Below are 72,089 nucleotides of genomic sequence, written 5' to 3' on the forward strand. Positions count from 1 at the left end.
AATCCAGATCACTCTTGTCCTCTTTGAGCCATTGAGATACGATGAGTTCTACAACATGGCACTGAAGCAAGAGGCTGCTCAGTTGAGGTGTGATGCTTCCAGGAAACGAGTGAGAGATGCTACTCCTTCCTCCTCTACTCAAGTGGCCAAGCAGCAGAAGTATTGGCTTCCTCCTCCTCCGTTCCGTCAGCCGTATCAGCAGAAGAGCAAAGGTGGCAGTGGTTCTTCCCACCCACCCAACCCAGGCTTTCAGAACAAGTCTTCGTCTCAACCTCCAAGACCGAGTGCTCCGTACCACCGCCCGCTTTCAGAGGTCACGTGCAACAAGTGCCAAGAAAAGGGTCACTATGCCAACCAGTGTTTCAACCAGAGGTGTCTTCCTCCTCCTCCTCCTGTGAGATCGGCAAGTACAGCTGTGGTCAAGCATAACCCCAAGCATGCCAAGGTCAACTTGATGAACGCAGCTCAGGCAGAGGATTCTTCAGATGTCATCATGGGTAACCTTCCTGTTAATGATGTTCCCGCAAAAGTACTTTTTGATACTGGTGCATCGCATTGTTTCATCTCGAAGCCTTTTGCATCTAAGCATGAGTTCACTTCCCAAGTTATGCATAATCCGTTAGCAGTTGTCTCTCCGGGTAAATGTTTGCTCGCTAACCACGAGATTCCGGATATTTCTATCTTAATGGGTGACTTCAAGTTTCTTGCTTCTCCAATGGTTCTTGGTAACTCCGATATTGATCGTATTCTCGGGATGGATTGGCTTTCTAAGCACAAGGCTCAGCTTGATTGTGCAGCCAGGCAGATTCAATTGACTCATTCGTCTGAGGAAGTTATTGTCTTTGCCGCTCGGGATAATACCATCCATCTGTTTTCTCTCAATGAGAAGGGTGAACTGGATTCTATCTCGCAAATTCCAGTCGTTTGCGAATATCAAGACGTCTTTCCAGAAGAGCTCCCAGGAATGCCTCCGCACCGGCCATTTGAATTCGCTATTGATCTTGAGCCCGCCACGGAACCTGTGTGCAAGCGTCCTTACAAGATCGGACCTGAATAGTTGAAGGAGCTGAAGAAACAACTCGATGAGCAAGAAAGAATGGGTCTCATCCGGCCTAGTTCTTCTCCGTGGGGTTGTGGTGTTCTTTTTGTGAAGAAGAAGGATGGATCGGACCGACTTTGTGTTAATTACCGTCCATTGAACAAGAAGACCATCAAGAACAAATACCCACTTCCCAACATCAATGAGCTGTTCGAACAACTCAAAGGTGCTCAAGTATTCTCCAAGCTTGATCTTCGTATGGGTTATCATCAGATTCGTATCCGTGAGCAAGATATTCCCAAGACGGCGTTCAGGACAAGCTTTGGTTCATACGAATACACTGTCATGTCTTTTGGCCTCGTCAACGCTCCTCCGACGTTCTCTCGCATGATGAACTTCATCTTCAACGCCTACACCAATGACTTCGTTTTGGTCTATCTCGACGATATTCTGGTTTTCTCCAAGAACAAGGAAGATCATGCCAAGCATTTGCGGTTGGTGCTTGATAAGCTCAGGGAACATCAGTTCTATGCCAAGTTCTCCAAGTGTGAATTTTGGCTCGATGAGGTTCTTTATCTTGGTCATATCATCTCTGCCAAGGGCATTGCCGTGAATCCTGAGAAGGTGTCTGCAATTGTGAATTGGAACCTCCTCAAAACGTGAAGCAACTCCGCAGTTTCCTCGGTCTCGCAAGCTATTGTAGAATATTCATTGAAAACTTTTCCAAGATCGCAAAGCCTCTCTCAAATCTTCTTCAGAAGAACGTCAAGTACGTTTGGTCTCCGAAGTGTGATATTGCTTTCAACACTTTGAAAGAGAAGTTGATCACCACTCCAGTTTTGACTTCGCCTGATGAATCCAAACCGGACGAGGTCTTTTGTGATGCCTCTCTCCAAGGTCTCGGTGCAGTATTGATGCTAGAGAAGAAAGTTGTTGCTTATACCTCTCGCTAGTTGAAGCGTAATGAGAAGAACTACCCCACTCATGATCTCGAGTTGGCGGCAGTTGTGCATGCTTTGTTGACTTGGAGACATCTTCTATTGGGAAGAAAAGTGGACATTTTCACTGATCACAAGAGTCTCAAGTACATCTTTACTCAGTCTAATCTCAACCTCAGGCAAACTCGATGGGTCGAAATGATTCAGGAGTATAATCCGAGTATCGAGTATACTCCAGGCAAGGCCAATGTGATTGCTGACGCTTTGAGCAGAAAAGCATATTGCAACAGTCTGATTCTTAAGCCTTATCAACCCGGGCTTTGTGAAGCTTTCTGCAAACTGAATCTGCAAGTTGTTCCTCAAGGTTTCCTCGCCAACCTTCAAGTCTCTCCCACCTTAGAAGACCAGATTCACCAAGCCCAGCTTCTTGATGCTATGGTGAAAAAGGTGAAGATGGGGATTGCCAAGAGTCAGTCCAAGTACAAGTGCTACCGCCTTGATGACAAGGACACTCTCTTCTTCGAGGATCGAATTGTTGTACCCAAAGGTGCCTCCGTAAAGTGATCATGAACGAGGCTCACAATTCTCTCCTTTCCATCCACCCTGGGAGTACGAAGATGTATCAGGACCTCAAGCAAGCTTATTGGTGGACTCGAATGAAGCGCGAGATCGCTCAATTCGTGAATGAATGTGATGTCTGCAGGAGAGTGAAGGCAGACCACCAAAGGCCAGCAGGTCTCCTCCAACCTCTTGCCATTCCAGAATGGAAGTTTGACCACATTGAAATGGACTTCGTGACTGGGTTTCCAAAGTCCAAGCATGGCAATGATGCTATATTCGTTGTCATCGACAAGCTCACCAAAGTGGCTCACTTTTTGCCTATCAAAGAATCGATCACTGCAGCTCAATTGGCGGAACTCTATACCTCTCGAATTGTCTCTCTGCACGGTATTCCTCAAGTGATATATTCAGACCGTGGCAGCATCTTTACCTCCAAGTTTTGGGATTCTTTTCAGAAGGCCATGGGCACCAACATCCGCTTCAGCACTGCTTTCCATCCTCAAACAAGCGGTCAAGTCGAGCATGTCAACCACATTCTTGAAGATATGCTCAGGGCTTGTGTGATCTCCTTCTGCATGAAGTGGGAGGATTGTCTTCCTTATGCTGAATTCTCATACAACAACAGTTTTCAAGCAAGTTCGGGCAAGGCCCCATTTGAAATTCTGTATGGCAGGAAGTGCCGTACCCCTCTCAACTGGTCTGAAACCGGAGGACGTCAGCTGCTGGGTAATGACTTAATCTCAGAGGCAGAAGAAATGTGCAAAGTCATTCGTGATAACCTCAAAGCAGCCCAATCCCGCCAGAAGAGCTACCATGATAGTAAGCACCGTGATTTGGCTTTCGAGATCGGAGATCATGTTTACCTCCGCGTCTCTCCCATGAAAGGTACTCGTCGCTGCGGTATCAAAGGGAAGCTTGACCCTAGATACGTGGGACCTTTCAAGATTGTCAGCAAGAGAGGCGACCTCGCCTATAAACTCGAGCTTCCTTCAAACTTTGCAAATGTTCATGATGTGTTCCATGTCTCTCAGCTTCGAAAGTGCTTCAAGACGCCTGACCGCACAGTCAACTTCGAGGACATTGAGCTCCAAGAAGATCTCTCTTATCGTGAGCACCCAGTTGCCATTCTTAAAGAGACTGAACGAAAGACTCGCAACAAGTCAATCAAATTTCTCAAAGTCAAGTGGTCTCACCATTCCGACCGTGAAGCTACTTGGGAACGCGAGGATCACCTCCGTTCTGAGCACCCGGCGTTCTTTCAGTCCTAGATCTCGGGACGAGATCTTTTCGTAGTGGTGGAGTGTTGTAACGCCCCAGATATAACTTTCCCAATTTGTACTCCAACTCTTGCCGTTTCCGGTGTTAAGTTATATTTATTTCTCGGGTTCGGGTCTTTGTCTCCGTGTGTTGTTTTCGTTTTCATGCATCTCATATCATGTCATCATGTGCATTGCATTTGCATACGTGTTCATCTCATGCATTCGAGCATTTTCCCCGTTGTCCGTTTTGCATTCCGGCGCTTCGTTCTCCTCCGGTGGTCAATTCTAGCTTTCTTTCGGGTGTGGGGATTAAACATTTCCGGATTGGACCGAGACTTGTCATGCGGCCTTGGTTTACTACCGGTAGACCGCCTGTCAAGTTTCGTACCATTTGGACTTCGTTTGATACTCCAACGTTTAACCGAGGGACCGAAAAGGCCTCGTGTGTGTTGCAGCCCAACACCCCTCCAATTTGGCCCAAAACCCACCAAACTCAGCTCCATCATCTAGAGCGTTCTATCACGATCGCGTGGCCAAAAACCACACCTCATTTGGACTCTCCTAGCTCCACTTATGCCTATAAATAGGTCCCCCGATTTTCGGATCTCTTCCCCCCACGAAGCCCTAATTTTCACCCCGACCGGCCGGACATTGTCCGACCCGGCCGGACGCGTCCGCCGCCGCCCGCCCACTCGCGCGCCGCCACGTGGCCGCACCGCTCGCCACCGCAGCCGGTCCGCGGGAGCCCACGTCCGGCCCCCGCGCCACGTACCCGGGCCGCCGCCCGACGCCACTCCCGCCGCCGCCGTCTTCCTCCGCCGCCGCCGCCCGCTTCGCCGGAAGCCACCGCCGCCCAACGCCGGTCGCCTCCGCCCGGAGTTCGCCGCGGGCCACCACCGCCGCCCGGGGCTCGCCGCTTCGCCGCGGGCCACCGCCTCCGCCGGCCGGAGCAAGGTCCGGGCCACGTCCGGCCACCTCCCTGCTCCGGCCACTTCTCCTTCGGCCGCCGCCGTCATCTACAGGGATCCCGGCGAGATCCGCCACCATCTCGGGAAATGCGCCAGATCCGATCTGGAAATTGAGGGTTGACCTAATTTTGCCCTCTCACCGCTATTTTTTTGTGCATACTTTGACCTACCATATCTCCGCATCCGTAGCTCCGATTTGGACATATAGTATATCAAAATGTTTGTCTCGACGAGTACATCATTTCATTCCATTGAATCATTTGCATTTGAGTTCATATTGATGCCCGAAATGCTGCTAGAAGGAGGCTTCGTGAGATAATTGTCAGATCTGTTAGTTCATCTTAGACTTTTGTCATTTTTGCCATGATTATTGTGTGCAAAATATGCATGTGAGTCCTTCATATGATTTGTTAAGCATTTTATCTTCTTTCCAGGGGTGCAACCCATGCATTTTTAGGATGTGTGTGGTGACTTGTGCAAGCTTGCAAAGTGAGGCACCCGGGAAATCTGTTTTCAGGGACTTAGTTGTTTTCACTAAGTCTGGGATTATTTAGTTCATGATGCCATATGTTCAGCTTGTTTCCTAGTGATCCGTGCCTCTTTTGAGGATGATCAGTAAGGGACTTTTGTTACTCATGTTATGCTCTATCCATCCATGTCTTTACTTGAAATTTTGGAGCACCATAGCTTGAGTCAATCGAGCTCTACTTTTGCTTCGTTGTGAATCTGGGCAGATCGTCAACTCGTTTGCGATTTTGCCGATGCTATTGTAGTGGATCCGTGCATGCTATGCCATTGTTCTTGCCATGTCTAGCTAGCATTTTGTGCCTTCTTAATGGATGTATGCTTGCCTTGCCATGACTTGCACCATAGTGAGTGCATCGAGCTCGTTTACATGCCTTCGTGAGTTAAATTTCAGCAGGTCTCAGTTTTTCACTAAGTCTGAAAACTGATTGTGTGTGAGCTATGTTCGTGTGCTTGTTAGTATATTTTGTGAACCCTTTTGACCCCAGGTCATTTTGGGTCTTTTGTTAAGCTTGTTGAGTAGCTCCGTGCCATGTTCTTATTCATCATAATCAGATCTTGTTTCATGTTGTTTTGCTGCTCCGATGAGAGCTTCGTGATCTGAAATTTCAGACTAGTGTTAATTTCACTAAGTCTGAAATCTGTTTTGCATTTGCGTTTTTGCCATGCTTGTTTGAACCTCATAATGGATGAATTGGCCGTGGCTCAGTGCTAGTCTTTTGTTAAGAATCTTGTGTGCATCCCTTCCATGTATTTTGTTGTCATGTTTGGTGGCTGTAGCATGTTCATTTCGTTGCATTTAGATGCCTACTTGCTGTAAATCGCAGACCGGTGTCATATCTTAAAACGCTTGCCATTTCCAAACCGTAACTCTGATTCCAATGATCTTTATATCGTTTTCAAGCGATTTCATCCCATCTATCTAGTGGCACACTTGGTTTTCCAAATGGAGGCCAGGTTCATGCTTTTCCTGTCACGTCTTGCATTTTGCATCCCGCATCGCATCCCGCATAGCATACCATCTTTGCATCTTATTGTTTGTCCTTGCACGTGGTTGATTGTATCCTTGTTACTTGTTTGTGTTGTTTGGGTAGAGCCGGGAGACGACGCTAACGAGGAGCCCGTTGAGTTTGCTTTTGAGGATCCAGTCAACTCTGACAGCTTTGCAGGCAAGATGATCATACCCTCGAAATCACTACTATCTTTGCTATGCTAGTTTGCTTCGCTCTTTTGCTATGCCAATGCTACGATGCCTACCTTTTGCTTGTCAGCCTCCCAATTGCCATGTTGAACCTCTAACCCACCTTGTCCTAGCAAACCGTTGATTGGCTATGTTACTGCTTGCTCAGCCCCTTCTTATAGCATTGCTAGTTGCAGGTGAAGATTGGAGCCGTTCCTTGTTGGAACATTTACTTACTTGTTGGGATATCACTATATTGCTATGTTATCTTAATGCATCTATATACTTGGTAAAGGGTGGAAGGCTCGGCCTCTCGCCTAGTATTTTGTTCCACTCTTGCCGCCCTAGTTTCCGTCATATCGGTGTTATGTTCCCGGATTTTGCGTCCCTCATGCGATTGGCCTATAATGGGAACCCCTTGATAGTTCGCCTTGATTAAAGCTTTTCTAGCAATGCCCAACATTGGTTTTACCATTTGCCACCTAGCCTCTTTTTCCCTTGGGTTTTCGGAGCCCGAGGGTCATCTTGATTTAACCCCCCCCCCCCGGGCCAGTGCTCCTCTGAGTGTTGGTCCAAAATGTCAGCCGCCGGTGGCTACCAGGGGCAACTCTGGGCTGGCCTACCAGAAGTTTGGACAATCTGAGTGTGCCCTGAGAAAGAGATATGTGCAGCTCCTATCGGGATTTGTCGGCACATTCGGGCGGTGTTGCTGGACTTGTTTTAACCTGTCGAATCGTCTTGTTGTACCGGGATACGGAGTCTGATCGGTGTGTCTTGGGTGGAGGTCTATTCCTTCGTTAACCGTGAGAGCTTGTCATGGGCTAAGTTGGGACTCCCCTGCAGGGATTGACCTTTCGAAAGCCGTGCCCACGGTTATGGGCAGATGGGAATTTGTTAATGTCCGGTTGTAGATAACTTAAACATAAACTTAATTAAAATGAATCAACCGTGTGTGTTACCGTGATGGCCCCTTCTCGGCGGAGTCCGGGAAGTGGACACGGTGTTGGAGTTATGTTTGCGCAGGTTGTTCTTCTAGATTCTCGCTCGCGCTTTGCCTCCTCTTCTCGCTCTCTTTTGCGTATAAGTTAGCCACCATATATGCTAGTCGCTTGCTGCAGCTCCACATATATTTGCCTACCCTTCCTATAAGCTTAAATAGTCTTGATCGCAAGGGTGCGAGATTGCTGAGTCCCTGTGGCTCACAGATACTATAACTCCAGATGCAGGTCCAGGTGTTTCCGCTCCAGGTGACGCATACGAGCTCAAGTGGGAGTTCGACAAGGACTCTCAGCGTTACTACGTGTCTTTTCCTGGTGATCAGTAGTGGTGCCTAGTTGGGGTTCGATTCAGGGCCTTGTCGCATGTTGGGTTCTTTTCTATTTTGGCGCCGTAGTCGGGCCATGATTGTTTGATTGATGGATGTTATTTATGTACTTTGAAGTGACGTGGCGAGTGTAAGCCAACTATGTATCTCCCCTTTATTACTTATATTACATGGGATGTTTGTGATGATTTCCTAACTTGCGACATTGCTTTCAATGCGGTTATACCTCTAAGTCGTGCCTCGACACGTGGGAGATATAGCCGCATCGAGTGCGTTACATGATTGCCCACCTTGGGCAAGAGCACATTGCGGAACACTCGGTGCATGATGTCATAGACCTTCTCCAAATCCTTGGATTCTCCAATAATCCCACGGCCCCGAATGTACAGAGGGGCAAGCTTCTCCTTAGGCATGGACTCAGGAAAATCATGAGGGCGAATGCCACCCCTTCCTTCCAGACCGGTATCCTCGTACCCAATAGCATTGTAGAAAGCCCTCCAGGGAACGTGAAACAATTCATGAAGGTGAGAGTGCGCACATCATCTTCCCCAAAATGAACCGTGGCATAGAACTGATGGATAAGTTGAACATCAAAGTCATAGTTGACTGACATGATCTTGACAAGATCAAACTCCTCGCAGAGAGCTAGCGCCTCACCAAAATACTCCATGTTCTTTCTCCAATGATCAAAATCAATTGTCCACTGCTTGGCATATCTATTCTTGTTGTGCTCAAAGAGTTCATGAACAATCCGCACTTGCATCTCATTCCGGAACTGAACAGTGGTCCAACGGGGAGCAATGGGAACCTCATACGGATTCTTTGAGCGGAAGGCTTCCCAATCCTTGGCTTTCCAACGATGCAACAACATAACCACATGTTGCTTAGCAGCTGCAGACTTTTCACGGCGAGTGGGCTTGGTGGGAATCACAACTTCTTCTTCATCATCAGACACAACCGGGCGCAAGGTCCTTCATGCCCTCTTCTTGGTCTTGCGAGGAGCAGAGCGAGAACTAGAGCCACCTGAACACACACACACACGAAAAGAACACACAAAAACCCAACAAGGATGAGAGGATTGCACCCACTAGCAGAAAAGGAACAAGTTGCAACAACGGAGAAGATAGAACAATGCTTAGTGGTTGATATACTCCGGTTGTATCGGATCTTCCGCCGGTAGTACCGCTCCAGCGGTTGTACCGCCCGTAGGGGCGGTAGAACCACTGACAGTGGCACTACCAGGGAAGATAGATCTAACCGAGGCATACGAATCACACAAGTAATATTCCGAATTCTAAGTGCTGCAAACAAGACATGAGGCTAACAAAGAACTCTTCTAAGCCAAAGATCGAACACTAAAGGCGGAAAGATAAGTAAAGCATTAGACAAGGAAGAACGCTAAAAAAATCTAGAGGCAAAGAACACGAGGCATTACCACCATCCATGGGAATAGATCGGGAGGCCTCCACGGAGAGTCAAGGATCCAAAGCGCGAGACGCACTCTGGGGCAGGGGTAGAGATGGCCGGCGGCTAGGGCAAAAAAAGAGGAACAAGGACGAAGGGAAAAAGACAACCCTTCAGCCCCGTCGAGTATATATAGGCCCGTACACACGCCCCCGTAGAACCGCTTAGGGGAGCGGTTGTACCGCTCGTCTAGTACATACTGGTGGATGGAGGTGGTACTTCCGGTGCCTGGGAGGCAGCGGTAGTACCACACGGCATCAACCGGTAGTACCGGACGTGGGTTGCCATGGGTTTGTGCGGTGGAACCGCCCAAGCACCGAACAGAGACCCTTGGGACGGCACAACCCGGTACCAGCGGTAGAACCGCTCATGGTACCGCTTGTACCGCCCGACCACCTAAGCCCATGCCAAGATCAAATGAGTGCAATCCGAAGGGAGGAAGAAGGGGCACAAAACAGGAGAGAAACAACACCCTAGGAGAACCTAACACAAAGAGCAAAGATAGAAAGAGAGAAAACAACACGAGAACAACAAGGCTAACTCAAACCTCCCAAAGAGAGGACGGTGGCCGAGGCCACCTATGTTTGAGTCAATTGGTATGGCACCGCGAAGAATTATCCTTGGGTCCATGACCAAAACTCGTCTTTGAAGCACAAGTACCGTCAAATATGGCTAATGTGCAAGACACAATCAATTTATGCATAATGGGGGGAGGGAGAGTTCATGGAGAGAACAACACTCCCCCTATGTCCATGCCTACACCTAAACTAGACAACAAATTGAGCGTGGTAGGGTGTGCAAGGGTTCAAGCCACATTGCTCGAATCAATGATATTTAGCTCATGCCTTAACTCGCGAAATCTTGCTTCATCCAAGGGCTTCGTGAAAATATCTGCAAGGTTGTCATGAGTGTTGACATAGTTGAGCTTGATCTCTCCTCGTCTAATGTTATCCCGGATGAAGTGATACCGGATCTCAATATGCTTCGTCTTGAAATGTTGCACCGGATTGAGAGAGATCTTGATGGCACTTTCATTGTCACACCAAAGAGGCACTTTGTCACAAGTGACACCGTAATCCTTTAAAGTTTGCCTCATCCATAGGAGTTGAGCACAACAACTACCGGCGGAAACATACTCCGCCTCAGTGGACGAGAGGCACACACAACTTTGCTTTTTGGAAGACCAACTTACCAAAGAGCAACCAAGGAATTGGCACCCTCCGGAAGTGGACTTCCTATCCACTTTGTCTCCCGCCCAATCAGAATCCGAGTACCCTACAAGCTTGAAGTTTGATCCTCTAGGGTACCATAGGCCAAAGTTTGGGGTATGAGCCAAATATCGAAAGATTCGTTTGATCACCACATAGTGACTTTCCTTAGGTGCGGCTTGAAATCGTGCACAAATTCCCACACTCAACATGATGTCCGGTCTAGATGCACAAAGGTAAAGCAAGGATCCAATCATGGAACCATATACCTTTTGATCCACCACTTTACCATTGGGATCTAAGTCAAGTTGGAACTTGGTGGGCATTGGAGTGGAAGCCGGCTTGACGTCACTTAGCTTGAATCTCTTGAGCATGTCTTGAGTGTATTTGGATTGATTGATGAAGGTTCCTTCTCTTGTTTGCTTCACTTCGAACCCTAGAAAGAACTTCAACTCTCCCATGGAGGACATCTCGAACTTTGAGGTCATGAGAGCGGCAAATTCCTCATTGAAAGCTTTGTTAGGAGAACCAAAGATAATATCATCAACATATAATTGGCACACAAACAACTCCCCTTGGACCTTCTTAGTAAAAAGAGTGGGGTCAATTAGCCCAACTTCAAAACCACGGTCTTGTAACAATTTGGTAAGGTGGTCATACCACGCACGTGGGGCTTGTTTAAGGCCATAGAGCACCTTATCGAGTTGATACACATGATCGGGAAAGTAGGGATCCTCGAACCCGGGGGGTTGCTTGACGTAAACCAATTCATTAATGGGACCATTAAGAAAAGCACTCTTCACATCCATTTGTTGTAACTTAAAATTATGATGAGAAGCATATGCAATCAACATGCGAATGGATTCAAGACGAGCAACGGGAGCAAAGGTTTCACCGTAGTCGATACCCTCGACTTGGGAGTAGCCTTGTGCTACCAAACGAGCCTTGTTGCGAATGATAATCCCATGGGCATCTTGCTTGTTCTTGAATATCTACTTGGTTCCAATGACATTGTGGTTCCCCGTTGGCCTTGGCACCAATCTCCACACTTTGTTGCGCTCGAAGTTGTTGAGTTCTACGTGCATGGCATTGAGCCAATCCGGATCTTCTAGCGCCTCATAGACCTTGTGGGGTTCCACACAACAGACAAACGCGTGATGCTCACAATAATTTGCTAATTGTCTACGAGTGCTTACCCCCTTTCTTAAGCTTCCAAGCACATTCGTCATGAGATGATCCTTGGTGGAGAGCTTGGATGCAATCTTGGCGGCACGACGCTCTAATTCCTCCTCGGTGGTGAGTTGAGGAGCGGTTACTTGATCATCTTGAGCATCGTCACGAACTTGTTCTTGATCTTGAACTTGCTCGGGGGAGAGAACTTGACCTTGGGTATCACTTGGTGTGTCAACACCGTCTTGAGTATGATCTTGCCCTTGGTCTTGTTCATGAGGTTGGGGGCCTTCACTTTGTTCTTCGGAAGCGTGTGGGCCTTGGGTTGGTGATGGCTCCACTTGAGTGGAGCATTGTCCTTCTCCTTCGGCCACAAGGGGTTCCTCAATGGGTAGGATAAAACCAACACCCATTCTTCTTATGGCTTGAGGAGGAATTTCATCACCTACATCACAAGTGCCACTTTGATCCACTTGGGAGCCATTATTCTCATCAAACTCCACGTTACACGTCTCCTCAATAAGTCCCGTGGATTTATTGAGGACACGGTAAGCATGAGAGTTTGTAGCATAACCAAAAAATATGCCCTCATGAGCTCTAGCCTCAAATTTAGACAACTGAACACCTTTCTTGAGAATGAAACACTTACACCCGAATACCCGGAAGTACTTGAGGTTGGGCTTGTTACCGGTGAGTATCTCATTGTTGGAAATATGCCCTAGAGGCAATAATAAATAAGTTATTATTATATTTCCTTGTTCATGATAATCGTTTATTATCCATGCTAGAATTGTATTGATAGGAAACTCAGATACATGTGTGGATACATAGACAACACCATGTCCCTAGTAAGCCTCTAGTTGGCTAGCTCGTTGATCAACAGATGGTTACGGTTTCCTGACCATGGACATTGGATGTCGTTGATGACGGGATCATATCATTAGGAGAATGATGTGATGGACAAGACCCAATCCTAAGCCTAGCACAAAGATCGTGTAGTTCGTATGCTAAAGCTTTTCTAATGTCAAGTATCATTTCCTTAGACCATGAGATTGTGCAACTCCCGGATACCGTAGGAGTGCTTTGGGTGTGCCAAACGTCACAACGTAACTGGGTGGCTATAAAGGTGCACTACGGGTATCTCCGAAAGTGTCTATTGGGTTGGCGCGAATCAAGACTGGGATTTGTCACTCCGTGTGACGGAGAGGTATCTCTGGGCCCACTCGGTAGGACATCATCATAATGTGCACAATGTGATCAAGGAGTTGATCACGGGATGATGTGTTATGGAACGAGTAAAGAGACTTGCCGGTAACGAGATTGAACAAGGTATCGGGATACCGATGATCGAATCTCGGGCAAGTATCGTACCGATAGACAAAGGGAATTGTATACGGGATTGATTAAGTCCTTGACATCGTGGTTCATCCGATGAGACAATCGTGGAACATGTGGGAGCCAACATGGGTATCCAGATCCCACTGTTGGTTATTGACCAGAGAACATCTCGGTCATGTCTGCATGTCTCCCGAACCCGTAGGGTCTACACACTTAAGGTTCGATGATGCTAGGGTTATAAAGGAAGTTTGTATGTGGTTACTGAATGTTGTTTGGAGTCCCGGATGAGATCCCGGACGTCACGAGGAGTTCCGTAATGGTCCGGAGATAAAGATTTATATATGGGAAGTCCTGCTTTGGTCACCGGAAGAGTTTCGGGGTTTATCGGTAACGTACCGGGACCACCGGGAGGGTCCCGGGGGTCCACCAAGTGGGGCCACCAACCCCGGAGGCTTGCATGGTCTAAGAGTGGTGAGGGACCAGCCCCTGAGTGGGCTGGTGCGCCTCCCACAAGGCCCAAGGGGAAGCTAGGAGGAAAAAAGGAGGAAACCCTAGGCTTAGATGGGCCTAAGGCCCACCCTAGGGGGCGCCTCCCTCTCTCCCCCTCTTGGCCGCCCCTTGTTTCCCATCTAGGGCTGCCGCCCCCCTAGGGGTGGGAACCCTAGAGGGGGCGCACCCTCCTCCCTCTCCCCTATATATAGTGAGGCCTAGGGCTGCCCATAACACGCGATCTGATCTCTGCCTATTGATGCAGCCCTCCCTCTCTTCCTCCTCTCCCGTGGTGCTTGGCGAAGCCCTGCAAGATTGCCACACTCCTCCATCACCACCACGCCGTTGTGCTGCTGCTGGATAGAGTCTTCCTCAACCTCTCCCTCTCTCCTTGCTAGATCAAGGCGTGGGAGACGTCACCGGGCTGTACGTGTGTTGAACGCGGAGGTGCTGTCCGTTTGGCACTAGGATCATCGGTGATTTGGATCACGATGAGTACGACTCCATCAACCCCGTTCTCTTGAACGCTTCCGCTTAGCGATCTACAAGGGTATGTAGATGCACTCTCCTTCTGTTCGTTGCTAGTCTCTCCATAGATAGATCTTGGTGACACGTAGGAAAATTTTGAATTTCGGCTACGTTCCCCAACAGTGGTATCAGAGCCAGGTTTATGCGTAGTTACTATGCACGAGTAGAACACAAAGTAGTTGTGGGCGTTGATTTTGTTCAATATGCTTGCCGTTACTAGTCTTATCTTGATTCGGCGGCATCGTGGGATGAAGCGGCCCGGACCAACCTTACACGTACTCTTACGTGAGACCGGTTCCACCGACAAACATGCACTAGTTGCATAAGGTGGCTGGCGGGTGTCTGTCTCTCCCACTTTAGTCGGATCGGATTCGATGAAAAGGGTCCTTATGAAGGGTAAATAGCAATTGGCATATCACGTTGTGGTCTTTGCGTAGGTAAGAAATGTTCTTGCTAGAAACCCATGGCAGCCACGTAAAACATGCAAACAACAATTAGAGGACGTCTAACTTGTGTTTGCAGGGTATGCTATGTGATGTGATATGGCCAAAGGATGTGATGAATGATATATGTGATGTATGAGATTGATCATGTTCTTGTAATAGGAATCACGACTTGCATGTCGATGAGTATGACAACCGGCAGGAGCCATAGGAGTTGTCTTTATTTATTTATGACCTGCGTGTCAATATAAACATCATGTAATTACTTTACTTTATTGCTAAAGCGTTAGCCATAGTAGTAGAAGTAATAGATGACGTGACAACTTCAAGAAGACACAATGATGGAGATCATGATGATGGAGATCATGGTGTCATGCCGGTGACGATAATGATCATGGAGCCCCGAAGATGGAGATCAAGAGGAGCAAAGTGATGATGTCCATATCATGTCACTATTTGATTGCATGTGATGTTTATCATGTTTATACATCTTATTTGCTTAGAACGACGGTAGTAAATAAGATGATCCCTCATTAAAATTTCAAGAAGTGTTCTCCCCTAACTGTGCACCGTTGCGACAGTTCGTTCGTTTCTAAGCACCACGTGATGATCGGGTGTGAAAGATTCCAACATTCACATACAACGGGTGTAAGACAGTTTTACACATGCAAAACACTTAGGGTTAACTTGACGAGCCTAGCATGTGTACAGACATGGCCTCGGAACACAGAAGACCGAAAGGCCGAGCATGAGTCGTATGGCAGATACGATCAACATGAAGATGTTCACCGATGTTGACTAGTCCGTCTCACGTGATGATCAGACACGGCCTAGTTGACTCGGATCATGTAATCACTTAGATGACTAGAGGGATGTCTATCTGAGTGGGAGTTCATAAGATGAACTTAATTATCCTGAACATAGTCAAAAGGTCTTCGCAAATTATGTCGTAGCTCGCGCTTTAGTTCTACTGTTTAGATATGTTCCTAGAGACATATTAGTTGAAAGTTGATAGTAGCAATTATGCGGACTAGGTCCGTAAACTGAGGATTGTCCTCATTGCTTCTTAGAAGGCTTATGTCCTTAATGCACCGCTCAGTGTGCTGAACCTCGAACGTTGTCTGTGGATGTTGTGAACATCTGACATACACGTTTTGATGACTACATGATAGTTCAGTGCATAATGCTAAATGGTTTAGAGTTGAGGCACCGAAGACGTTTTGAAACGTCGCGAAACATATGAGATGTTTCAAGGGCTGAAATTGGGATTTCAGGCTCGTGCCCACGTCAAGAGGTATAAGACCTCCGACGATTTTCTTAGCCTGCAAACTAAGGAGAAAATCTCAATTGTTGAGCTTGTGCTCAGATTGTCTGAGTACAACAATCACTTGAATCGAGTGGGAGTTAATCTTCCAGATGAGATAGTGATGTTTCTCCGAAGTCATTACCACCAAGCTGCTAGAGCTTCGTGATGAACTATAACATATTAGGGATAGATATGATGATCCTTGAAATACTCACGATGTTTGACACCGCGAAAGTAGAAATCAAAAGGAAGCATCAATCATTGATGGTTAGTAAAACTACTAGTTTCAAGAAGGGCAAGGGTAAGAAGGGATACTTCATGAAACGACAAATCAGCTGCTTCTCTAGTGAAGAAACCCAAGGTTGAACCCAAACCCGAGACTAAGTGCTTCTGTAATAAAGGGAACAACCACTGGAGCAGAATTACCCTAGATACTTGGTAGATAAGAAGGCTGGCAAGGTCGATAGAAGTATATTGGATATACATTGTGTTGATGTGTACTTTACTAGTACTCCTAGTAGCACCAGGGTATTAGATACCGGTTCGGTTGCTAAGTGTTAGTAACTCGAAATAAAAGCTACGGAATAAACGGAGACTAGCTAAAGGTGAGCTGACGATATGTGTTGGAAGTGTTTCCAATGTTGATATGATCGAATATCGTACGCTCCCTCTACCATCGAGATTGGTGTTTGCGTTGAGCATAGACATGATTGGATTATGTCTATTGCAATACGGTTATTCATTTAAGGAGAATAATGGTTACTCTGTTTATTTGAATAATACCTTCAATGGTCTTACACCTAAAATGAATGGTTTATTGAATCTCGATCGTAGTGATACACATGTTCATGCCAAAAGATATAAGATAGTAATGATAGTACCACCTACTTGTGGCACTGCCACGTAAGTCATATCGGTATAAAACTCATGAAGAAGCACCATGTTGATGGATCTTTGGACTCAATCATTTTTGAAAAGTTTGAGACATGCGAACCGTGTCTATTGGTGTATATGAAACTCCATGCAGATGGATCATTTGGACTCACTTGATTTTGAATCACTTGAGATATGCAAATCTTACCACATGGGCAAGATGTCTGAAAGCCTCGGTTTCAGTAAAATGGAACTAGAAAGCAACTTGTTGGAAGAAATACATTTTGATGTGTGCAGTCCACTGAGTGCTGAGGCGTGTAGTGGATATCGTTATGTTCTTACTTCACAGATGATTTGAGTAGATGTTGAGTATATTTACTTGATGAATCACGAGTCTGAATTATTGAGAGGTTCAAGTACTTTCAGTGTGAAGTTGAAAGATCGTCGTGACAAGAGGATAAAAGATCTATGATATGATCATAGAGATGAATATCTGAATTACGAGTTTGGCACAGAATTAAGACATTGTGGAAATTGTTTCACAACTAATACATCCTGGAACACCACAGTGTGATGGTGTGTCCGAACATCATAACTGCACCCTATTGGATATGATGCATACCATGATGTATCTTATCAAATTACCACGATAGTTTATGGGTTAGGCATTAGAGACAACCACATTCACTTTAAATAGGGCACCGCGTAATTCCGATGATATGACACCGTATGAACTATGGTTTAGAGAAACCTAAGCTGTCATTTCTTAAAGGTTTGGGGCTGCGACGCTTATGTGAAAAAGTTTCAGGCTGATAAGCTCGAACCCAATGCGGATAAATACATCTTCATAGGACGCCCAAAACAGTTGGGTATACCTTCTGTCTCAGATCCGAAAGCAATAAGGGATTGTTTCAAGAATCGGGTCCTTTCTCGAGGAAAAGTTTCTCTCGAAAGAAATGAGTGGGAGGATGGTGGAAACTTGATGAGGTTATTAAACCGTCTCTTTGACTAGTGTGTGGCAGGGCACAGGAAGTTGTTCCTGTGGCACCTACACCAATTGAAGTGGAAGCTTATGATAGTGATCATGAAACTTCAGATCAAGTCACTACCAAACCTCGTGGGATGACAAGGATGCGTACTACTTCAGAGTGGTACGTAATCCTGTCTTGGAAGTCATGTTGCGAGACAACAATGAACCTACGAGCTATGGAGAAGCGATGGTGGGCCCGGATTCCGATAAATGGCTCGAGGTCATAAAATCCGAGAGAGGATCCATATATGAAAACAAAGTGTAGACTTTGGAAGAACTACTTGATGGTCGTAAGGCTGTTAGGTACATATGGATTTTAAAAGGAAGACGGACAATAATGGTAAATGTCACCATTAAGAAAGCTCGACTTGTCGCTAAGAAGTTTCCCGACAAGTTCAAGGAGTTGACTACGATGAGACTTTCTCACTCGTAGCGATGCTAAGAGTCTGTTGGAATTATATTAGCGATTACTGCATTATTTATGAAATCTTGTGGATAGGATGTCAAAACATTGTTTCCTCGACGATTTTCTTGAGGAAAGGCTGTATGTGATACAACCGGAAGGTTTTGTCAATCCTGAAAGATGCTAATAAGTATGCAAAGCTCCAACAATCCTTCTAAGGACTGGAGTAAGCATCTCGGAGTTGGAATGTATGCTTTGATGAGATGATCAAAGATTTTGGGTGTATACAAAGTTTATGAGAAACTTGTATTTCCAAAGAAGTGAGTGGGAGCACTATAGAATTTCTGATGAGTATATGTTGTTGATATATTGTTGATCAGAAATGACGCAGAATTTCTGGAAAGCATATAGGCTTATTTGGAAAGTGGTTTTCAATGGAAAGCCTGGATTAAGCTACTTGAGCATTGAGCATCAAGATCTATAAGGATAGATCAAAACGCTTAATGGTACTTTCAAATGAGCACATACCTTGACATGATCTTGAAGGTGTTCAAGATGGATCAGTCAAAGAAGGAGTTCTTGCCTGAGTTGTAAGGTACGAAGTTAAGACTTAAAGCTCGACCACGGCAGAACAGAGAGAAAGGACGAAGGCCGTCCCCTATGCTTAGACACAGGCTCCATAGTATGCTATGCTGTGTACCGCACCTGAAGTGTGCCTTGCCATGAGTCAGTCAAGGGGTACAAGAGTGATCCAAGAATGGATCACAGGACAGCGGTCAAAGTTATCCTTAGTAACTATTGGACTAAGGAATTTTCTCGATTATGGAGGTGGTAAAAGAGTTCGTCGTAAAGGGTTACGCCAATGCAAGCTTTGACACTAATCCAGATTATTCGGGTAGTAAACGGGATTCGTATAGTAGAACGGTTATTTGGAATAGCTCCAAATACAGCGTGGTAGCTGCATCTAGGAGATGACATAGAGATTTGTAAAGCACACACGGATCTGAAAGGTTCAGACCCGTTGGCTAAAACCTCTCTCACAAGCAACATGATCAAACCCAGAACTCATTGAGTGTTAATCACATGGCGATGTGAACTACATTATTGACTCTAGTGCAAGTGGGAGACTGTTGGAAATATGCCCTAGAGGCAATAATAAATAAGTTATTATTATATTTCGTTGTTCATGATAATCGTTTATTATCCATGCTAGAATTGTATTGATAGGAAACTCAGATACATGTGTGGATACATAGACAACACCATGTCCCTATTAAGCCTCTAGTTGGCTAGCTCGTTGATCAATAGATGGTTACGGTTTCCTGACCATGGACATTGGATGTCGTTGATGACGGGATCATATCATTAGGAGAATGATGTGATGGACAAGACCCAATCCTAAGCCTAGCACAAAGATCTTGTAGTTCGTATGGTAAAGCTTTTCTAATGTCAAGTATCATTTCCTTAGACCATGAGATTGTGCAACTCCCGGATACCGTAGGAGTGCTTTGGGTGTGCCAAACGTCACAACATAACTGGGTGGCTATAAAGGTGCACTGCGGGTATCTTCGAAAGTGTCTGTTGGGTTGGCGCGAATCGAGACTGGGATTTGTCACTCCGTGTGATGGAGAGGTATCTCTGGGCCCACTCGGTAGGACATCATCATAATGTGCACAATGTGATCAAGGAGTTGATCACGGGATGATGTGTTACGGAACGAGTAAAGAGACTTGCCAATAACGAGATTGAACAAGGTATCGGGATACCGACGATCGAATCTCGGGCAAGTATCGTACCGATAGACAAAGGGAATTGTATACGGGATTGATTAAGTCCTTGACATCGTGGTTCATCCGATGAGATCATCGTGGAACATGTGGTAGCCAACATGGGTATCCAGATCCCGCTGTTGGTTATTGACCAGAGAACGTCTCGGTCATGTCTGCATGTCTCCCGAACCCGTAGGGTCTACACACTTAAGGTTCGATGACTCTAGGGTTATAAAGGAAATTTGTATGTGGTTACCGAATGTTGTTCAGAGTCCCGGATGAGATCCCGGACGTCACGAGGAGTTCCGGAATGGTCCGGAGGTAAAGATTTATATATGGGAAGTCCTGTTTTGGTCACCGGAAGAGTTTCGGGGTTTATCGGTAACGTACCGGGACCACCGGGAGGGTCCCGGGGGTCCACCAAGTGGGGCCACCAACCCCGAAGGCTTGCATGGTCTAAGAGTGGTGAGGGACCAGCCCCTGAGTGGGCTGGTGCGCCTCCCACAAGGCCCAAGGGGAAGCTAGGAGGAAAAAAGGAGGAAACCCTAGGCTTAGATGGGCCTAAGGCCCACCCTAGGGGGAGCCTCCCTCTCTCCCCCTCTTGGCCGCCCCTTGTTTCCCATCTAGGGTTGCCGCCCCCTAGGGGTGGGAACCCTAGAGGGGGCGCACCCTCCTCCCTCTCCCCTATATATAGTGAGGCCTAGGGCTGCCCATAACACGCGATCTGATCTCTGCCTGTTGATGCAGCCCTCCCTCTCTTCCTCCTCTCCCGTGGTGCTTGGCGAAGCCCTGCAGGATTGCCACGCTCCTCCATCACCACCACGCCATTGTGCTGCTGCTGGATAGAGTCTTCCTCAACCTCTCCCTCTCTCCTTGCTGGATCAAGGCGTGGGAGACGTCACCAGGCTGTACGTGTGTTGAACGCGGAGGTGCCGTCCGTTCGGCACTAGGATCATCAGTGATTTGGATCACGACGAGTACGACTCCATCAACCCCGTTCTCTTGAACGCTTCCGCTTAGCGATCTACAAGGGTATGTAGATGCACTCTCCTTCCGTTCGTTGCTAGTCTCTCCATAGATAGATCTTGGTGACACGTAGGAAAATTTTGAATTTCTGCTACGTTGCCCAGCACTCATATGGAGTCTTGTTCAAGCCCTTGCGGAGGTAGAGCCGATTGCATGCATGACACGCAGTGTTGATGGCTTCGGCCCAAAAGTTGTACGAAGACTTGAACTCTGCCATCATGGTCCTTGCCGCATCCATCAACATCTGGTTCTTCCTCTCCGCAACACCGTTTTGCTGAGGGGTGTATGGTGCGGACTATTGATGCTTGATTCCCTCATCACTAAGAAATTCATCCAAGGTGTAGTTCTTGAACTCGGTGCTGTTGTCACTTCTTATTGTCAAGATCTTTGCATTGTGTTGACATTGTGCTTCATTTGCAAAGTCAATGACGGTTTGTTGGGTCTCGCTCTTCCTCTTGAAGAAATACACCCACGTGTACCTTGAGTTGTCATCCACAATCACCAAGCAATACTTCCTACCTCCAAGACTATCGAAGGATGGAGGCCCAAAGAGATCCATGTGATGGAGCTCCAAAGGCCTCTTTGAATAAATGATAGTCATGGGAGTGTGAGCCTTCTCATGTAGCTTTCCTTCGATACAGGCACTGCAAGCACGATCTTTAGCAAAACTATCATTCGTCAGTCCACGGACATGGTCCCCCTTGAGGAGACTTTGAAAAGATCTCATATTGACATGGGCTAAACGGCGATTCCAAAGCGATCCCACATCAACTTTAGCCATTAGGCATGTCACGGTCTTAGTGGGTCGCTCCGAAAAGTTAATCACATATAGACCGTTCTCGACATGCCCAACAAAGGCTACTTTAAGAGTCTTGCTCCACAAGAGGGCCACAATATCGATATCAAAAAAAGTGGAAAAGCCCATGATTGCAAGTTGACGAACGGAATGTAAATTGTATGCAAGGGACTCAACAAGCATGACCTTCTCGATCGTGAGATCATGAGAGATGACCACCTTGCCAAGTCCCAATACCTTAGAAGATGAGGCGTCACCCCACTCGACATTGGTGGGCATAGATGGAACCTTGTGCACGTCCACCACCAAGTCCTTGCTTCCGGTCATATGATTTGTAGCTCCGCTATCGAGCAACCATGATCCACCACCGGAAGCAAACACCTACAAGAGATCAATGCTTGGTTTTAGGTACCCATTTTGTAATGGGTCCTTTGATGTTAGTAACAAGGGTCTTAGGAACCCAAATAGACCATTCAATGTATTCATGAAGAGAACCAACAAATTTGGCACAAACATGCCCATCACTAGCACGACATAACACATAAGAAGGATTAAAATCGCCGGCTTTGTTGGGAGGGGTGACATTGCCCTTCTTGGCATTGTTCTTCTTCTTCTCCTCGGGGGCACTCTCTCCCTCCATCACAAAGGTTTGCATGAGAGGAGGAGGTCGTTTGGTCTTGTCATTCTTCTTCTTGTTCTTGGAGTCGGGCACGTACCCAACCCCTTCCTTGGCCACAACTCCCTTTTGGTTGATCAAGAGATCGTTGAGGTTCTTCTTGCCTTGTATGCAAGTCGCAAGACCTCTCTCAAGTTGCTCCTTCAACTTAGCATTTTCCTCAACAAAATGTATATGCTCATAACACGGGTTAGTAGCATTTGCATTATCAATTAAAACCATATGAGGAAAAGTTGCTTTCTCCTTAGTTAGCTTCACTTGGAGTTGATCATGAGACTCCTTGAGACTAGCATGAATACCCTTCAAGGCCTTGTGGGCCTTGTCAAGTATATCAAACTCCTCTTTGAGTCTAGCAAGATCAACCTCGAGTTTGGCCTTCTCGGAATTTAGCACACGAGAAACAATGAGTTCATGATCATAATCTTTCTTTAACTTAGCATGATCAACGTTGTGTGACTCCTCAAGAGCCAAACGAAGACCATGCTCTTCCTCAAGAGCATTAGAAAGATCCGAGATCTCATCGGCATAGTCACGACTATGCCCTTCCATCTTAGAGAAGGTGTCCTCGTGAGCCTCGATCATGTCATTGGCTTCACCAAGTTGTTCCAAGAAAGCAACAAAGTGCTTCCTGGATTTTCCCTTGTGTTTTCCTATAAAGGCCTCAAACTCGTTAGCCTCCACATTAGCTCCCTCAAGTTCATTAATGCAATCCGTCGGGGAAGGATGATTAATGATGGTAGTTTTGATGTTGGAGGTTACCTTGTTGGTGGCTTTAGCCATGAGGCACTTGGCGGTGATGCTCTCGTTGGGTGATTCGAAGAGAGACACCCGTGACGTTGTTGCAATGGCAACGGAGGCCATGGCAACTGACTCATCCTCTTCATCATCGTCATCATCCTCATTGTACTCTTCTTGCACAACCAAAGCCTTGGGAGGAGTCTTCTTGGAGAAGTTGTTCTTGTTGGGGAACGACTTGGCCTTGTCCTTTCGGATGAGCTTGCCACCATTGTCTTCCCTCTTCTCATACGGGCATTCCGCAACGAAATGACTCACGTTGCCGCAATTGTAGAAAGTCCTTACACATTGCTTGCCCCTTGTACCACTCGAGTTGTTTTTGCTAAAGTTTGGCCTCGAGTTTTTCTTGCTCCAAAATTGCCTTGAAGCAAGTGCCATGTGTTCATGATATGCATACTTCGTATCTTCGGGGTTGCTCTCCTCTTCTTCCTCTTCTTCGTCTTCCACGATGAGCTTGGCCTTCAATGCAAGGTTAGGCTTCTTTGCCCGTTGAGAACGGAGCACCGCATTGTCAGCGGTCTTGTCCAAAATTTTCATGGCCACAAACTCATCCAACACTTCGCTTGAGGTCAAAGTGTGGAAGTCCAGTCTTTGACGAATGACGGAGGACATGGCCTTGTGGTAGGGCATCATTGCCTTGAGGAATTTGCGCTTGATCCAATTGTCATCCGTGCCCTTGCTCCCGTGATCTCGTAGTGAGACCGCGAGTTTGGTTACTCTCCGATAAAGCTCACGAGGTTCTTCATCTTCTTTCATAGCAAACTCATCGGCCTCATCTTGCACCACTTCATAGTTGGAGCGTTGAATGCTTGCACTTCCCCGGTAGAGAGAGACAACACAATGCCATGCATCTTTGGCCAAGGCGAAGGGACGAAGATGAGGTAGGTCTTTGGGTGGAATTGCATCTTGAATGATGAAGAGAGCATTCTCATTCAATTGATTATCCGTGGCTTCTCGAGGAGTGAAGTTGCTTGGATCATGCGGATAGAAACCTTCTTCAATGATTCTCCAAAGGTTAGTGTTCACATGATTTAAATGACGTTTAAAGCGGTAAACCCAGGAATGAAAGTCCTCATTTTTCACAATCTTAGGGGGAGGACCGGCATGATTCAAATGAGAGGAAGGAACCGGTCCACCATAAACAAGTGGTGGTTCCACATGGGCAAAGATGCCAGTGCCATTCTTGCCACTAGAAGAAGGAGCCTTTTCACTACTAGCTTCCCCCTTGTCGGGGATAGCATCCGTCACCTTGTTGGCGGGATCACCCACTTTCAACGGTGCGGTGGATAGTTTAAGCCCCTCAAGAAATTTAGTAAACATGCTTTCGACTTCGGTCGTCATGGAGGTTTTCAATGTCTCCAAGGCCACATTGAACTCCTCACGAGAGACCGAAGTTCCCCCATCTCCCGTAGACGAGATCGGATTCACACCGAAGTGTTCCTCCACACCGTCTACGGTATCAACCATACTCTTTGGACGGTAAATTCCTTAATAAAGAGATGAGGCTCTGATACCAATTGAAAAAGATCGATATGGTTGACTAGAGGGGGGGTGAATAGGCAACTAACAATTTTTAGCTTTTCTTTAACAATTTAAACTTTGCATCAAAGTAGGTTGTCTAGATATGCAACTAGGTGAGCAACCTATATGATGCAATGAGGATAGGTACACAAGCAAGCAAGAGATATGAAACAAGTAAGCTTGCTTAAATAAAGGCACGAGATAACCAAGAGTGGAGACGGTGGAGACGAGGATGTGTGGCCGAAGTTCCTTCCCTTTGAGAGGAAGTACGTCTCCGTTGGAGCGGTGTGGAGGCACAATGCTCCCCAAGAAGCCACTAGGGCCACCGTATTCACCTCACGGCCTCACACAATGCGAGATGCCGTGATTCCACTATTGGTGCCCTTGAAGGCGGCGACCGAACCTTTACAAACAAGGTTGGGGCTGTGACGCCCCGAGACCAATGTGCCAGGTGTCGTTCAGTTATTCCTTGTCGTTGCCGTGTCATTCACTTGCGTGTTGCATCTTGCCATGTCATCATGTGCATTGCATCATCATGTTTTCAAAACTTGCATCCGTCCCGGTCTCCTCGTTCTCTCTGTTGTCCGTTCTGAGCCCAGACACACTTGCACGCGCCCGCGACATGTCCGAAATATTATTTTATAAGTGGCCGGAAAATGTTCTCGGAATGGGATGAGAGTTGACGTGTGGTCTTATTATAGTGTAGATAGACCGCCTGTCAAGTTTCATCGCATTAGGAGATCGTTTGATGCCCCAACATTAAACTATAGCGGCATTATAGCCGGTCAAACGTCGGACATTTTCGGTCTCCGGAAACAGCCCCTCGCACCCTCCCTCTCTTCTCTTCTCTCAGCTCGAGACCATCTACACAGCCCAGTACCTACCGCCAGGTCCAACCTAACCTCTCTAGTCAGCCCGCAGCCCCACTCGCGCGCGTCCGGAAGTTGTCCCGAACCCGACCCGGACTGTCGCCACCATTGTGTCCGGATCATCCCCAAACATCTACAAAACGTCACCGTTTTCTCATTTGGGCTCCCTAGCCTATTCTTCCCGACCCTCCGATTTTGATCGGAGGGATGAGATAGCCCCTAATCTAACCTACTCAATATATAACTAGACAAACCCTAGTTTCTAGGCCTCATGTCCCATCCATACACTTCATCTGCCGCCACCCCCTCTCCAAATCCTCCTCGGAGTACACATCCAGCCAACCACATCCACCCACCTCCTTCCTTGTTCAGTTTTCCACCGCACACCACCTGGCCAAATCTCCTTGCCCTAGTTTTCCTCGATCCAAACCGCAGCCAACCACTGCCCGAGCTCCTTCTTCCCCAAACCAGGCGCCCTGTGGCCGCGACCCTCGCCCGAGCCGGCGACCTCCAGCAGTAGCAGCTTGTCCGGGTCGCCTTCTCTTCCCCTGGTTTTTGTCTGCTCCCTTTCTTCTCTTCTATCTCTCTCTAACCTCTCGTGCTCTCTGTTTCCTGCCATGGCACCGTGCCTCAATCCGCCAAGGCCACCACCGGAGCAAGCAGCACCTCCTTCACCTAGGACTCCCAGCGCCCGCAGCTCCTTCCCGTCGTCCTTACGCTGCCTCCAGGAACCACAGGAGCCTCGAATCACCAGCGACCAGGAGCCCCTCAAGCGCCCGAGGTCTCCTGCCTCCCCGATGCTCGTCGCCCCGAGCACTAGTGCTCCAAGCCCGGCCCTTCTACAGCTTGCCGGTGAGCACATCTAACCACCTGCGCCCGTTATTCCCTCTTTTCTTCCCGTTTCTTCTCCCTGTATCTCTTCTCTGAATCCACTCGCTCTCTGTTTTTCTTCACAGGAGTTGAGTCGCCGTCGTCCTGTTCGTCTCCCACCATCAGAAACCGGCTCCCCTCGTCAGATCCGGTGGATCCCCGCGCCCGTTCCCGACCATCTTCGCTCTGGATCCGTCCTCTCTGCCTCGTCGTCGCCGAAGTCCATCGCACCCAGCCACCGGCGCTTGAACCTGCTGCTATTTCTGTTCTTCAGAAACGAGCAGCAGCAGCTCGCTCGCCCGCTCGTTCGCCTGTGCGTGGCCGCCTGGATGGGCCACATCGTCTGCCTCTAGCGCCCCCCGTGGGTCGCTTCCTCTCCAGATCCGGCCCAGTGGCCCATGGCGAGCAGTCCAGCCACGCCCAGCAGATCCAGCCCACATATGTTTTTTTTCTTTCCTGTGCGCTGCGATTTTCCTAATTGTTCAGAAAACTGCATGTTTACAGATTGGACCCTATACTTCATGCATATAATAACTAATCAACCGTGCATCGGATCTAAATAAATTATATATGAAACTTGCTCAAAATTTTGTCTAGTTTAATAATATGTCATTTTCATCCATGTTTAAAATGCTTAAAATGATGTTTGCTTTAATTTGCTCCTATGCCATGTTAAAATGATTTAATTCATAACTAAATAACCGTAACTCTGATTTTAATAAACCTTATATGTAAATGGGGTAGAAAAATGTCTAGTTTAACATGGTGGCTTAATTTTGCATGCTTAACAACTCTAAAATTATATTTAGGGCAGAACAGTACCAAACCTAATTTTTGCATATGAGGATTTTCCGGAATTGTTGTTCGTTGCTTCCGGCCTCATTTAAATTTGCCTAGATAGGTAGTTTTCATTTGCTTCACCTCTTACCATGCTAACAACATTTAATATTGTTGGGTACATAAACGAGATCGAACTAAATAAGTCATGTGGTGTTTTCTTCAATATGCAACTCATTGCACATTGAGCTCCACTTAATTTGTAGGATTGTTTGTGCATTTTGCCATGCCATGCTTCATTAAACCGGACATGCATCATACTTGGTTGTGCATCATGCCATGTTTATGTGATGGTTGTTTACCATGATTGTTTGCTTCTTTCCAGTGTTGCTTCTTCGGGTCGATCGGGGACCTTTGTCGCATTTGGGGTTCTTCTTTTATTTTGGTTCCGTAGTCGGACCATGAGTGTATTTGGATGATGTAATGTTTTATTCATGTAATTGTGTGAAGTGGTGATCGTAAGCCAACTATGTATCTTTTCCCCTTATGTATTACATGGGTTGTGTGAAGATTACCTCACTTGCGACATTGCTTTCACTGCGGTTATGCCTCTAAGTCGTGCTTCGACACGTAGGAGATATAGCCGCATCGAGGGCGTTACAAGTTGGTAATCAGAGCCTTCCCCGACCTTAGGAGCCCATTGCTTGATCGTTTTTAGCGGCCGAGTTGTGTCTAGAAAAATGTTTTGAGTCATTTAGGAATTATATATCGGAGAGTTTAGGAATTCTTTTTACTCCCTAGTCTCCTCATCGCTCTGGTAAGGCATCCTGACGTAGAGTTTTGACTCTTCTCTTCTCAAATTTCACTAATTTTTTTTAGGATCACGCTGGTATCTTGGAATCGTTCCGATGGTTTTATGATGAGAACATTGTCTTGGTGCCTCCTCTCAGGGGTTTTGTGGAAGTGTCCCGGGGAGTTGAGCTCTGAGGTGTTGTCGTCATAATTTTATCGTTGCAGTTCTGGAATACCCGAGTTTAGTACGCCGACATCGAAAATCTCTTTTATGCTGTTCGTTGGTGAGATAACCTCGACGCCACCCAGTACTGGGGCGGGAGTTCGGGAGTATCGCCATAACTTGTATAATGGATGCTTTTCGAAGGTTGAGGTAGATGATTTCCGAAGGTTTCTTGGTTATGTGTTGAAGGATGGATACAGCTGGATGTAGGATTTGCTAGTTTGGGTGAGATATTATGCTTCCCATGTATCCCCAACACCTGATTGCATAACCAGAAAATTTCGGGAGTTTCATAGGTGGGAATTCAAGTAGTTCTTAGGATATCTTTCCAACAGATGTATGATATGAAATTGGGGTTCGACGTCTAGTGGTCCGCCTATTCATGGTCGATTTTACAGTGGTCTCTTTTTGTCTTAAAGAGTCCTTGGCTATGCCGACTCGGGGACGCTTCGTATGTCATGTGCACTGCCTTGTACATGATGGTGCTGTACGATCGAGCCCGTGTAGGCCCCACCACGAAAATTTCGGACAAAATCTCTATCATATGTTTGTTCTGGCTTATTCTACAATCCAATCCTTTGTTTTTTTTGAGTTGTGGTATTCGAGTTCCTTCGAAGTCAAATGTTGATTCCATACCTTCTCTAAGCGGTGTTCTCATACCTCGATGTGAACACTAATCCTTCTCGATCATCGAGATTGCCATGTCAATCCTTTTCAACCGGTGTGCTTCTCTTCAAGCGGATCCGATCATTTCAACATCCGCAATATCAATTCTAAGTTTCTCAACGGTGTTCGTTTCATCTATTCCAAGTTGCCTTTGGTTTTCCCTCCCTCCCACCCTTGTTTCTTCAAGGACTCATATATCTTAATCAAGTATCCTTTTACTCTTGTGAAGTCGCTCCATCCTTTTCCGTCAATATTTTTATCCGGTGATTCTCATGAAGATACTAACGGAGCTTCAAGTTATCATTCTTTGTTTCATATCTTGTCCGGCGGTTTCAAATCAACCTTTTGGTGTTGATCATATCCCTTTTTCCCTCGTTTCTAATGTTTTATCATACCGGTGCACCTCATATTCATTCACTTCTCGTGATTCAATTGTTCCAAAGTGCTCAAGATATCTCAGAAGATTCGTTTCCATTCTCAATCCTTGCAAGCTCTTTCGAGATTGTTATCTTATTCAAGCCATTTAATTAAACCGGTGCAATCTCTCCTTCAAATCATTCAACGGTGTTTCTTTGAGTGGGCCCTAACCCACAGGTCCTTTCCTAGGATCTTACCTGACTCTTCTTATTTTCCCGGAGATATTTATCAAATTCTTTTCCAAGTTTGACGTAAGAATGAATTGTCATCAGTCATATGTTTTTTCTCCAAGATCTTTCAAATTCTTATCATCGTTGGTTCAACCTTTCCAATTTTAATTCCGGAGTGCCTCAATAATTCATGGTGGTGTTTCTCGTCATCATTCTCAACATTTGAAAACCGAAGAAGAGTTTCTCCTTAATCTTGCTCTTTTCTCTTCAAGATTCGTGGTTCTAGTTCGAGGCCATCCTCTCATAATTGTTTTGATTGTGGGAATTCTTTTCACCCATCCGGAGTAATTCAAGATTCTTCTCAGTTTGTTATAAGGAGCCCATCAATTCTGGATTATTCATGTCAGCTTCCAGTTATCATTCTCCAATCATACCGATGCATCATTCAAGTATATCCTCTAATCAGTTCATGATCTTTTGGTCTCGTGGATCTAATTTCCCTCAAGTATTTTCATTCGTTCTCTAATTCCTTTCCGGTGATTTATCCCTTTACTTCGTTCTTTGCCAATTCTTACGGTGGTTGGTTCAAGATTTTTCTTCTTTCTTATCATACCAATGCATTCGTTGTTTCCTGATTCTACCGGTGGTTCGTCGAAGACCTTCTTAAGTTTGCGCCATATCTATCTTCATCCTTTCTACGAGAATAAGTCGTATGCGATCCATTGTTTGTCATCAATTTAAATTGATGAAGGATGAGCATAACATAATTCTTATTCTTGATTCACCCAAATGGTTAATTTCCTATTCCGGAGGCTCATCAAATTCTTGTTTCCATTTGTTCATCTTTCTTTACTGGAGTGCCAAGCTTTCTCTTTATCTCGTCGCTAAGCTTCATCTAATCATTGCAAGGCTTCAACCTTACTCTTCTCATCTTCCTTTCCGTTTGATCATTCTTTTGTTACCGGAGTTCGTCATGAAGGTTCTACATGATGGTTCATCAAGGATTTAATTCTTTCTCGAAGTGTTCATCGAGATTCTTTTCAAAGGAACTCAAGATTTCATCATCTTCCTTTCCGGAGTGCATTTCTTTCTACCGTATCTTTGGAGGTGGTTTTACATAATTCTTGATAATTTGAGTTCATGTTTCACATGTTATTAAGAATAAGGTATTTTAAATCCATCAATATCTTCTTTGGAGTTATCTTGGGTTATATTTCACCTAAAGCCTTCTCTAAGGTTTGTTGCTATTATCTTATAAATGACCCAAGTTCTTCACTTATCCTCCTGGTGAAATAAGTTTTCTCGTCTCCTTGTTCTTACCAATCCAATTCTTTTTGCCGTGAGTGGCAGGTTGTCACACCATAATTTGAGATGTATTCCATAAGACCATATCAAGCTTATCCTTTTCGTTGTTGGCTTTTCCAACATCTCCGTTCGACCCTTCTCCTTAAGATGCCTTTTCAAGCTCTTTTGTAGCAGAAGTTGGCTTTTCTTCTACATTCTTTTGTCTCAATTATCCTTATCCCATTTTTTCTCCCGGAGGTCTATTGATGTTGCTCTTCTCAACCCATCATCTCATTTGTCTAAGATCATGTTCTTTTCATGATTGCCCATTTAACTGGAGTGTCGTGCCCTCTTTTCAAGTTCTATCACCTTATCAAGTTCTTATTCAATTATTTCCTTTTCAACCGGAGTGCTGCCTGAATTTGGTCTTCCTTGATCCCCTTCTTTAACCGGAGTGTTTTCAATATATATCTTGCCCTTCAACCTCAAGGTTTTTCGCAATGTTCTTTGTTCCTCTCTTCTAACGGAGTGTTTTCAACTTCGTTCATCTCAGTTGTATTCTTTTCTCGAAATGGCTTAACCTTTTCAAGGTTCTTTGGTTTCACTCGTTTGTCAAAGAAGCAACTTAGTTTTACCTTTTCTCTTCCTCTTCTGTTTGCCCTCCGGTGCCGTTCTAGATCTCGGGACGAGATCCTCTAGTAGTGGTGGAGTGTTGTGACGCCCCGAGACCAATGTGCCAGGTGTCGTTCAGTTATTCGTTGTCGTTGCCGTGTCATTCACTTGCATGTTGCATCTTGCCATGTCATCATGTGCATTGCATCATCATGTTTTCAAAACTTGCATCCGTCCCGGTCTCCTCGTTCTCTCCGTTGTCCGTTCTGAGCCCAGACACACTTGCACGCGCCCGCGACATGTCCGAAATATTATTTTATAAGTGGCCGGAAAATGTTCTCGGAATGGGATGAGAGTTGACGTGTGGTCTTATTATAGTGTAGATAGACCGCCTGTCAAGTTTCATCACATTCGGAGATCGTTTGATGCCCCAACGTTAAACTCGAGACCGTCTACACAGCCCACTACCTACCGCTAGGTCCAACCTAACCTCTCTCGTCAGCCCGCAGCCCCACTCGCGCGCGTCCGGAAGTTGTCCCGAACCCGACCCGGACTGTCGCCACCATTGTGTCCGGATCATCCCCAAACATCTACAAAACATCACCGTTTTCTTATTTGGGCTCCCTAGCCTATTCTTCCAGACCCTCCGATTTTGATCGGAGGGACGAGATAGCCCCTAATCTAACCCACTCAATATATAACCAGACAAACCCTAGTTTCTAGGCCTCATGTCCCATCCATACACTTCATCCGCCGCCACCCCCTCTCCAAATCCTCCTCGGAGTACACATCCAGCCAACCACATGCACCCACCTCCTTCGTCGTTCAGTTTTCCACCGCACACCACCTGGCCAAATCTCCTTGCCCTAGTTTTCCTCGATCCAAACCGCAGCCAACCACTGCCCGAGCTCCTTCTTCCCCAAACCAGGTGCCCTGTGGCCGCGACCCTCGCCCGAGCCGGCGACCTCCAGCAGTAGCAGCTTGTCCGGGTCGCCTTCTCTTCCCCTGGTTTTTCTCTGCTCCCTTTCTTCTCTTCTATCTCTCTCTAACCTCTCGTGCTCTCTGTTTCCTGCCATGGCACCGTGCCTCAATCCACCAAGGCCACCATCGGAGCAAGCAGCACCTCCTTCACCTAGGACTCCCAACACCCGCTGCTCCTTCCCGTCGTCCTTACGCTGCCTCCAGGAACCACAGGAGCCTCGACTCACCAGCGACCAGGAGCCCCTCGAGCGCCCGAGGTCTCCTGCCTCCCCGATGCTCGTCGCCCCGAGCACTAGTGCTCCAAGCCCGGCCCTTCTGCAGCTTGCCGGTGAGCACATCTAACCACCCGCGCCCGTTGTTCCCTCTTTTCTTCCCGTTTCTTCTCCCTGTATCTCTTCTCTGAATCCACTCGCTCTCTGTTTTTCTTCACAGGAGTTGAGTCGCCGTCGTCCTGTTCGTCTCCCACCATCAGAAACCGGCTCCCCTCGTCAGATCCGGTGGATCCCCGCGCCCGTTCCCGACCATCTTCGCTCTGGATCCGTCCTCTCTGCCTCGTCGTCGCCGAAGTCCATCGCGCCCAGCCGCCGACGCTTGAACCTACTGCTGTTTCTGTTCTTCAGAAACGAGCAGCAGCAGCTCGCTCGCCCGCTCGTTCGCCTGTGCGTGGCCGCCCGGATGGGCCACATCGTCTGCCTCTAGCGCCCCCCCCCCCCCGTGGGTCGCTTCCTCTCCAGATCCGGCCTAGTGGCCCATGGCGAGCAGTCCAGTCACGCCCAGCAGATCCAGCCGACATATGTTTTTTTTTCATTCCTGTGCGCTGTGATTTTCCTAATTGTTCAGAAAACTGCATGTTTACAGATTGGACCCTATACTTCATGCATATAATAACTAATCAACCGTGCATCGGATCTAAATAAATTATATATGAAACTTGCTCAAAATTTTGTCTAGTTTAATAATATGTCATTTTCATCCATGTTTAAAATGCTTAAAATGATGTTTGCTTTAATTTGCTCCTATGCCATGTTAAAATGATTTAATTCATAACTAAATAACCGTAACTCTGATTTTAATAAACCTTATATGTAAATGGGGTAGAAAAATGTCTAGTTTAACATGGTGGCTTAATTTTGCATGCTTAACAACTCTAAAATTATATTTAGGGCAGAACAGTACCAAACCTAATTTTTGCATATGAGGATTTTCCGGAATTGTTGTTCGTTGCTTCCGGCCTCATTTAAATTTGCCTAGATAGGTAGTTTTCATTTGCTTCACCTCTTGCCATGCTAACAACATTTAATATTGTTGGGTACATAAACGAGATCGAACTAAATAAGTCATGTGGTGTTTTCTTCAATATGCAACTCATTGCACATTGAGCTCCACTTAATTTGTAGGATTGTTTGTGCATTTTGCCATGCCATGCTTCATTAAACCGGACATGCATCATACTTGGTTGTGCATCATGCCATGTTTATGTGATGGTTGTTTACCATGATTGTTTGCTTCTTTCCAGTGTTGCTTCTTCGGGTTGGTTCCGTTAACGTCGAGTTTGTGAGGACCCGTTCGTCTATGTCCGTTTGTCTTCTTCATGGACTCGTTCTTCTTCCTTGCGGGATCTCAGGCAAGATGATCATACCCTCGAAATCACTACTATCTTTGCTATGCTAGTTTGCTCGCTCTTTTGCTATGCCAATGCTACGATGCCTACCATTTGCTTGTCAGCCTCCCAAATTGCCATGTCAAACCTCTAACCCACCATGTCCTAGCAAACCGTTGATTGGCTATGTTACCGCTTTGCTCAGTCCCTCTTATAGCGTTGTTAGTTGCAGGTGAAGGTTGGAGCTATTCCTTGTTGGAAAATTTATTTATTTGTTGGGATATCACAATATATCTTATTTAATTAATGCATCTATATACTTGGTAAAGGGTGGAAGGCTCGGCCTTATGCCTGGTGTTTTCTTCCACTCTTGCCGCCCTAGTTTCCGTCATATCGGTGTTATGTTCCCGGATTTTTGTGTTCCTCACGGGGTTGGGCTATAATGGGAACCCCTTGACAGTTCGCCTTAAGTAAAGCTTTTCCAGCAATGCCCAACATTGGTTTTACCATTTGCCACCTAGCCTTTTCCCTTGGGAGTCGCGCATCCCGAGGGTCATCTTTATTTTAACCCCCCCGGGCCAGTGCTTGTCTAAGCGTTGGTCCAAACTAGAGCCCCTTGCAGCGCCACCTCGGGGAAACTCGAGGGCTGGTTTTAGTTGTATGGATTGCTTATCGGGTGTTGCCCTGAGAACGAGATATGTGCAGCTCCCATCAGGATGTCGGCACATCGGGCGGTGTTGCTGGTTTAGTTTTACCCTGTCGAAATGTCTTGTTGTACCAGGATACCGAGTCTGATCGGAACGTCTCGGGTGGAGGTCTATTCCTTCGTTGACCGTGAGAGGTTGTCATGGGCTAAGTTGGGACACCCCTGCAGGGATTTGAACTTTCGAAAGCCGTGCCCGCGGTTATGGGCAGATGGGAATTTGTTAACATCCGGTTGTAGAAAATCCCTGCAGGGGTGTCATGCTTCATTAAACCGGACATGCATCATACTTGGTTGTGCATCATGCCATGTTTATGTGATGGTTGTTTACCATGATTGTTTGCTTCTTTCCAGTGTTGCTTCTTCGGGTTGGTTCCAGCAGATCCAGCCCACATATGTTTTTTTTTTCATTCCTGTGCGCTGTGATTTTCCTAATTGTTCAGAAAACTGCATGTTTGCCATGGTTTGATGCATGTCCGGTTTAACGAAATGTCTTGTTGTACCAGGATACCGAGTCTGATCGGAACGTCTCGGGTGGAGGTCTATTCCTTCGTTGACCGTGAGAGCTTGTCATGGGCTAAGTTGGGACACCCCTGCAGGGATTTGAACTTTCGGAAGCCGTGCCCGCGGTTATGGGCAGATGGGAATTTGTTAACGTCCGGTTGTAGAAAACCTGAAGTTGACCTTAATTAAAATATATCAACCGCGTGTGTAACCGTGATGGTCTCTTTCCGGCGGAGTCCGGGAAGTGAACACGGTTGTTGGAGTTATGCTTGACGTAGGTTGTTATAGGATCACTTCTTGATCATAGATTTCTCGACCGTGCTTTGCCTTCTCTTCTCGCTCTCTTTTGCGTATGTTAGCCACCATATATGCTAGTCGCTTGCTGCAGCTCCACCTCATACCTTTACCTTACCCATAAGCTTAAATAGTCTTGATCGCGAGGTGCGAGATTGCTGAGTCCCCGTGGCTCACAGATACTTCCAAAACCATCTTGCAGGTGCCGATGAGTCCGTGCAGATGACGCAACCAAGCTCAGGAGGAGCTCGATGAAGATCGTGTTCTTTATGTTGTTCCGTTTTCCAGTTGATCGGTAGTGGAGCCTAGTTGGGGTCGATCGGGGACCTTTGTCGCATTTGGGGTTCTTCTTTTATTTTGGTTCCGTAGTCGGACCATGAGTGTATTTGGATGATGTAATGTTTTATTCATGTAATTGTGTGAAGTGGCGATTGTAAGCCAACTATGTATCTTTTTCCCTTATGTATTACATGGGTTGTGTGAAGATTACCTCACTTGCGACATTGCTTTCAATGCGGTTATGCCTCTAAGTCGTGCTTCGACACGTAGGAGATATAGCCGCATCGAGGGCGTTACAGGGGCTCTCTCCACAACTTAATTGGAGGTTCCCAACAAAAACCACGAAGCTTCACCACAATGGAATATGGCTCCGAGGTGACCTCAACCGTCTAGGGTGCTCAAACACCCAAGAGTAACAAAATCCACACAAGAAAGTATGGGGGAAGCAAATATCCCTTGGTGGAAGTGTAGATCTAGGTCTCCTCCTTCAATCCCTAGCAAATCAACAAGTTTGAGTGGCTAGAGAGAGAGAGAGATCGGGCAAGAGAGCTTGAAGGGCATTAATGGTGGAGTGATAGAGGTCAAAGGTAGGAGTGGTAGGTGGGAGAAGCCCCCTTAAATAGTCACCCACATTTCCAACCGTTACTGCGTTTTTTGCACTGCAGCGGTACAACCGGTCCTCGTCCCGGTACAACCGAGACTCATGGTGTAACTGCAGAACCCTACCAAGCGGTACAACCGGACAGGCGGGCGGTAGTACCGGCTAAGAGAAATAACCGGACTAACCGCCTGGCTACCGCACAACCACCGCATCAAAATAGGAGCTTGACCGGTACTTGGGCGGTGCCTGGCCGGAACGACCGCATGGCCTTGAGCTCTTGGTCGGCTAAGTACTGAGCGGTAGAACCGCTCGGACCACTGGTGGTACCGGTCATCGTGGAACGACCGGACCAACCGGGCCACTACCGCCCAAGAACCGCATCAAACCAGAAGCGAGAGCGGTACTTGAGCGGTGCATGGACGGAACCACCGCCCCAGCTGTTGCAGAGCATGGTGACGGTACCACCGCCCGGAGGCAGCGGTACAACCGCTCGAGCAAAGCTGGTGAGCGACCAGACCCAGCGGTACAACCGCTCCAGAGAGCGGTACAACCGCTGGGCATACACAGTGAGCAGAAAAGAGGAGAAGAGGCAAGGAAAACTCTCTCTCCCACACACACCTGAGGAAGGCAAAGAGAGGGTGAGAAAAGTGTATGTGAACTGATTCCCCCAGAGCTTCCTAATGAGGATTCCCTCTTGATAGTACGGGTACTCTACGACCAAAGAAAATAAAAGCATAGAGGACACGTCTTCGATCTTTTCCTTCGAGAGGCAATAGCAATCCGATGTAAGCCTAAGCATCGAGAACCTGAAACATATAGCACACGATTAGACCACAAAGGGTTGTCATCATCATCCAAAACATAAAGTAGGGAAATGCCCTTTCAAAGAGATACATAGTTGGCTTACAATCGCCACTTCACACAATACATGAATAAAGCATTACATCATCCAGATACACTCAAGGTCCGACTACGGAACCCAAAATAAAAGAAGACTACCCCAAGTGCTACACAGATCTCGGATCGACCCAACTGGGCTCCACTACTGATCAACTGGAAAACGGAACAACATAAAGAACACGATCTTCATAGAGCTCCTCCTTGAGCTTGGTTGCGTCATCTACAACCTATCATCGGCACCTGCAAACTGGTTTTGGAAGTATCTGTGAGTCACGGGGACTCAGCAATCTCACACCGTCGCGACCAAGACTATTTAAGCTTATAGGAAGCGTAAAGGTATGATGTGGAGCTGCAGCAAGCGACTAGCATATATGGTGGCTAACATACGCAAATGAGAGCGAGAAGAGAAGGAAAAAGCACGGTCGAACAACTATGATCAAGAAGTGATCCTAGAACAACCTACGTCAAACATAACTCCAACACCGTGTTCACTTCCCGGACTCCGCCGAGAAGAGACCATCATGGTTACACACGCGGTTGATGCATTTTAATTAAGATCAACTTCAGGTATTCTACAACCGGACATTAACAAATTCCCATCTGCCCATAACCACGGGCACGGCTTTCAAAAGTTCAAATCCCTGCAGGGGTGTCCCAATTTAGCCCATCACAAGCTCTCACGGTCAACGAAGGATATTCCTTCTTCCAATACAATCCGATCAGACCCGGCATCCCGGAAACAGATGCACGGTTTGGAAATGGCAAGCAAAACAAATATGGCACCGGTCTGCGATAATCAGCAAGTAGCCATCTAAATGCATCAAGATAAATATGCTACCACACACAAACATGACAACAAAATACATGGCAGGGATCCACTCATGATGCTTGACAAAAGATGAACACTGAGCTACGGCTAATTCACTCATTAATAGGTCCAAATAAGCATGGCAAAAGTGCAAATGATAACAGGTTTCAGACTTAGTGAAATTAACAGCATATCAGAAATTTATCATCAGGAAGCAATATTTAGAGCATGAAAACTACATGCTACAGGAACATATCATGGCAAAACAAGGCATGGCATGAAGCTACTCTAAGCATATAACAAAAGTCCCTTAGTGACCATGAGCCAAAAGGGATCAGAGAATACAATTGTAAGCATGTGAATATAGCAATTAACGAAAACAGATTCAGACTTAGAGCAAAACTGGAACATGCAAAACAGATTAACAAGTAGGCATGTTTACGAGCTCGATGCACTCATTACGAGGCATTGCATGACAAACTAAGCATACACCCAGCAAATAGACATGGCATAGAAGCTAGACATGGCAAGAACAACAACATAGCATGTACGGATCAATAGCAACACCCTCGGCAAAATCGCTAAACATGTTAACAATCTGCCAGGAACATTTTATAGCAAAATTAGAGCTCGATTGACTCAAGATAGGCTGCTCCATAAATGAAAACGAAGACATGGATGGATAGAGCACAACAATATTAACAAAACATCCTTACTGATCATCCTCAAAAGAGGCACGGATCGCTAGGAAAACAACATGAACATATGGCATAAAAACAATGACAGGGCAAGGACTTAGTGAAATTCTAAGTCCCTGAAATCACCATCATTGAGTAAGCTCCTTTGCATGCTTGTGCTAGTCACCACAAAGATCACAAAAATACATGACATACACCCCTGTAAAGATAACATGGCATTCTATAAAACACATGTAGAGCTCAGGATCATAGCATGCACACATTAATCATGGCAAAAATGACAAAATGCCATTTGCTGAAACAGATCTGACATATTCCTCACATAGCCCTCTTCCAACAGCATTTCGGGCATCAAGATGAGCTCAAATGAAAATGATGCAATGAGATGAAATGATTTACTCGTCGAGACGAACATTTTGATATGCTACACGCACGAATCGGAGCTACGGATGCAGAGTTATGGCATGTCAAAGAATGCAAGAAAATTAGGGTTACGGGAAAAAAGTCAACCCGGGGCAAAAACGGATCTGGATCTGGCCGGGCGTGGAAATTGAGAATCGCCGGGGACCTGTTCGCCGGAAGGAGGGAGTTCGCCGGAGTTGACGAGGGGGCCGAGGAGGTGCGCCGGCGAGGTAGGGAGAGGCGGCGGCCGGCGTGCCCCTCCACGGGCGCGCGTGCGTGCAGGGTCCCGGTGGCCGCCTCGGGGCGCCGACGAGCTCTGCGGCGGCGAGGCCGGCTCGGTACGGAGGTGGGCGGCGCCGGCGTCGAAGGATTGGAGCGACGCCGGGAGGAGGCAGGCGCGGGGAGGCGCCGGGAGGCGGCGGGCGGTTCGGGCCCCGCGGGCCGGACCTGGGCCACGCGGGCCGGCAGCGGAGGGAGGAGAGAGAGGAGGCCGCGATGGTGAGGTGGCAGCACGGGATTGGCTGAGGGCGAGGCGCGGACATGTCCGGCGCAGGGGTATTTCGTCCGGCGGCGCGAGGAGGACGAAGCTAGGGTTTGGACTGCGAGATTTTTCAGGGAAAGCCACACACACACACACACACACACACACACACACACACACACACACACACACATAGGGAAAAGCATGGTTGATGTGTTTCTTAGAAGAGAGTGCTATCTCAGCCACATGCAAGCATTGGGATATGTTCCACCCCCTTTCCCCCTTTGTATTTTCCTTATTTTTTATGGCTAAACTTTATTTCCTCTTTTAGCAGTACTTGGACTACATGCACATGTGCATAGGCCATAGGCCCAGCTTGTAGGCTGGCACGGCCTGCACGTTGCAGCCATCGGGCCGTGTGCGTAAGGTTCTTAGCCCACCAAAAGTTCTTTCCCTCCATTCGGTTCTAGTCTCAGTAAAGGTGCGGTTTTTTTTTCTTGTTCGTTCGTCTCCTTTTTCTTAGTATATGTGTGAGGGTCGTTCGTGTCATAGCCCGGATGGGCCAGTAAGATTGCAACACGACGGGCCGTGAATAGCAAGCTCATTGTTATATTTTTTTTGCGAGGAAGCTCATGGTTATATTTTTTTTTTGTGGGGTTCCTCTTTTCTCCATCCTGGGCCGGTATAATTGGAACCTGATGCCCAGCTGGTTTTGTTTACATATACGTAAACGTACAGTTAGCTAGGCTTCCACTGGTTAACCTCAAATTTAAATTGTACCTCTTCTCATAAAGGATGTAACTATTATCTGCAATGAATAAAGTCGTGTTTTGTTTTTTAAAGGCTTCCACTGGTTATGTTCAATTCTTATGACCGCATAATGCTCAAAGCTACCTGTTCTCTTGGAACAATTAATAGGGTCTCCAGCTTCTATGGAGGGTAAATTTTAATGTTAGCTGAGCGCAAAACATACAACATTTGCCTCATGTACTGCCTTCTGCTTTAGCGTGTTCTAGAACAGAACACATATTCTGAATTTTTTTCTATACGGTCAAGACGAAAGGGCTCGTTGGATTTTAGCTCAGATGATACAACGAGAAAGAAACACTTCGTGGGCTAGCACGCACACAAGCTTGCAGGTCAAACGCTAGCATTGTAGCTTGGTTTTGCTCAAGAGTACTTAACCATCTGGTGTTCAGCTTTCGCGCGACCACTTCCAGAGCCTCCAATTCTCTGTTGTTGTTCGGCGCATGACTGATGACGAGAGGATATCACCTTACAGTTTCAACATTTTACGTCCAAACTCACTGCATTTATCTCTATTCACCAATTGAAATAATTCATACATGTAAGTAATGCTATATTATGTGCATATGCAAAAACTGATAAAAAAATACAACACATTGTGGCTTGTACAAAAAGGCTAGTTGGTACGATTTGCATGCTACTTTTTATTTGCGTAAGGCCATAAGGCATTTTTGTATTTAAGCATCACAAGTCCTTACAAACACACACATACCAAAATAAAATAAAATTACATTCAAGTCTTTGGGATGCCAAACTCTTCTTCCTCCTGCATTCATCGGCGCGCCGTGAGCATAGCTCGATGCTGTCTCTAGGCCTTCACCTCGGCAGAGGAAAGTTCTTTCCAGGAACAATTGAATAGTGAAATATCTCAAACTATGATCCCACTTTCCATGCAACAGTACTCCAAGCTTGACTCATGCCTAATATATGGTCTTCACAGACAGTCTTCTAATTTATGGTCAATCTATAGTGGTCCTGTGCTAGCGAGGCTACACATGGGTCTCTCATGTGGTAAATAATCCAAACAATTAAAAAAAACATGCAGCCTACTGGACCATAGTTTATATGGGCATAGAGTAACTCTAGCAGATAACAAATAATGTAAAACGCCTCGTATTGTAAAATAACCGTTGTTTAGTATTTTGCAGCCAGAAGATATAATGTAAAACCGGGTGTACCCGTTATTTTGTCATTTTTAGTTAACTGGAAAACCAGCCTCCCAACCCACCACATATATAGAGTTACTCCCGTGACCACAACTACTCCCGTGACTCTTGACCCCAGACTTGGTCAACACGCTCGAAGTATGAGAATAGAATGGTTCAGCTCTGTGGGAGCATATTATTGATGCTTCACATTTCTTCTTTGAGACAGGTTTGCACACTTTGCAACTGTGCATCCTGCTGTTATGCCAGCGCTTGTGGCTGCGTGCCCATGATTCATTGAACACTGGCAGGCTCTCTCTCCACACGACCAGTCAACCTCGCCCCTCCTCCCCATCCTTCCGGCCAGCTACCCTCCTCTTGATGTACGATTTTTTTTAAAGATCCATTTTACGACCGTTTACCCCTGCTCTCACTAGCAGGTACAATGGCCCTAGCTTGCTAGCTGATGGTCTCTTGAAATAGTCTTTCGTCCCGCTTTATAGATAAAGCAATATCCGAAGAAGTTCATGGCCAACACATGCGACTATGCTACCAGCGCAAAGAGCACCGAGAGAACTAAACACACCCCATGCTACGACATGACACACCTAAGCTCCACGACAACGCCCCCAAGAGGGAGAAAGGCGCAGAGCATCGCCGTTGCCGAGTCCATACGGACAAAGGTCTTCATTTGGAGCCCTGACACAGAGAGAAGAACCACAACGACGTCTTCAAGAAGAGCGTGGCACCCATGGGTGTCGTCGTCGCCGGCGCCAAGGCACGGAGCTTTTGCTCGGCAACTCACCGATGCCACCATGAGAAACGCGGCGGTGTCAGATCCCTGGATCCAGATCAGGACGCCGCCCTTCAACAAAGAGGGCACGTATGGGCTACCCATCGCAACACCTCCCATTGCCCACACAACGCAGGAGGGGAGCCACTACCACCGCAATGATGCCCGCCGAAGAGCAACCATGTGAACCGCCATCCGGGGCCACCGCCCCGGCATCCCTGTCTCGAGATAGCGTGCGTCGCACACATCACAACGCACTCAACCATGGTAGGAAGAGCGACGACACACCATCTACTCCTAGCCCGGCATCTGTTCAGGAGTCTGGGTCGACGCCTCCACCGTAGGAGGCACCAACACCTGCATCCCTAGCCAATCCTAGTGGACTTGGAGGGATACGACTCCAAGACTGCCGACGGCGAGCCAGCCCCAGCCCTTGGCCAAGCGAGCTCACATGACGCCATGCCCGTGGTCACTTGCGCCGATCCGCGACGCAATGCTAACACGACCATCACCATTGAGCACCATACTCGCGAGGAGACCCGCGAGCACATCCCGGGCCATGCCCAACCTCTCCTACCCGAAGCACATGCTCCGATCTGCCTCGGGTCCTGATCACGCCCGCTTGAGCATGAACCCTAGATCTGAACTTTCCTCGTTACGCGTGCGGCCGGCGCCTCCGGCACCCGCCCAGCCCGCGCATCATCGATCCAAACCAAGGATAAGGAGGCAGCCTCCATCACCCTGCACCCCGTCGTCAGACGCCAACAATTGTGCCATGAGCACGCCGACGACCGCTGCAAACCACCACGAGCTCCCTCCCCACGCCGACCAGCCTGAAGCACGAAAGAGCCCCAGCCGGAGCCAACATCTGCCACCAAAGGGGAGCCCATCCCGGGGCCGCCAGCACGAAAGGAAGGGAGCCCCGCGCCCCCAAGGAGCCGGTGGCCAGTTCTGGGAGAGATAGATTAGAATGTAATGTTGGCACCAACATTTCCAGAGTTGGCATAAGAGGACACAACAATTATGAACAAACATTGTAAATGAAACATGAAACTTATACCCCACACGGTGGCCTAGTATCCTTGTATCATCATAATGACACGGGAACTTTTATTTTTCATTGCATAAACCTTGCACATCGTATGTGTGAACTCTCTTTATTGGAATGGGCACCTTTTATAACTCTAACATTATACCCCCTCTGCGCGCTACCTTGGTCGAGCAACTCCCTTTGACGGTCCACCGGCCCTCCGACCATCCTTATCTCTCTCTCTCTCTCTCTCTCTCTCTCTCTCTCTTCTTTTGTGTGCTTGTGTGTCTGTGTGTGTGTCTCTCTCTCTCTCTCTCTCTGTGTGTGTGTGTTGCTCCAGGTATAGAAGGATTAGAATGTAATGTTGGAACCAACACTTACATGTGGCTACACCCACTCGTATATATCTATAGAGTTGTCATAAGAGGACACAACAATTACGAACAAACATTCTGAATGAAACATGAGACTTATACCCTTCATGGTGGTCTAGTATCCTTCATAATGACACGGGAACTTTCTTTTTTCATTACCCAAACCCTGCACATCGTATGTGTGCACTATCTTTATTGGACCAGCATCTTCTATACTTCGAACATTATACCCCCTTAGCGTGCCACCCTGGTCGAGCAGCTCCCTTCGACGGTCCACTGCCCTCTCCGACCATCCTTGTACCCCCGACCTTGATCTCTCTCTCTCTTTTCTTTTGTGTGTGTGTGCCTCTCTCTCTCTATGTGTGTGTTTGTGTGTCTCTCTTTATCTCTGTGTGTGTTGGTCCAGATAGAAGGATTAGAATGTACTGTTGGAACCAACACTTACATTTGGTTACACCCACTCGTATATATTTGTCCAGCTGGCATATGAGGACACAAACATTATGAACAAACATTCTGAATAAAACATGAAACTTATACCTGTCATGATGGTCTAGCATCCTTGTATCGTCATAATGACACAAGAACTTTCATTTTCCATATCCCAACCTTGCACATTGTATGTGTGCACTCACTTTATTGGACTGGGAACCTTTCATACCTCTAACATTATACCCCTTCGGCGCACCACCCTAGTTGAGCAACTCCTTTGACGGTCCACCGGCCCTCCGACCATCCTTATACTCCCGACCCAACACTTGACATGTGGTTAAACCCACTCGAAATATATATATATATATATATATATATATATATATATATATATATTTGTAGAGTTGGCATAAGAGGACACAACAATTATGAATGAAACGTGAAACTTATACCGCCCCCCATGATGGTCTAGTATCCTTGTATCGTCATAATGACTCAGGAACTTTCATTTTTCATTACCCAAACCTTGCACATTGTGTGTGTGCACTCTCTTTATTGGACCGGGCACCTTTTATACCTCTAACATTATACACCCTCGGCGTATCACCCTGGTCAAGCAGCTCCCTTCGACGGTCCACCACCGCCTCGGCCATCTTTATACTCCCGACCTCTCTCTCTCTCTCTCTCTCTCTCTCTCTCTCTCTCTCTCTCTTTTGTGTTTCAATTGTAATTTAAAATGTGCAAGTCACAATTCTCATGGTTTTCTTGAATTGGGGCATCGTCATAATGACATGGGAACCTTCAGTTCCCATTGCTCAAACCTTACATAATTGTATGTTTGCACTTTTTAAAATGACCGGGCACCTTTTTATACCATGAGGGTTGTACCAATCGGAGCATCACCCTATTTTCGTTGGCGCACACACACACTCTCTCTCTCGGTCTCTCTCTCTCTCTCTCTCTCTCTCTCTCTTGTGTGTGTGCGTCTCTTTCTCTTTGTGTTGCTCCAGGGATAGAAGGATTATAATGTAATATTGGAACCAACACTTACATGTGGCTACACCCACTCGTATATATCTGTAGAGTTGCCATAAGAGGACACAACAATTATGAACAAACATTCTGAATGAAACATGAAACTTTTGTCCTTCATGGTGGTCTAGTATCCTTTTATCATCATAATGACATGGGAACTTTCTTTTTTCATTACCCAAACCTTGCACATCGTATGTGTGCAGTCTTTTTATTGGACCGAGCACCTTTTATACCTCTAACATTATACCTCCTCACCGTACGACCCTGGTCGAGCAGCTTCCTTCGATGGTCCATCGTCGTCTTCGACCATGCAAGTCACGCCCCTCATAGTGTTCTTGCATCACTGTATCGTCATAATGACACGAAAAACTTCATTTTCCATTGCGGAAACCTTACACAATCATATGTGCGCACTCATTTAATTGGACCAGGCACTTTTTAATACCATGAACATTATACCCATCGGAGCACCCTCTTGTTTTTGTCGGCGTTGCGACGTGCCGACAGTACTTGGACGTGGTCGACCCGCTGCATTGGGCTGACTTGCACCTGCCGGATGGGTGGCACCTCAACCCCGAGTGGGTGTCAGTGCCAGCTATCCGGCAGGTGCAAGTCACCCCAAGGCAGCGGGTCGACCACGTCCCAATACCGTCGGCACGTTGCAACGTCCAGTGCCAGCCATCCCAGCCGGCGTACACGTTCGTCTTCCCGAGATCAACCGCCCACAAGCCCTTCTCCCTCCATACATACTCTGGGACCCTGAGGCACACCATTGCATCACCAATATGGGAAAATTGGTTCCGGGATGAGCACGTCATGCGGCGGAGTCATTCATTGCTTCCCATGTCGTGCATTCTCCTAGCCCACCACGTGTCGCGCGTGCTCACATGCCACCTCGTGGGGCAGTCTTGGTCGTGGACGTCGACGGTGACCTGCACGTCGGACTTTGTTTTGGCCCTGCCCGTGTGGGTCGGTGCGGATCCGCTCATAGCTTAGCTGGGAAGACGAACACATAACCAGTGTAGTACACATTTTTACCGGCATCAATTTATTAGGAACACCATCAACAAGCCATGGTCAATGTATTGAGCACCGTTACAATATGACTATCACAAAAAACTTTCTAATGGGATTTATGATGATTATTTTTACTGAATAGGATTTATGATTTTGGTGTTGAAAGCAATGTTTATTTTTGACAAACATGGTACGGAAGATGTTGGTTGCCCCATGAAACAAATCTTTGTACGAAGTTCGGCGAACCAGCGTGTTAACGGCGTCATTATAAGGCACCCCTCCATCCCAAAATACAAGGCACACTCAATTTTACTCGGTCTTTGATGCATAACTTTGACCACTAATATATATCGAAGTATATGGATTGAACATTTATAAATAGCATTTTTTGCGGGGTGCATAGTCGTATTTGTATTGCAATTTTTATTTTCATATATCCGTATAATAATTGTATAGACATATGATACATGAAAATCGTAACCAAAGTTATGCAACGACAAAGACCAGAAAAGCCAACCGGCGCCTTATCTTTTGGAAAGGAGGGTGTAGAAAAAAGGTAGAAAACCTTAAAACGTTGTTCCTCCAAACGTGATTTTTTTTCGAGAGTACAATGGTCAACAACGTCCACACATCAAAATCCGAGACCAAGAGAACGCATCGAAATAAAAATCTCCACGCCCGACCATGGTAAAAACTTTGGCAGGCCATTCAGAGAACCAGTTTGCACGATGTGAACAACACCCGTGACCAAACCATGGACAAAAGACTGCCGTGGTTGCAGGATGTGAATAGCACCCGTGCCCAAACCATGGAAAAAAGACTGTCTCTCTCTGAGCCGCCCACACCAAAGAGAGAGACAGAGGTCCCCTTCATCTCAGCTAAGACGAGCGGCGTCAGGTTGGAAAAATCAAGAACGGCGGTGCAGCGCAGCGTGAGGATTTCGTCGACTACCCAAGTGAGTTTTTCAGCTGCATATCACTTAATGTGTCAGTTTTCATGTCATCCAAAAATATGCGATCATTGTCTACAGAGTTCTCGGCGGTAGATGTGGCAATAGGTGAAGCACCTACGGATCCCATCTTCTCCAGAACCAATAGCCAGATACCTTCACATCACCCGTCAATCGACGTGGATCTTGTTGAAGACGAGAACAACAGCAGGCCAGCGACGCCGCCATGCTGCCGACCATGCCGGGAAACGATGGATGGATAAGACGGCAGAGGTAATCATCTTAATACCAGTATCTGCAATTCTGCATCGTTTTTCAGATACGTTTTGCTCCAACTTTTCTCCCTCATAAATCACAGTGATAGATAAATGAAGTAAGAAGCATTGCAGTAGTCAACCGAGTGGTAAGATGATCATTTCTCGAATGTCTCTTTATTCTTAGTAGCATCCTTTTCAGTCATCCGCGAGTTATAGACTTTTGTGCTGAGGACAGATTTACTAATTGTTATTAAATATATTAACAAGCTGCACCGCCTTGTTGTTTTTGTTTACACTAATTGTTATTAAATATATTAACAAGCTGCACCGCCTTGTTGTTTTTCTTTACAGAAACAGAACTAGCAATTCTTTCCAGGCACCAGTAGAAGGATATCGAAGTGCTATAGAGCGTGCAATTGAAGAAGCATCAAAACTTGGGAAACAATTGTTTTCGAACAACCTGTTGGCTTAATAAATGAAATGGCAAGTCATTTGCCTTGTTTCAAAAAAAAAAAACCGAGCAGGAGGCATATGAGTTCTACAACGCATATTCATGGTGGCTTGGATTCAACATCAGGCGGGGAAACAAATATGTCAATGACTCAAAATACAAATCAAAGCAGCAAGTTTCAAAGTGGTTTTTTCGGAAAAGTTTGGAAGTGGCTTATTTAGGTCAATAAAATATATATCATTGGGTTGCTAAGATATCCATGATAGTCGGAGAAAGTAGCACCCAAGTGCTCAAAGCTTACACAGATTACCAGAACAAACGTACCTTACGGAGTACACGCTTATGTTCGTGCCCTCATTAGCCCCCCTGATACTACCATTCATCACAATGCAGTCTCCATTCCTTTGTGTTGTGCATAGCAAATTAAACATCACATTTGGACAAAGTACACAAGGAACATGCTTGAGAAAACAAAACGGTAGACAGACAAGGCAGTTACTTTGCAGTATTCACGGAAAGCATGAATTCTGACTCCAGCGTCTTGATAGGAACGAATTGAAGATCTTAAAACAGCAGAGAAGCTACTATCTCAATGAAGAAAAACTTGGGTTCAAATCAATACCATATCCTGGCCTGAATTCTGCCAGTATGGCCGTCGAAGTCAAACAGAATCTCACTATCCAAGTCACGTTGATTCCACATCACACCAACGAAACACCAACGAAACGTGCCTTCATCAACATAAGGGTCATTATATACTGAAATTTTAGCTTAAGTCTGAACCGACCAAGCTAGTGGTATATTTTCCACTTACAGTGCTTACTAGCATTCCATGGAGACACAACGCACCTCCTATTGCACTGAAGGAAGAAGCATTGATACTTGTTTCATGGTCAAAGGCACGGGATTGTTTGGGGGATCAAGCTTCTCAGTTAAAGTACCATTTTAGTATGAAGTCCAACAAATATATGAGCAGTGCCTGCAAATATCAAACAAAAAAGCATTTATACCTGAATGTCGCTGAACCGGCTTGTAGTGCCTATATACCTTCAGCAGGAACATCACAGGGCTGCATGATGATCCCTCCAAAATGATCTTCAACCTTAGCAATGCTGTTGGACGAACCTCCCATTGAACTACCTCCATCAGTACCTGCCATCATAGACACAGTCGAACGGATGCAGAAGTATATATCAGGAATTGAAGCACTACAACCAAAGTGATGGATTCATGGCGCCCGAGCTGCCACGTGATATAAATTATCCTCTTCACTTCAAACTCATTTTGGTATGCATTCGATTCTCCTTTCGGATGTAAGACTAGCACAACTTCCAAGACTGAATTGAATGTAGGATTTATTGTAGTTCTTAATTAGTTGGGTATGCAACAATTGATCTTTTCTTCAAAGCTTGGCGCCAGCCAAGACATCAAGAACAAGTGCGGCTGCCCGGTGTGATTCAAAAGGTGCCGAACTGTTGCCACATGACGCAGCCAGATGGAAGTTGTGTTTACTAAAAAAAGCCAGGAATGAATGGAACCTTTCAATCTAGCAACCCAATAAAAGCTATCCAATAGGCTTTCCCAAAACAGATGCAGCCCAAGGACCAATGATAGAAAGAAGCTGCCCCCATTCCTTCAATACGCCTGACATCTCAAAGCATAGGTTGCCGTTTATGCACTAGTAGAAAAAGGGTCAAATGTGAAGCACATTAGTGCCGGTTTGAATTTGAGCCGGCACTAATGTGACCATTAGTGCCGGTTCCAACGGCTAGGCGGGCGAGCATCACTAGTACCGCTTCGTAGGTAACCTTTAGTACCGGTTCATGCCACGAACCGGTACTAATGAGGCTGTGTCAAGCTATGGTCAGTCTGGGGCCCCCACGAAGACCTTTGTAAGCTGAATTTTAGTTCCACCTCACCAAGAGAGAGGCAGTATGAGCGGTTTATAAGCCGTGAGTGTACATACAATGACGAAGAGTTGCAATGCTCACCTACATGTTGATTAGCTTCAAGCCTTGCGGAATAGCATAGATTGCACTGAGCTATGTGCAGTGCAGTCTACACTATTCCGAATGGCTTGAAGCAAATTAACCAGCATTGCACCTCTTTCTTATTTTTAATAACTTATTTGAACTCCGGACTTCTTTTTTGTTCGGTATGCAGCATTCAAAGCGACGTCATCAATTTCCAACATGTTCTGACATCATTTGTTGTTTTTCGGTCATTTACCTAATTGTTTTAGAGAGCTAAATGACCGTGAAATTGAAAATCACTACAAAATGAATCCTGAAAATGTTGAAACTTGGCATGGTATCATCATATCACCCGCATAGCATGCGCAAAAGAGTAGAGAGGGTCACGGCAAAAATTGGACGCACTTCGTGTACAAACTGGACATACTCTTTCGGAGTATCAGGGTTTCGGACGAGAACTCATTTGTTACACGGCATTTCAATGTTTTTTAAACTTATTTGAACTCAGGACTTCTTTTGTGTTTAGTATGCAGCATTCAAAGCGACGTCATCGATTTTCAACATGTTCTGACATCATTTGTTGTTTTTCGGCCATTTACCTAATTGTTTAGAGAGCTAAATGACTGTGAAATTGAAAATCACTACAAAATGAATCCTGAAAATGTTGAAACTTGGCATGGTATCACCATATCACCCGCATAGCATGCGCGAAAGAGTAGAGAGGGTCACGGCAAAAACTGGACGCACTTCATGTACAAACTGGACAAACTCTTTCAGAGTATCAGGGTTTCGGACGAGAACTCATTTGTTACACGGCCACTTTAATGTTTTTTAAACTTATTTGAACTCCGGACTTCTTTTGTGTTCAGTATGCAGCATCCAAAGCGACGTCATCAATTTCCAACATGTTCTGACATCATTTGTTGTTTTTCGGTCATTTACCTAATTGTTTTAGAGAGCTAAATGACCGTGAAATTGAAAATCACTACAAAATGAATCCTGAAAATGTTGAAACTTGGCATGGTATCATCATATCACCCGCATAGCATGCGCGAAAGAGTAGAGAGGGTCACGACAAAAACTGGACGCACTTCGTGTACAAACTGGACATACTCTTTCGGAATATCAGGGTTTCGGACGAGAACTCATCTGTTACACGGCCACTTCAATGTTTTTTAAACTTATTTGAACTCCGGACTTCTTTTGTGTTCAGTATGCAGCATTCAAAGCGACATCATCAATTTCCAACATGTTCTGACATCATTTGTTGTTTTTCGGTCATTTACCTAATTGTTTTAGAGAGCTAAATGACAGTGAAATTGAAAATCACTACAAAATGAATCCTGAAAATGTTGAAACTTGGCATGGTATCATCATATCACCCGCATAGCATGCGCGAAAGAGTAGAGAGGGTCACGACAAAAACTGGACGCACTTCGTGTACAAACTGGACAAACTCTTTCACAGTATCAGGGTTTCGGACGAGAACTCATCTGTTACACGACCACTTCAATGTTTTTTAAACTTATTTGAACTCCAGACTTCTTTTGTGTCCAGTATGCAGCATTCAAAGCGACGTCATCAATTTCTAACATGTTCTGACATCGTTTGTTGTTTTTCGGGTATTTACCTAATTGTTTTAGAGAGCTAAATGACCGTGAAATTAAAAATCACTACAAAATGAATAATGATAATGTTGAAACTTGGCATGGTATCATCATATCACCCGCATAGCATGCGCAAAAGAGTGGAGAGGGTCACGGCAAAAATTGGACGCACTTCGTGTACAAACTGGACAAACTCTTTCAGAGTATCAGGGTTTTGGACGAGAACTCATCTGTTACACGGCCAACTTCAATGTTTTTTTGAACTTATTTGAACTCCAGACTTCTTTTGTGTTCAGTATGCAGCATTCAAAGCGACGTCATCAATTTCCAACATGTTCTGACATCATTTGTTGTTTTTCGGTCATTTACCTAATTGTTCAGTATGCAACATTCAATTTCCAGAAGAAAATAAATAGAAGAAAAGAAATAATGCAGAAAATAAAAAAAACTATACAAAAAAATTAGTCAAAAATAAATAATGCAGAAAAGAAATAACTATATAAAAAACTACTCAAAAATAAATAGAAGAAAATAAATAATGCAGAAAAGAAAAAACTATATAAAAAATTTGTTGGCGCGTTGCCCAGTGGGCCTGCCAGACCTAGGGTGTGCAAATGCAGGCCCAGAAGGGCCAGCAAGCTCACAGGGCAGCACGCCCTAATTAATTAGGCCCAGAAGCCTGCTATATAGAGGAGTTCGAAGAGGTAGCCGCGGCTGGGTTTATAAACCAGTGCGGCTGCCCTTCGCCCGGCGAGGTGGGACTAAACTTTGGGGTGGCAGCACGAGGCCTTTAGTACCGGTTGGTGAGTACCGGTTGGAACCACCAACCGGTACTAAAGGCCTGCTCTTCCCGCCTCTTGGCCTAGCCAAAGTTGGCCTTTAGTACCGGTTGGTGGCTCCAACCAGTACTAAAGGCCTCTCCTATATATACAACACTTACGAAAATTCAGTTGGATCTCCCACTTCTTTCGTCCCCAACCTCTCGCGCGCCGCTCGAACCCGTCCTCGCCGCCCGTCGCCCGTCGTCGTCGTCGCTGTCCCCGCCGCCGCCCATCGTCATCGCCATCTCGCGCCGCCGCCCCGAACGCCGCGCGCCGCCGTCCGTCGTCGTCCCGCCGCGGTCCCGTACGTCTCTTGCTCTCACGTATACCCGCCGCGCCGCCGTCCGTCTCGTCGCACCCGGCCCGTATGGCGGCGCCCCCGCCCGTACGTACGCCGCCGCCCCCACCCCGTACGCCGGCGCCCCCGCTCGTACGTACGGGGCGGCGGCGTACGGGGCCACACACATACACACACATGCATATATACATACACACACACACACCTTTTTTTACTTATTTTCTGCTTTTTAGAAAAGTTAATTAGATGATCGAATGTTTGATTAATGTCGAATGTTAGATGAATTAGCTAGATAGAAAATTGTCGAACTAGAGATTTGAACTAGTTGAATAATTAATATAACTAGTTTATTTTTAGTAAGAAAATTATCGAACTAGTTTATTTAGGTATATGAGATTTGAACTAGTTCAATAATTAATATAACTAGTTTATTTTTAGTAAGAAAATTGTCGAACTAGTTTATTTAGGTATATGAGATTTGAACTAGTTCAATAATTAATATAACTAGTTTATTTAGGTATATGAGATTTGAACTAGTTCAATAATTAATATAACTAGTTTATTTTTAGTAAGAAAATTTAGCTATTTGAGATTTGATGATCTAATTAAAATATTATTTGTTAATGAGTTTTTCTGTTTATTTAATTTTTTATATATTTTGAGTTTATATAAATGTTAGATTAATGTCGAATGTTAGATGAATTAGATAGAAAAGTTAAATATATAATAATGTCAATTGTTAGAGATGAATATAGTTAGATATATTAATATATATTTGGCTAGATATTAATTAATGTTAGATAGTAATAGGTGTTTAATGTTTCACCTATATGAACATAGGAAATGTCATCTGACGACGAAAAAGATTTCATTATGTGCGAACACTGTGAAGACCAGCGCGGCCTGTGCGACAGAAATTTTCTTGTTGATGGTAGGCGCTTCAGCATCAAGCTGGATGAGACATTTGATGTTGATAAAGTAAGTCACTTTGGAAATTATTATTTAAATGCAAAACTTATGCTTCATTTGCTTCAACTTATAAATTTAAATTTTCACTATTCTACTAGCGCATCCCCTGCCATGCAAGAATTTTTGTTTTGGATAAGATAAGTTTTAGTGCTATGGATGATATGGAGGTAAAGAGAGTTTACTTGAAGACGGAGCATGGGTATACTTTCAACGTAAATTATATAATGGAGACACATACACCCATTTTGAATGCAAAACTTGGCAAGCACTATACAAGGCTTATGCATTTGAGCCTGGTATGGTTGTCACCTTTGATATTCGTCCGGAAGATGATATTGAAGGTAATATAGACATCTGGGTCGATGTGCAAACACCTCTAGTTCTACCATTATGTGAGTTTTTCTCAACCATGCATGCATATGTTTATGTCTTTTATACAGTTTATTCAAAAATAGTTGACAACTAATTTGTATTGTCAGCTTATTTCGGTTCAAGCAAACATGTCGGCGCTTGGTAGACAGGACCTACTACTGCCCCGGGGCTCAACTAAACTGCGAGGAGATAAGTCATTATGTTTCATGGCTTGAGGATCTTAATACTGTCAAGACAATTTTTTTTCCTGAACTTAGAAATGTTAGTACTCAAAACGTGCGACCAATGGTGATCGTATTGAACTACGGTCACATCTATAATCGAAAGATGGTAAGATTTTAACTAATTGTCCTTAATTAGTGCATCTTTTGTATACATTATTTTTGAAGCTAAACTTTCATTGCTTAGTATATTAATTACTATACGATGTTCTTCAACAGGGACTTCCGATGACAGTTGTGCCTCAGTGGATCGAGACTAAAGGTGACATGTCAATGGTTAGCTTACGGCCAAGATATCCTACATTGCACATGAGTGCATTCAGGATTTCTGAAAGCGAAGAATGCTTAATAGTGAAAGATTGGAGCAAAATTGTTAACGATCACAGAGAAGTACTAGGGGGCAGCAAGGAGAAGCGCAACTCAAGATTAGGAGACAGATTCATCTGCATGCTCCAGTATGATGAATCAGGAGAGCTATACATGTTCTATGCTATTCTACCTGAGAGGGAGCAGCACTAGTTCATGCTCTTAATTAGTGTCTCATGTCCGTGTCCTGACCTTCGATGTTGGTGATGATTATGTTGAACTCGATGATATCTTTGCTTCTGTTGGAAAGTGAATGTTTCCTCTTTAAGCTAGCCAGTGTTAGTGATGATTAGATAGCTAGCGGTAATGACTATGATGATTAAATAGTGGTAATTAGATGACTACGATGATTTTTAGCTAGCTAGAGTTTATTTATTTATTAATATGCGATGATGATGATGATGATGATGACGACGACTACAACTCATTATAACGTAAAACAATCCTAAATTAAATTGATAACACAAATTTAATTGAAAAATACAAAATAAAACAAAAACCCACAAACAATTAGTACCGGTTGGTGTTACCAACCGGTACTAAAGGGCTCCCGGCCCCCGGAGCTGGCTCGTGCCACGTGGTTTCCCTTTAGCATCGGTTCGTGCTGAACCGGTACTAAAGGGGGGGGCTTTAGTGACCACACTTTAGTGCCGGTTATGGAACTGGCACTAAAGGGCCTTACGAACCGGTGCTATTGCCCGGTTCTGCACTAGTGATGTCTACGCTGCCAGAAAGTATCCTCACATGACTTCCTCTTCTGTATATGTGATCATCTATAATTCAATAATTCAGAACCTTATCCATACAAAAGTTCGGATCTTGATGCAAACCAAGGGTTATGATAGCACCCTCTGCTACTAGTGATGATAGGAAAGCCGTTCTCTCTCTCTCTCTCTCTCTCTCTCTCTATATATATATATATATATATATATATATATATATATATATATAGGGAGCTAGGAGAGTCCAAATGAGGTGCGGTTTTCGGCCACGCGATCGTGATCGAACGATCGAGATGAGGAGGAGGTTTAGGTGGATTTTGGGCCACTTTGGAGGGTTGTTGGGCTGCAACACACACGAGGCCTTTTCCGTCCCTTGGTTAACCGTTGGAGTATCGAACGAAGTCCAAATGGCACGAAACTTGACAGGCGGTCTACCGGTAGTTAACCAAGGCCGCATGACAAGTCTCGGTCCAATCCAAAAATGTTTAACACCCGCACACGAAAAGAGGTAGAAAGGGACACCGGGTGACGTAGGAGCGCCGAATTGCAAAACGCACAACGGGAAAAATGCTCGGATGCATGAGACAAACATGTATGCAAATGAAATGCACATGATGACATGTTATGAGATGCATGACACGCAAGCAATGACAATGCAACAACAGCGAATAACTGGAAGACACCTGGCACATCGGTCTCGGGGCGTTACAATCAGTTAGAAATTGTTCAAGTTACCATGTTGAAAAAATAGAATGAGTTAAATAGGCTAACAAAGTGGTTCTTATCATGCTGACACACTAGAATTTATTTCAGGCCGACATACTATAAATTATCAGGTTCAAGCTGCATAAGTCATCAAGTCGAAGTAAAACATAAGTGTTGAAACCAGTTAGAGTTAAACATTTTGATACATCACAAGTTATCAGGCTGACATATTATAAGTTTATAACTTAACTTATAAGCTCAAGTTGCTTAAGTTATCTGGTTAAAGTAAAAAAACAAGTATTCAAAGTGGTTCGAGTTAAAATGCTGGCATGCTATAATTTATCAAGCTAAATCAATATGAATTATCAGGTAGAAACAATTGAAGTTACTATGCTGAAAAATAAAATGAGTTAAACAGGTTAGCAAAGTGAGTGTTGTCATGTTGACACGCTAGAAGTGACCAAGCTGACATAGTGTAAGTTACCGAGATGCATAAGGTTTAGACATTAGACTTCCTCTGAACAAAATACTCCTCATGCCAAGTGGTCCCAAGGCCAAGAACAGAAGGAAACTTAAGTACCTGAATGGTTAGATCAAGATCAATGGCGCCATGTTTGTGCTGCTCTCGGAAGGTCTCGAAGCCCTTTCACGATATGTAGTTGAACCTGTGCACGTCGATATCGATCCCAAAGTAGTTCAATCCCTACATCATAATAAGTAGATATATGCACATGTTTCAATCAGGATTAGGGTGCGTCAGGAAATATATGAATTTCGGCATGTTGATGGAGATGTAAGAAAGCATGAATGGTCAGTATAGCTTGTAGAATTTGTGCTGGGGTATAGACAACACCGACTTCTGGTTGTAGGTCTGCACAAGCCTCTCGTCGGCTGCACTAAGCTGCAGGTCTTGGGGTTCACAATGTCCGCATAATTTTCAGCCTCTCTGTATAGGGCACGTTGTTGTCCACCGGGAATCGCTTGATCTTCTTCATTTCCTAATTAATAACACTCTACATAACTAATTGCTTACCAGAAACTTGTCTGAGGCACTGAAAATGTTTAGCTTATGAAATGTAATCAATTTGGCTCACCTTGATGATGTCCTTAAGCTGAGGATAAATCTCTGTGTCGAAGCAATCAGATATCTTGACCAGGATTACGCTTTCACTGTCATTCTCGCCAAACATGGTAGTAGAATAGGTAGGCAATTGTACAGATCAGCTAACTTGGTAAGTTTTAGATCTAACAAATCAATACTGCTTGGATAAGTAGTTCATAATGTTCGCAACTCCCACAGGTAAGCATAATCCATACAGAACAAGGTGAGCAGTGTAGAGAAATGTTAGATGAAACAGAGCTTTCAGATGGCTGAGGGGACTGACTGACCACACACCGAATCAGTTCGGTAGAGCCTTGCCGGCACGGTGACCACCACCAGCAGCAGGAGCAACACCGCCCGTCGCGCCCATTCCCAGTCCACGACGGACACTGGACAGAGTCTGCCTCGGTTGGCTAGTTGCCGACGCGTGGTTGGCTCGCGGTGGCACGCAGGAGGTAGAGGGGGCGGCGCACAATGCCTGGTGTGGGTAGGGGGAGGGGGAGTGTGGGCGGCGCGGGGAGGCGGAAATAGGAGCCTCCGTCCGTGGTGGCGCGGTAGTGGGCGAGCGACCATGGTGGCGCGCGAGCTCGCCGGCGGCTGGGATGGGGATCGGAGCGAGGTCGGGGGAGAGAGGGAAGCAAAATTGGTTTTCTCGTGAGGGTGGGAGGGAAGCAAAATTGGTTTTCTCATGAGGGTGGGGTTCGATCTGTTTGGTGTATTTTTTTTCTGCGTACCGCTTCAATCACGTGATCGTGATCCGACGTCTCCCAGCTGCAAATTGTCACAGGGTTGTCAAATACATTTTTCGTATATATAAATATCGTTTTTAAGGCAAACTGACAGCAAATACCTCGATCCGTCGGATGTGGCATTGCCCCTGCGTTGAGACCCATGCAACGGCGATGAGGGTGTTCACTGGGTTTGGCCTCGCAGGGAACGTCAGTCAGATAACATTTCCGTGCTCATAGTATGCAGTTTATTGGACACTTTTTTGGTTAGGTCGAAGCAAATTTGAATCAACATGAAAGAAAACTTATCCAGCCGATGCCTCGATGGAAGTAAACAATTACAGTACTACAACAAATAATTTTCCAGATCAAATCAAAGCTGTCCGATCTCCAGTGCTACCCCCAAAACTAGTCCGGACTCCGATTTGATTGCATGCTCACGGAAGGGGCAGAGGGAATTTCCGGTGGAGCGAGTCTATGGCCAAATCTGATACGTGAGATCCAACGCCCTAAGGTTCTGCAATGGGGAGGTCGCCGGCTGAAGAAGAGTTTTTGTTCAGAGTGGCCCGGAGCCTGGATTGCTTTCTTCAGCTTCTTCGCCGGCCGGAATGGCGCGATCATCAAGTCCTCGGCTACCTCGGTTGGAGAGCCTTGGCACTTTGGCGGCTTTCACGGGGTCGTACTCGGACTAAAACAAAATCGGAGCGTGAAACTGGAACGAACTCTAACCCACTACCCACCCACCATTGGCCCTCGCTATATACATCTTCCTGTTGGTAGCCGAGGTAGAAGCAAAGCATCAGACTATCGAGACCCCTACCTACCTGCCTGCCTGTTCCTTTGCACCGCGCGCGCAGTCGCCAGACACCATGGATCCGGCGGGTCTGCTACCCGGCGACGTGCTCGCGGACGTCCTCCGGCGCCTGATGCCGCGCAGCCTCGCCGCCTGCCGCTCCGTCTGCAAGGAGTGGTGCGCCGCCGTCGACGCCCACGGCCTGCTGCGCAAGGACCTCCTGCCGCTCTCCCTGGCCGGCATCTTCGCCGTCTACAACTTCGTTGACGGCTATCACCTTCCTCCGGCGTTCCTCTCGCGCCCCTCTGTCGCAGGCAAGATCCAAGGTAACCTCGGCTACCTCACGACGTCCACGATGACTGGTCCCACATTATGGGTCACTGCAACGGCCTCCTCCTCGTCTGTGGAGGCGTGGCCAATCCGGCCACGCGGCAGTGGGCGTGTCTACCGTGTCATCCTGATCGGACCCCGACCAAAGGCTTCATCAAACGCAACTTCCTCGCGTATGATCCTATGGTCTCGCCACACTTTGAGGTGTTCTTCATGCAGTGTGTTCGCCGCCGGTCCGAGAACGAGGTCGCATTGGACCCTGCAAACCCAAACTCAGAGTGGCCCCCGTCGCCCTACACCATGAGCGCATTCTCGTCAGAGACATGGCTGTGGGAGGAGAAATCTTTTATTAGAGAAGGGATGGCTCCACGGTCCATCGACCCCAAGCTACTACCACTCATGAAAAACGTGTTGTTCCCTCGTGATGCTGTGTATTGGCGGGGCCGGCTCTATGTGTACAACATATTTTTTGTTATCAGGTATATATGTTTTGTTTTCCTATTTTTCTTAGCAAAGGCCACCCAATACCAAGGTGACTAGCTAGCTAATGTTGTACAGTAATAACGAATTTATTTGTTTGTGCAGATTGGATTTAGAGGATAATAAGTACCGAGTAATTGAACTCCCCCCGATTAGTGAAGCACGCGGAGATATTATGCCTCATTTGGGAAAATCTGGGAATGGCGTTTACTATGGATTCGTCGGTGATTGCTGCAAATTTCAGATTTGGTTTCTTAATGAATCAATTGATCACACAGAATGGATGTTGAAGCATGAGATTGGCCTCAAGCCGTTGCTAGAAATTTTTCCTTGGGAACACAGTCATGGCTCTTGGTTCGTGCAAGGTTTGAGGGATAACAATGATGAAACACTTGACAGAGAGAAACTGGAATGGGATTCAGACAACGATGATGCCACTACTGCTTCTGCCACTGAAGTTAGTGTTCAGAAAAAGTTCCATAAATACATTTCAAGGATACTTGGATTTCATCCTTACAAGGAGATTATCTTTTTGCACATATCGGATACAAGAGTAGTGGCCTACCATCTTAAGAACTCCAAGGTTGAGGATTTGGGGTGCTTACCCGTAGATGGTGATGATTGGATACAATCGTTCTGTGTATACACACCTTGCTGGATAGAGAGCTGCTTGAGAGCAAATAGTGTAGAACCCAATAGTGAGCTCTAGAATGTATTGCTTGAAACAAGTTATCTATTTACGTTGAATTGTCACCGTCCATTTACGTTGGACTGCTTTAACTTTCCACATGGGCGCATATTAAAAGATAATCTCTACGAGTGGCTACTTCTAATGAGTCATACTAGTAAAAGGGCCCGTGCGTTGCAACGAGAGAGAAAATAGATGTGTTCATCAAAACATCTGTCACATGGTAAGATAGCATGGAACGGAGCCACCAGAGGGAGCCTCACGCGGAGGTGTAGAAGAAATGTATATCAGCTGCGCATTAATCACAAAACCAGCCTTAGCAACGATGCAAAGAAAGCTTACTTCTCCAAAATATTGAAATCTACACTTAATTTTTTTAGGGGCAAATCTACCAATTGACCTTGCAACGATATGCTTTTGACTTTACATTGATGCCAGTCATCCTTTGTAGCGTTCATGTGATCGGCTTTGCAACATCGTCCTCTAACTTGAAATACCATTGACCATACTTGCAGCATATGCATAGTCGGTTGCACCATGGCATTCCAACTTTTCCAGTAAAAAAGAATAGTGGCAACTGGTGTTGCATTGGCATGCTTATGCTAGATGCATAGAGTGTTTGCTCTTGGAACGCCGCGCCCTGCTTGCAGCAGCAACAGCCAGGCTTCTAGTGTCGTGTATTCCGGTTGCATCAATGATGTACGATCAATCAGGTAAAATTTTAAAATAAAATGTAATTTGGCCGCACAAAAAACATTCATGTATTTTTGTTTTTCAACACTACTATGCTTTTCTCCCATCGTCGTCCCAAGCGAGCCTCATGAAATCCTCCTCTTTAGTTTCGGCTTAATTACTAAAGGCCACGCATGCAAAGGGCGAGCCTCCACTTCTTCTCTCGTCAAATTAAATCCCACTTTAATTACCACCAGCATGCAAGAGCCTCCGAGCCATGCAAAGCACGAGCATCCCTCCCCTCTTTCCTCTCATCAAATCAATCTCATTTAATTACCATCAATCCACTTAATTAGTTCCCCAACATGCATAAATCGCATCCCTCCCCTTTTTTCTCTCATCAAATCAATCTCGTTTAATTACCCTCAATCCCACTTACTCCCTCCTTCCATCTATACATGGCCTAATGTGTTTTTCGAGGCTAACTTTGACCAAATGTTAGAGCAACAATATATGACATGCAACTTACACAAAGCATACCATCTAATTCGTATGTGAAAGGAGATTTCAATGATATAATTTTCACACTATGCATGTCATGTACTATTAATCTTATCAATAGTCAATGACGGTCTTGAAAAACGCATTAGGCCCTATATAGATGGAAGGAGTGAGTAATTAGATCCCCAGCATGCACAAATCGCATCCCTCCTCTTTTTCCTCTCATCAAATCAATCTCATTTAATTATCATCAATCCCGCTTAATTAGTTCCCCCGAATGCACAAATAGTTTTGTCTCTCATCAGATCTCTCTCTTTTGTTTCCCACAATCCCGCATAATTATGCATGCATGTTTATTTTTTTTGTAGTTCCTCTTTTTCATCTATTTATTGATCTCTACTCCTAATGGACGAATTGGTTGAATAGTCCCTCCCACTTTCAACCGGTTTATTTTCAACCGGTTTTTCTTCGTCCCACCTCCCACCAGCCCCTCCCACCGGTTTTTCTCTTTTCTCGCCTGACCGGCAATACCCAACGTATTTATGGTAATCAATCATAATTAATCCACGTATAGTAATAAATCAATCCAGGTATGGTAAGGTCATAACTCATGAAATTTTGAATATGGTAATTATATGGTAATAAATTTAAATTACCCCTCCTCCTCCGTCTCCTACTTCTGCGCCTGGGGTTTCCTCCTTCCACTCGAAGCCAGCCTCCCCCTCCGCGCTCTACTTCTACCCCCCACTCCCTCCCTCCTCCGCCCCCCACCCGGCTCCGGTTCCGGCTCCAACCCCCGCCCCCGCCCCCAGAGGACCGCGGAGCCGCAGCCCGCCGCCCCGCACGAGGCCCGCCCATTCGCCGCCCGCGGCCGCGATGAAGGGCATTGTCGGCGGCGCTTCTGGTTAGTTCTTGCCCTTGCCTTCCCCATCTGCTCTCTGATTCCACTGCCGCGCGGTCCCCTCCCTTTTCTTGGCTCGATTTGCCTCGCGCCCGTCGCCTCATTGCGGAATTTGGTTTGGTTTGGTTTGTTTTTGTAGTGTGATATAGGTCTGCTGCCTGCCCGCCTGCCTCTGCTCGGCGGTTGCTCGTGCCCGGCGACGGCGCGATGTTCTACTCCAAGATGATGCTGTCCAAGAAGGGCCCGCTGGGCGCGGTATGGGTCGCGGGCGTCCGCGGCGTCGCCGTGCTCACCAGGGACCAGGTCCTGGGCACCGACGTCGCCTCCTCCGTCGGTAAGCGATATCATGCCTAATTTGCCTCCGCATAGCCCGCCTCCTGCAATGCAACGAAAGCTCCCTCTTTTTCGTGGGGTTTTGAGGGTTTCTTGGGTTTGGTTGCGGCCTAGGCGAGGAGAAATCTCACCAATTTTTTGGGGAAAAAGAATCTTCTTTTTTGGCGGTCTCATGTTCTTTCCTGGCTTGGTTAAGGGCTTAGAGGAGAATGCGGGTCTCTGATTTGTGGGGTGAGTGGAACAGTAGATTGGGAGGGGTTTATGTGGGGGTTTATAGTACCTTACAGTGTGATGAGTGAAGGATGGGAGGGGAATCTTTGGTTTTTCACCCCTAAAAGAAGACCAAGAGAGAGCCACTCTTTTTCTCTTGTGGCTTCGGTTCCCCTTACTAGGTTGTGGTTGGTGGAGTGGTGATTCAACCTTTTCTTCCCGATTTTAGGAAGCATCGATGCGCACACCTATCTTTTTTTATCTTCTTGTGGAGTGTAAGCATCACTGTTCACAAATTTCGTTTCAAATTTCCTTCGGGGGGAAAGGAACATATTGCAGTTTTTTTTAAGATTATCAGAAGATGAATGATAGGCTGTTGATAAAAAGCTTGAACCTGACTATGGGGTGTTTGCGTTTTGGCCAACGGAGGGTTATGGGTCTTTGTGGATGGTATGGGGTTCACGGCTCTTGGCCGGCGAGAACTTTTCACATATGTTTTTTTATCTACGTTATCCAGGCGTGAACCTGAGCTGAGTTTCAGGTTGGGTACCAACTGAATATACCATGTAACCAACTTTACTGTGACAAAAACCACATAATGATATTGAATTCACTGGGAAACTGCTTGAATATCGTTAAGCATTGCGTCTTTCTGTTGACAGACATAGCCCTTCAAGTATTTTCTTTCTTTCTAATAGTATTGTGATGACTAGCTCACACGTTTCCTGTTCATGGCAGACAAGATTTTGCCCGACGTTGAAACCACATACAGAATACTTGGGTTGCTTCTGCTTGGCGTTGTTAGGATTTACTCCAAGAAGGTGGAATACCTCTGCTATGACAGCAATCAGTTTTTTGAATCAACTGTAAGAGGGAAGAAAGTTCTAAAGCGAGGGAAGAAAGGTGCTTGTGCAAGAAGATTGGTGCTAGACCAAGAAGACACTAGAAGATCGAAAAGAGTTTCCGTCATTCAAGTCCCAGAATTGGACGAACCAGCTGATCTTCCACCAATCTTCACCGTACCCAAAAGATTTGAGCTCGACTCTTTTGATTTGCGCATCGAGCTTTGTCGTCTCGAGCATGGAGATAGGCGAGTTGTAGACCAAGAGCTGGTACAGAGATAGGCGAGTTGTAGACAAGAGCTGGTGGGCAGCAAAAAACGCATGCACACCAAAGAACAAATCTGAGTCACATGCCTACTTCTATTGGTTTCTACAAAGAGCGGCTAGCTTAGATCTTAGACCAGTCGGTCACTGTCGAGGTCGCCAAGGTGATCTTACAGCACCGCCGTTGGGATTTCTCATGATTTTATGTAGGCAAGCCGCAAGCGGTGGTGGTGATTGGCTGGGTGGTGTCGCTGCCTTGGGAAGAGACGAAGTGATGGTAAAAGTAAGCAGGATCCGATGATTCTTCCGTGGGGATAGCCAAAGTCAAGATGTCGACTACAGACTCGTCGCAGACTTGCAGTGAACCTGGATGCGGCGAGCCTGATTTGTGGATCGATGGCGGGTCTTGACTTTGTTAGGCTGTGATTGGATGGTTGCGGAGGGTGGTGTGCTTGGTTGGGTTCCCATTGAAGAATGTGGCCTCCTCGTGGATCTGGTCATGCCCATCCTAGAGAACATTGTGTCCCTAGCTCCCTCGAGGAGCAAGGACAGTGCAAGCGGCAACAGGGGGTAGGGGTAGATGTGGGGAGGGATGTCGGCGGCTGCTCGAGGTCATCATGATGAAACCCTTGACGTCCCATCTTTATCAATGGAAGTGGAAGAGCACGAAGTCGAGATTGGATAGGAGTTTGAGTTCTTTTTGGCACCGATCGGTTCCCCACTTTAGAGATGTATTTTTTTGCGTGCGAGCAAACAGTGGGTTGATTCTAAAAGGGATAGGCACTTTTCAACAGAAGTGCATGACGGACCAAAAATATGACCTCATTTTATTCGTTTGATAGATATCGTATTATTCGTTGTTGTTCGTTCGGTGAAATTTCCTAATATTTGATTGTTGTGTTTCTAATTAGAGCACCCCATAATCACCCAATATGAGAGGATGATAAATGAAAGATACTGATTATAAATTTTGAAAATCCCGTGGCAACGCACGGGCATTATACTAGTTCTCAATGGTTGCTGATATTTTAGAGAATTTATAATACAAAAAGAATCAGGGTGGAGCTATTATTAAGGAACCATAGATTCTAATAAAACGCTAGCTGGCCCGGGTGGTCGCGAACTTACTTGTGGAACCGGAGGCCATGAATTCGAACCACACGTGAACGCTATTTTTTTAGCTGCTCTCCAATAGGGCCAAAAATAGGGCCAAGTTTGGTCCATGCAGGGGACACACGAAATAAAGTGCTCTCCAATAGGGCCAAAAATAGGGCCAAGTTTGGCTCATGCAGGGGACACACGAAATAAAGGCGGCCCACGAGAGATGTGCGAAATTTAGGCTGTACGAAATTTTTTAGTACCACCTCGGATAGAAAAATATCTGAAAAAATAACAATATGGGTGAACGGATGAAAAATCCGTAGAAACGCACCTTGCTTTATCAGTAGGTATAGATTAATTACTTCTTTATTTTACTTGGTGTAGTATGTGGTTGTTTCTACATGGTTAAGCCTTTTCAGTTGCAATATACTAATTAGAGTGAGAAAAAAAGGGATAATTTGATATAAAACTTAACAAATGAACATTAACTTTATCCATAAACAACCTCCATTACTATGCTCAGAATATACTAGAAACAACTCGGATATGTGAAATGTCAACCCTCATACTTCCTCCGTTCCAAAATAGATGACTCAACTTTATACTAACTTTAGTACAAAGTTAGTATAAAGTTGGGTCATCTATTTTGGAACAGAGGGAGTATTTGTTAAAGTAAAACAAAAGAGAGAAGCAATGAACAGTAAAAGCTGTGTGTTCTATTTCTCAAGATGATATGCAGTATATATATCTCTAGAAGAGATGCATCCAACCGACGCGATGATGCGGCTTGAACTACGTCGGTATTTCTCCAAAGAGGAAGGGATGATGCAACACAGCTATGGTAGGTATTTCCCTCAGTAATGAGACCAAGGTTATCGAACGAGTAGGAGAACCACGCAACACTATGTGAATGGTACCTGCACACAAAGAACAAATGCTTGCAACCCGACCTAAAAGAGGGGTTGTCAATCCCTCCCTGGTAAAAAGATAGATAAAATTGTAGTCGATAGATTGAATAAATAGATCTTGCTGGAACATGAGATAAAATAAATAAATAAAAATTGTAGCGAGGTATTTTTGGGTTTTTGGATTAATAGATCTGAAAATAAAAGCGAATAAAAATACATCTCGAAGGCAAATATGATAAAGAAGAGACCCGAGGCCGTAGATTTCACTAGTGGCTTCTCTCGAGAAAAATAACATACGGTGGGCAAACAAATTACTGTTGGGCAATTGATAAAACTTCAAATAATTATAACGATATCCAGGCAATGATCATTATATAGGCATCACGTCCAAGATTGGTAGACCGACCATTTCCCCTTCTGTCACTGGGATTGAGCACCGTAAGATCGAACCCATCACAAAGCACCTCTTCCCATGGAAAGAAAAATTGATCTAGTCGGCCTAACTAAACCAAAGATTTGAAGAATAAATACGAGGCTATAAGTAATCATGCATATAAGAGATCAAAAGACTCAAATAACTTTCATGGATAAAAACATAGATATGATCATAAACTCAAAGTTCAGCGGATCCCAACAAACACACCGCAAAAAGAGTTACATCAAATAGATTTCCAACAAGCCATTGTATTGAGAATCAAAAGAGAGAGAGGAAGTCATCTAGCTACTAACTACGGACCCGTAGGTCTACAATGAACTAATCACGCATCATCAGAGAGACACTAATGAGGATGATGAACCCCTCCGTGATGGTGTCTAGATTGGATATGTGGTTTCTGGAACTGGCGGCGACTGGATTTGTGTTTCGTCGACTCCCCTAGGGTTTTTGGAATATCGGGGTATTTATAAAGCAAAGAGGCGGTGCGGGAGGCCACTGTAACACCCTAGAAATTCAACCATAATATTATCAAGTAAAATTTGGCCAGAAATAAAATTTTGAATTATACTAGGTCATTTATTAATTTCACAGCCTTTTCTGTTTTCTGTGTTACAAAATTCTCCCCTCCATAGAATATTATTTTGTAGAATATTGTGGTCTTTGGTTGTTTTGTAAATCATTTCACTTATATCGTAAACAACAGTAGGAAACATTTTCATAATAAAATTGTCCACAAATAGTACTTTTAAAAGCATTTTTAATACTTAAAATGCTTCTGTTGCACTACAAGTATTTTAAATAATTGTTTTAAGATCGCACAAAAATTATGAGGTCAGGTGATGCCTATATGTCACTTTTGAGCAAAAACCTAACTATGTCTTTTGAAAATTTTGAGTGAAACATCCTCTTTTCATTTCTGCCCCATTTTTGAGTTATAATTACAACCCCAATTTTCCTAGCTCCATTAATTCTCAAACTTTGCTATCTTGTAGTCCTTCCAACTAGTACCTTAAGTCTAGAAGATCAGATCCATTTGCATCTTTTAAGTCCACCAAACATGCCACTAAAGTTTTTGTCCGGAACTGAATTCCGGTAAAACTTGCACTAACAAGTTTCTCTTCTTGCCGAACTAACTCCACCACCATCTCTATCATATAAAGAGAACTCACCCTGCCAAGTTTCAAATCCAACAAAGCTTTCTAGCTGTCCCTAGCATTCTGTCAAACACCTTGTGGGCATAACAGAAATGTTGCCACTTTCTAACTTACATTGGACACTTGATAATTTAGACAAACTAGCATGTCCATTGGCTCTCTCTTAAACAGGCTCACCATCCTATTAATTTGCACTGCCATCAGAGGCCCCTAGGTTTCCCTGGCATTTCGTCGAGCACTCTGTGCATGTACTCTACGCATGGCCAGAGCGTGCGTTTTGCACGCGTCGGCACCAAGCTCCTGCCTCCACTCTGCTGCCTCCCCCTCTCAACCTGATCCTCCCGTGGATCAGCCCGACCAGCTGGAGCCTCGCCGACACCCTCGCTTGGCCCCTAGCGCCGTCCACTACCGTCCACGATGATCAAGACCGTTGCCCGATGAGTCCCGCACGGCCACATCTCTGCCCAACCCGCGTGGCGCATCTCGAGCAGCCCAGCTCCTCCCAGGAGTAACTGCGGGTGGCCATCGTCCTCACCAACCACCCTGCCGACCTCAACAGCCTCACCTATGATACGTCTCCAAGGTATCTATAATTTTTGATTGTTCCATGCTATTATATTATCAATCTTGGATGTTTTATATGCATTTATATGCTATTTTATATGATTTTTGGGACTAACCTATTAACCTAGAGCCCAGTGCCAGTTTCTGTTTTTCCTTGTTTTTGAGTTTTACAGAAAAAGGAATACCAAATGGAGTCCAATTGACGTGCCAATTTTTGATGTTTTTTTATGGACCAAAAGAAGCCCCCGAAGTAAAAGAGTTGGGCCAGGAGAGTCCCGAGCCATCCACAAGGGTGGAGGGCGCGCCCTACCCCCTGGGCTCGCCCCCTATCTCGTGGATGACTCGGAGACCCCCCCTAACGTGAGACTGATGCCAAAAATTCCTATAAATACAGAAACCCCCGAAAAGAAACCTAGATCGGGAGTTCCGCCGCTGCAAGCCTCTATAGCCACCAAAAACCAATTGGGACCCTGTTCCGGCACCCTGCCGGAGGGGGGATCCATCACCGGTGGCCATCTTCATCATCCCAGCGCTCTCCATGACGAGGAGGGAGTAGTTCACCCTCGGGGCTGAGGGTATGTACCAGTAGCTATGTGTTTGATCTCTCTCTCTCTCTCTCTCTCTCTCTCTCTCTCCCTCTCTCTCGTGTTCTTGATATGGCACGATCTTGATGTACCGCGAGCTTTGCTATTATAGCTGGATCTTAGGATGTTTCTCCCCCTCTATCTCCTTGTGATGAATTGAGTTTTCCCTTTGAAGTTATCTTATCGGATTGAGTCTTTAAGGATTTGAGAACACTTGATGTATGTATTGCATGTGCTTATCTGTGGTGACAATGGGATATTCACGTGATCCACTTGATTTATGTTTTGGTGATCAACTTGCGAGTTATGTGACCTTATGAACTTATGCATATGGGTTGGCACACGTTCTCGTCTTGACTCTCCGGTAGAAGCTTTGGGGCACTCTTTGAAGTTCTATGTGTTGGTTTGAATAGATGAATATGAGATTGTGTGATGCATATCATCTAATCATACCCACGGATACTTGAGGTGACATTGGAGTATCTAGGTGACATTAGGGTTTTGATTGATTTGTGTCTTAAAGTGTTATTTTACTACGAACTCTAGGGCTGTTTGTGACACTTATAGGAATAGCCCAATGGATTGATCAGAAAGAATAACTTTGAGGTGGTTTCGTACCCTACAATAATCTCTTCGTTTGTTCTCCGCTATTAGTGATTTTGGAGTGACTCTTTGTTGCATGTTGAGGGATTGTTATATGATCTAATTATGTTATTATTGTTGAAAGAACTTGCACTAGTGAAAGTATGAACCCTAGGCCTTGTTTCAACGCATTGCAATACCGTTTGTGCTCACTTTTATCATTAGTTACGTTGCTGTTTTAATATTTTCAGATTACAAAAACCTATATCTACCATCCACATTGCACTTGTATCACCATCTCTTTGCCGAACTAGTGCACCTATACAATTTACCATTGTATTGGGTGTGTTGGGGACACAAGAGACTCTTTGTTATTTGGTTGCAGGGTTGTTTGAGAGAGACCATCTTCATCCTACGCCTCCCATGGATTGATAAAACCTTAGGTCATCCACTTGAGGGAAATTTTCTACTGTCCTACAATACTCTGCACTTGGAGGCCCAAAAACATCTACAAGAAGAAGGTTGTGTAGTAGACATCAAGTTGCCGCCGTAATGATCGCCGCCCCGTGCTTATCCTCTGAACACTTCAGAGCCGACCCCCTCACGCTATAAAAGCTCACCCCAAGCTCGCTAGTATCCTCACCACTCTCCCTCTTCCTCACTGACCATCCCATAGTAGCAACACGACCAGAGGAGGTCGTCTTCTTTGATTCCGGTAGCTTCGGCCACCGCCACTGCCGTGTTGGTTCCGACGCCACTAGGGCCTCCCCCACTCCATTCTCTCCACCAGTAGCCTCCCAGTGCTCCCGCTAGTCCACCCACACGCTCAATTTTGCTCGAGAGATGCCGTAGGCAAAGGCCCCATCTCACCTGACGCCGCCGTCGGCGACTTCGTCCACTCCGGTGACCAAGGAGGGTACCCACGGGTTCGCCTCGACCTCCTGAGCACACCCATGTGCTCATATCCCCGAGGGGTGCCACCGTTCGCTGGTGAGCCTCACCAGAGCCCCACCTCTGTTCTGCCGGAGAGGGAGGCGCGCGCGGCGACTGGTCAAACCTAACCAGCGGGTCAGGCGGGCCCACCGTCAGTGACCTAGCGTCCGCCGACTCGTCCGTAAGTGGAGACGGATTACCTTGGAGCCGCTTTCATGCTTGGAAAGCGTATTACCTGGAATACGTCTTCGACGTCATTGGCCCACCCGCGCGACCGAATGGCTAGGCTCGGCCCAGTTGCCGAGACGGCTAAGTCTCGCCCAGTGCGCACTTCTGCCCTTCTCTTTTTCTTTTCCAGTAGATCTCAAATAATTCCACAACAGCCATTTCATATCCAAATTTTATGATTCAAATTTCTACCTACTTCTAAATTCATGCTCTATTTATCCAGATAGGGTGAACATTTTTCCTAGACTCTGTATCTACTGGATCTATTAAATAGTCCATTTCCTTAATTATCTCAGCTTAGGAATTTCCTAGGAAAATCATATGAACTCCAAATGACTTGATTATTTTTCTGTTATTTCTAAAATTTCATGTAGTTTATTTTATTATTTATTTCAAAATTTTCCAAACAACTTTATGTAATGTTTTGGGATTATGTGGTAATTATAATATTTTGAAAATAGGAAACGTAGGGGAGATATAATTTTCAAAGTTTTGGAATTCACCCAACATTTCTACATGCTCAAGGCAAGCATCTTGAACACATGATATGGTGAATGTATAGTTGTTTGTTTGCTTGTAGAATTGAATTATGAATATGTTGAATTCATATATAATTTTCTTAGTATTAGCCATACATGCATGATTCCCTTTGATGGCATTTTATCTTCACTTAAACATGAAGTATAAGTGAGTACAACTATTTTCATGTGCCATATGTGCCTGTGTTGGTCCAGGCTAATTTGCAGGAAGAATCAGTCACGAGGAACGTGACTGTGAGATTGAAATCTCATTGTGAAGAGAATGATCAGTGAGGGTATGTTGGGATATACCAGGTGGTCACCATGTTGGGCACTGCCAAGGAATTATATTGTGCTAACCATTGTAGGAAATTATAAACCTCCCGAGTCGACCGTAGATCGAGTCTTGTTTCGGTAACCCCCATACTTGAATCATGCTACCATTTTTCCCTGCCACAGGTAGGGTACGGTTCAGTAAGTTGCTAACCCCTTTCCGTGCACACACTGTAGAAAGAGGCCATAGTGAAAGATACCATTGGCCCATGGTAGGCATGTCACTTGGTCCAGGAGCATGGGTGTCTTCTGTTGAAGCTGAAGAGGGGTAGCACCCCTAGTTGCGCGCGGTATAAGTATTTTGATCCCATGCTATTGGAAGCCATTGAATGAGGCCTTCCCACTTAGAGTCTTACTCTATCATTGCCTTGGGCGATTCCTGGCTTCGGTAGTTAAAACTGGTGTGTGCTGGCCAGGTGTGTTTTCAACTCAAAGACCGTAATGGGAATTAGTCAGCGTCTCGGTGCCGGCTAAAGAAATCATTTACTTGTGGGTAAAGAGTACACCCTCTACAGAGTTATATCTATTCGAATAGCCGTGTCCATGGTTAAGGACTATAGTCTGGGTTGGTCAAGTGTCGGTCTTAGTGTCAGTCATCGGAGGAAATAAGTAAATTGATCATGGTTCGTTCTGTAGGGTAATTATTGTCACTGCTGGTGCCATTATAAATATTATTGTTGACATGAATATTGTTGTGGACTAACCTTTTCCTCTTATGTGCAACTGTGAGTATCCCTTGGGATGGCTAGACTAGCCGGGATACTCGTTTTGTTCTCTTTCTTTTATGAGTATCACTTGGGATGGCTAGTCCACCTGAATACTCATGTTATTTTCTTATAAGCCCTTCATGAGGCGTCGCTTCAGACACCCGACTGTGGCACGTATTTTCAAGACCTCTCATGGCATCGCTTGAGTTCTCGGGAGGTCCTGTCTCACCCAATTCTCTTTTAGACGCCTGTTTGGCATTTCTCTTGGAATTTCCCGGGCGGTCCAACGCCCG

At 45.7% G+C, this 72,089-nt stretch overlaps 1 protein-coding gene and 1 long non-coding RNA gene across 3 annotated transcripts; both read left to right on the forward strand.

The window, feature by feature from the left end:
• The first annotated feature begins 46,958 nt into the window (after positions 1 to 46,958).
• LOC123175503 (uncharacterized) lies at positions 46,959 to 48,422 on the forward strand. Of its 2 annotated transcripts, XR_006487999.1 has the most exons (4): positions 46,959 to 47,148; positions 47,224 to 47,415; positions 47,501 to 47,545; positions 47,751 to 48,422. It is a non-coding gene; the product is annotated as an uncharacterized lncRNA (long non-coding RNA). The 2 variants fall into 2 exon arrangements; XR_006488032.1 differs by lacking the exon at positions 47,501 to 47,545.
• Positions 48,423 to 58,519: 10,097 nt separating this feature from the next.
• LOC123175638 (F-box protein At5g07610-like) lies at positions 58,520 to 60,308 on the forward strand. Its single transcript, XM_044590276.1, has 2 exons — positions 58,520 to 59,336; positions 59,443 to 60,308. Exons 1-2 carry the CDS (start codon positions 58,900 to 58,902, stop codon positions 60,044 to 60,046), a joined length of 1,041 nt encoding a protein of 346 aa, XP_044446211.1. The 5' UTR covers positions 58,520 to 58,899; the 3' UTR covers positions 60,047 to 60,308.
• The last annotated feature ends 11,781 nt before the right edge of the window (positions 60,309 to 72,089 follow it).

The sequence above is a fragment of the Triticum aestivum genome, chromosome 1A (assembly GCF_018294505.1).
Source record: "Triticum aestivum cultivar Chinese Spring chromosome 1A, IWGSC CS RefSeq v2.1, whole genome shotgun sequence".
Taxonomy (NCBI): Eukaryota; Viridiplantae; Streptophyta; class Magnoliopsida; order Poales; family Poaceae; genus Triticum; species Triticum aestivum.

Bases quoted from the DNA above. Each gene is read 5' to 3' on its own strand.
- LOC123175638 (XM_044590276.1), top strand. From the start codon at position 58,900: ATGGGTCACTGCAACGGCCTCCTCCTCGTCTGTGGAGGCGTGGCCAAT. The intron at 59,337-59,442 runs GTATATATGTTT...TTGTTTGTGCAG, and splicing joins AACATATTTTTTGTTATCAG to ATTGGATTTAGAGGATAATA.